The sequence below is a fragment of the Argiope bruennichi genome, chromosome X1 (assembly GCF_947563725.1).
Source record: "Argiope bruennichi chromosome X1, qqArgBrue1.1, whole genome shotgun sequence".
NCBI lineage: Eukaryota > Metazoa > Arthropoda > Arachnida > Araneae > Araneidae > Argiope > Argiope bruennichi.
In genome coordinates, this window is record NC_079162.1 from 85,795,095 (window position 1) to 85,867,183 (window position 72,089).

General features: G+C 29.3%; 2 protein-coding genes across 2 annotated transcripts in view; both read right to left on the reverse strand.

The window, feature by feature from the left end:
* Positions 1–40,466: 40,466 nt before the first annotated feature.
* LOC129958962 (uncharacterized) lies at positions 40,467–56,710 on the reverse strand. Its single transcript, XM_056071719.1, has 7 exons — positions 56,547–56,710; positions 53,865–53,906; positions 52,433–52,489; positions 50,192–50,233; positions 48,535–48,594; positions 45,926–45,982; positions 40,467–40,754 (listed from the first exon to the last, which is right to left on the reverse strand). Exons 1-6 carry the CDS (start codon positions 56,673–56,675, stop codon positions 45,953–45,955), a joined length of 360 nt encoding a protein of 119 aa, XP_055927694.1. The 5' UTR covers positions 56,676–56,710; the 3' UTR covers positions 40,467–40,754; positions 45,926–45,952.
* A 7,792-nt stretch (positions 56,711–64,502) lies between these two features.
* Positions 64,503–72,089, reverse strand: part of LOC129958921 (uncharacterized) — a 13,827-nt gene continuing 6,240 nt past the window's right edge. Inside the window, exons 4-6 of the mRNA XM_056071663.1 lie at positions 71,790–71,849; positions 69,240–69,296; positions 64,503–64,998 (exon numbers count right to left, since the gene is read on the reverse strand). Of these exons, the coding sequence (XP_055927638.1) occupies positions 69,267–69,296; positions 71,790–71,849 (90 nt within the window). The 3' untranslated portion in view covers positions 64,503–64,998; positions 69,240–69,266. The remainder of the gene's footprint in view (positions 64,999–69,239; positions 69,297–71,789; positions 71,850–72,089) is intronic.

The window sequence follows — 72,089 nt, forward strand, 5'->3', positions numbered from 1 at the left end:
AGTATAACTACAAATCATGAATTAACACATTAGAAACCTTCCACAATGTTTATGATTTCAGAATGTACAGTACTCATACAACCTGTCCGATTCAAGCGACGGAATAACGAAATCAAAGAGAGGTTTTTTTTTTTTTTTTTAAATTAAGAAATGAGAACCGGACACAAAATAGTAATTCGACAGGTATCTGCAAGAAATCCTAATTTTCATTGCCTATAGCAAAAATTCAGTTGTTTCTTTTCAGGATGATTCGTCTCTTTCCAAGTTGATTTCTATATCAAACATTCGATGTAAGTAAGGCGCTTTACAGTTTCTCACATGAATCAAATTCAAATAAATCAACAAAAAAAACTTTAGTGATTAGCAAATTGCATTTTCATATTTATGTTAATAATGCATCACGAGGTTTAAATTTATATGTGGAAGAAGAACAATAGCTAAAATTGTCTTTTGCATCAATGAAAATACAAATTCCCTAAAAGCACCTTTCTCCGACATAGAAAGGAAACTGTTAAAATTAGTTTATTCGTTTACAAAGTAATTTTTAGTTGAAAAAGAGAACTGCAGTCATCAAAAAACTCGATTTCAGTTAACATATTTAAACCAGGAAGAAAAATACGGTCTGGGAAATGAAATGTACAAATATTCGGCCAAGTCGAATTATCGGTACGTATCTTCCAGCATCAAAACACCTCTCTTTAAAAAAAGTTTAACAAGTAAAACCTAAATAATAGCAGTTAAAAGTTTAACTATAAAAAGCAGTTTTGAATCCCACTCTGAATTAAATTCGAAACTTTGCCAATACAAGAAACATGTCGAAGCAAAACCTTAAAAGATGGGTCGCCGAGAAGTTTCGAAGACAGAATGCACTTCAGAAAATAACAATTCATTCTCAACAATGCCAAGGTGGTACTGAATAAATTTTAATTTCTGAAATAAATGTTTCCCTTTCAATTTTTAAATAACCCTCGCTCAATTTAAAAATAAGCATAGCCCTCCTAATTTGGAAAATTAAAGTGCGAAATTCTAGATATGCATAAATAAAAAAGGAAGAAACATTTTACTAATTTTTATTACATCATGAGGACCAAATAATTTTGAACACTTTATTTTCAATCCCCACTCAAAGAGAAACAATTTTTCATCTCCTTTGATGAAACTTTGTAATTCAAAGGATATATAACAGTGTAATCTTTAGGGAAATAAATGGTTATTCCCCTTTTATGGGGGGATTGAAATGCTCTTTACCTATGTAACACTGCTTTAAAAAAGAAATTCAAGTTTCCTCTTGTAGTCTTTCTCGAACGTTCCTATGCAAGAAAAATAAATACGTAAAAATCTAATTATAATAAATTAATTAATTAAATTTAAAAAAAACCTCATCACTATTGAAATTCAAATACGGTTTGACTTTCACATTTTTTTAAAATTCTGAATTTCAAAAAACCAAATCAAAGACACTCAACTTCCCATAGATACTTTCACAGGTTATAAAATTCTGTACCTTATTTTCCTCGAATGTTTAAAAATCAAAACACCACTTCAGAATTGAAAAATTCAACATTTACTACCCCCCCCCTCTTTATAGAGAAGCTCAGCAATGAGATTTCAATTTGAGTAACATTTGTAATTGCTAGAATTCGACTTTATGGAATAGGACAGTTTTAAATTACCATAAGTATAAATAATCACGGAAGAAAGCAGATTTGCCGTATGGTTTCAACAATAAATGTGATAAAACAGAACCAAATTTTTTCAATGCAGAAAATAAGCAAATACTTCTAGAAAAGGAAATTTTAAATGGACGACTAAATAACACTAAAATCTATTGAAATAATATAATTTTGAGCATATATATTAATTATAATAATTAATCAATCTTGAAAATATATGATAGAATACATATTTCTAATCTCAAATAAGCAAATACATTACCAAATATTTATAATAATCGTATTCTTCCTTTTTATTTGCTGAGTAATAGTTTTCGAATAATAGCAGATTAAGAATAAAATTATTGAAACTGTTATTACAGAAAACTGCACTACATAGATAAGGCTGAAATCAGTCTTTAGAGCAATTAGTATTTATTTTTGTGTGATGTTCAGGACATGTGTTATTAAACTTTACATTAAAAAAGGTAAATTACCTGAAGTTCCTTGGCGGATATTTTCTCAGCTGACAAACTTACTGCTTTCTGAATCATCTGCAAGAACATAAAAGAATTATATGAATAATGAAATTTATATTATTAATGAAAGATAACATGACGGTTCGAATTAAAAGAATCAGGTTAAATTTCAAATTTCTTTTAAAAAAATTCTTAATTACAAAATCTATCAAAACTAAGCATTTAAACGCATTTTCCCATTGTTTGGAATTTGCATGTTATAAAAGTTTGAGTCATATTATATATATATATATATATATATATATATATATATATATATATATATATATATATATATATATATATATATATATATATATATATATATATATATATATATATATATATATTCCAGTCTTATAAAGAATCAAAAGTTCCGCTTGAGAATTCAAAAAATTCTATATTTCGTTTTTCTCCACCAATTGTAGAAAAGATGAGAATTAAAATCTTAATTTTCGTACCATTTGTAATTGCTAGAAAGCTATTTTATGTAATAGTACAATTCTAAATTTACACAAGTATAAATGATTACCTACTAAATCAAATCTGCCATATAGCTCTTAGGGTAAAAAGGATAAATTAGAACAAATTTTATTTCAGTGCAGAATATAGGTGGAATATATGTAGAAAATGGAATTTTATCGGCTAACATGGTAGCAAAATCTACTAAAATACTGTGAATTTTAATACACAAACGAAGCATAAAATCTTCACAAATCTTGAAAATATATGATAAAACACATATTTCTAATTTCACATATGCAAATACATATATCATAATTTTTATTGTTTAATATTTTAATAATAGCAGACAAAAATTAAATTATTAAATTTGTTATCACAAAAAAATTACACAGCGTCTTTTCAAAATATAAAGTATTAACTAAACATTATTAGAAAACCTAAAACCTTATTAAAAATTTAAACCAAAATGTATATGAAATTTTATGCCGTGGGCGCAGTTTTTTTGTACCGTGGAATGTTGCTTTCTACGTAAACAAAATCCATCTCTTTATCGCATTTTAAACTATTAAAACATAGATAAATAGGAATGTAGCAGAAATATTGAAATTATAATTTAAAAGTTTCATTTGCTCTTCATTCAGTATATTTTTCCAAATGTTTTTGATTATTTGTCAATTTTTGATGCATATTACATTTTAATTCCTTTATTAAAATCAGTGTCTGAAGCAGGAATTCGTATCTTTATTTTCGATGATTTTTTAAAAATTTTATTTCCTTAATGTCAATACTTTCAAAAAGTGGAGAAAAATTGCAAAATTTTATTCCTATGTATGTGAAAGCATAATTTAACAGTTTTTTTTATTAAATTAACATTAGTATTATATTATTTAAGAAAAATATTAATATTAATATTTTTATTAAATTAATATTAATAATAATAAATTAATTATAATTTAACTGTTTTTTTTATTAAAATAAACCTTTGCAATTAAAAGAGAATATTATTTCTATGCATTATATACAATTTAAACAAACAGATTATGAATCTAATAGAAATTTTCAAACATAAAAATGTTTAATTCATTGATACACTGCATTGCAACCACTAATTTCAAGTGGAATTTTATAGCAGATACTGAAAGCCAAGCCCATGTGATTTCCTTAGCAAATCAATCACTTTATAACGTTCCTTAGCAAATCAATCTCTTTATAACGTTTTATCTGATAAAATTTAAAATATCGCATTACTGATTTTTTTTCTGGCACACGTGTTGTAAAAAATGGTTAATCATATGTACGATTTTAGTTACCAATCTAAGTAAGTTTAACTCACACATAGGTACCAGGATTCTTTATAGAGTGAAATATAGACAGTTACATAGAAACGATTTGGTTTGAATAATTTCAATGAACCGAATGACGTTAGAAGCAGTTTCACTGAAGTGACTGCATTATTTATTTTCCTAGTTGGACCAACCCCTTTCTTAATTTTGTTTCTTTTTTTGGTATGGTAAAAACAAAAATTGAATACATAACTCTCTCAGTTAGGTATCTTTGATCAGTCCTTTCAAAATTAAGATTTATGTTAATGCTATTTTTCGTATGCGAAAAAATTAAATTATACTTAATTTTACTTTTCTGAGTTCGACTTTTGCTTCTGTTTCGTGTTTCTTTGAGATACAGAGAAAAAAAATGCAATTACATAAATAAATGTCACAACTGAAACTTAAAATTTCAAATATTAAAATAATAAAAGCTTAATTTCTTTTTTTTAACTCTATAACTACAAATCATGAGTTAACAAATTCGAAAACTACCACAATGTTAATAATTTCAGAATGCCAATACTCATAAAACCTGTCCGATTCAAGCGTCGGAATAGCATTAAGGAGAATTTTTTTTTAAAAATTCAGAAATGAGAACCGGACACAAAATAGTAATTGGATGGATCTATGCAAAAAATTCTTATTTTCATTGCCTATAGCAAAAACTCATTTGTTTCATTTCAGGATGATTCGTCTCTCGCCAACAAGTCGATTTCTAAATCAAACATTCGATGTAAGTACGGCGCTTTACAGTTTCTCACATGAATCAAATGCAAATAAATCGACAAAAATAACTATAATGATCAATAACTTCCATTCTTATATTTATGTTTATATTTCATCACGAGGTTTAAACCTATATTAAAAAGAAGAACTATAGCTAAAATTGTCTTTTGTATCATTGAAAATCCACACTTCTTTAAAGCACCTTTCTCCGACATAGCAAGGAAACTGTTAATATTAACTTATTCGTTTACAAAATATTTTTTTGTTCAAAATGAGAACTGCAGTCATCAAATAATTCGATCTCATTTAGCAGATTCAACCAGGGAAACAAATACGATCTGGTTAGTGAAATGTACAAATATTCTGCCAAGTCGAATTATCTGTACATATCTTCCTGAACCAAAACACCTGACCTTACAAAAAGTTTAACAACATTAAAAATTGAGTGTGGTCTTCTCTAAAAAATAGCAGGTTTGAATTCCAGTCTAAATTAAATTCGAAAGTTTGCCAATACAAGAAACAAGTCGAAGCAACACCTTAAAATATGTGTCGCCGCGAAGTTTCGAACAAAGAAAGCACTTCAGAAAATAACAATTCACTCTCAAGAAGGCCTAAGTGTTGCTGAATAAATTTTAATTACTGAATTAAATGGTTCCGTTTAAATTTGTAAATAACCCTCGCTGAATTTAAAAAGAAGCATAGCCCTCTTGATTTTGAAAATTAAAGTGCGAAATTCTAGATATGTATAAATGAATAGGGAAGAAACATTTTGGTAATTTTTATTACATCATGAGAACCACATAATTTTTTTTAAAATTCCCAGTGAAATAAAAACAATTTTTCATCTCCTTTGTAATTAGAAGGATATATCTCAGTGCAATCTTTAAGGAAATAAATGGTTATTCCCCTTTTTTTGGGAGACGGGGATGCTCTGTACTTATATTACACTGCATTAAGAAAGAAATTCGAATTACAATACCTCTTTCTGCCTCCCATTGGCTGTCTTTCTCAGAACGTCCAACTGCAAGAAGAATAAATACGTAAAAATCTAACTATAATAAATTCGTTAATAAAATTTGAAAAAAAAAGACACCATCACTATTGAAATTCCAATAAGTTTTGACTTTCGGATTTTTTAAAAATCCTCTATTAAAAAAAAAAAAAAAAAAAAAAAAAGACATTCAACTTTCCATTGATTCTTTCGCATGTATCAAAATTCAGTACCTTATTTTCTTCGAGTGTTTAGAAATTAAAAGATTCGCTTGAGAATATTCAACATTTCCGTTTTATCCCTCTGTATAGTGAAGCCCAGAAACAAGATTTTAATTTGAGTTAACACTTGTAATTGCTAGAAGGCGATTCTATGAAATAGAACAGCTTCTAATTACCATAGGAATAAATGATCACATGCAAAAGGAAATCTGCCATATGGTTCATACGATAAAAGTGATAAAATTGAACCAAAGTTGCTTCATTTCAGAAAATTAGAATACATGTAGATAATGAAATTTTATATGGACTACGAAATGACACTAAACTCTATTGAAATAATATAATTTTTACTATATATATATATTAAGCATGATAATTATATAAATCTTGAAAATATACGATAGAATGCATATTTCCAATCTCAAATATGCAAATTAATTATCAAACATTTATCACAATTTTATTCTTTATTATTTATTTGCAACGTTATATTTTTCGAAGAATATTGTCCAAAAATTAAGTTATTGAAACTTATGACAAAAAAACTGCACAATGTATATAGTGTTTTATAAAATATATAAAATATTAACTGCACATTATTTTAAAAGCTGAAGTTACGTAATGCAAGCATGCATATGATAAGATTATGCAAGATTAATTTGCTGTTAAAAATATTAATCTTTATATTAAAATTTAATGCAGGAGTATTGACTTTTTATATATTTTTACACATTTAAATACTTATTTTACACTTGAGATGATAGGAATTTTCAACAGATTTGATGTGCTCACGTTTCGAAGTTCTGTACACTTACGCAATCTCAATGACAATACACTATTTCAAAATTTTCATAATTTAAAGAGTTCACCTATTAATTTGATTGAGCTTTACATCCATATGCGCGGCTTTATTCCATAGCGAATTTAAAATTCTTATTATGGGCCCATACTATCTATATCAATGAATTTCTTGAATAAACTATAAACAAAACGTTTGAAACGTTCTATTTTGTTTTTGAGCATGGTTTCTGATGAAGGAAAGCATGCTGCTATTTGGCAACATCAGACTTCAGTTTAGAAAAAAATTTAGTAGCATTAAATATAGACCTAAATATCTTACTTTTTTAAATAACAACTTTAAAATCAACACTGCAAAATGAAAGCTAGTATTATCTATCATACAAATAAAAAAATAGTGTTAGAGACCGTATAAAAAATAACAATTTGTAATTTCTAATCAGATGAATATTTAATCTATGTACTTTGAAAAATTGATAATTTTCTTTTTCATGTCTTACATAATAAGAGTTCAAAATTTGGCTGATTTCGATGCAGTTGTTTCACAGGAGATGTGAGGCATTTTCATATACATATATAATAACTAGAAAGACTTTTATTTTCATTAAGTTTATATGAGCTTCCAATACATAAAATTTAACTTCCCATGCTGCTTTCAATCTGCATGAGAAATTTGGTTTATTCCTTTTAAAGATTTAGTTATCAAAGTCTCCAAATAAGGAATTATTTTACGAATAACCTGTATATTCTTCTACATTTTCAAGTCAGTGCAAATCTTTAGGTTTTTACGTACACTTGTTGTCATAAATGTATCCATTTCAACTAAATTTCCATTACAAAAACTTCCCATTAAGACAAAAAATCATAAACAAAAATTTTAACCTTGAGATTGGATTATGTTTTATATTACACTTTAATAAATAATGAGATTTCCTTTGAATCTCTGTAATAGTATATAAAATCAAGAATTCATAAGTCATCATTTTTTTTAATATTCCGGTCACATCCATTTTTACAAAAGAAATACTAAAAAGCAAACTTTGCTACCTTTATAAAATTTTACTTCAGCGTATTTTTTCCATTTTTATTACTTGCAAATATATATATATATATATATATATATATATATATAATCTTTTTTTATGTAAAACTTGAAAATTAAAAATTATATAATGCTCCAAGATATACAATGACATTTTGAAAAAGCAGCTTTGCTTTTCATTTTTTAATACCAACACATTAGCCATACCAAATTATATATAGTGCCAGCAAGGAACCTTAGCATTATCTTAACAAATATAAGTACAAATCATGCACGACAATGAGCTTCAGAATATCATAACAAAACCTTCTCAATGAATCTGGGTTTGTTTCAAAAAATAAAATTTTTACTTGATTATTGAAAATTATAAGAAAGCCATAATTATAAGAAAATAATTATAAGAAAATTATAAGGTAGCCATATGATCATATAATTAAACATTTAAAATTAATATGCTAACCACGGGATATATATATGTAAATGAAACTTGTCATACAAATGATTCTAGAATATGCATAAATGATATTTTGATAAAACGAAATTAAATTATTTAAATTCCTAGCATTTGTAACACTCAATTATTAAAATTTTCAAATAAAATAAATAGCCTCGGCTAACCAATATCATAGACTTCAGTATTAAAAGACTAAAAGACTTGGGGGTACTTACAGCTTTAGAAGTATTGATTGTCAAAATGCAGAATGATGAGAAAATATGTAGAGAAAATGTGAAAATGAAATATGAAGAGAAAATAAAGAATGAATTGAAAATACGAAGAAAACAATTGCGTATCATCATGTTTAAGATTAGTATATCATCACCCTAAGATTTTGAGACACACTGACAGGTACAAACAAGATTAATCAATACTGCAGACCTTTTGCCGCAGTATTGATTGCCGTTCAACGAGAGCAGTCCATTATAACCGTAGGTGGAGACAGAGAGTAAGCCGAGAGTGCACGCGTGGCATAGTTAGAAGCATGCAGTTGTTTCAAACATCATATCAAAAGCGTGCGAAAAATTTTTAATTGGTTTGACTGGGGTTACAGTCTTATAAAAGATTTTGTTACATTTAAAAAGCAAAATTTAAAAAAACCCCAAAGATTTGAGGAGGGGAAACTCTTAAAATTATAAAAGATTTTTTAATACTTGAGAAAAGAAAGATGAATAGGATTTCGGAGAGGTGGAAATTAATATTTTTTATATATAGAGTGAAGGGGGCGGAGGATCAATATTTTATGCTTAGAATGAATCAGAGTGTTGAAGCTGTAGACATGAGAATCAGGTTTTCAAAATTTCTGATGAACATATAATCCTTTTTCATTGAAATGAAGTTAATGGTTACGAAGCACATTTTTAGATAGCACGTTTATTCGTATGTGTTTCCATTATTTTGATAACCACCTGTAGCTTAGAGCTAAATTTGCCTCATTTTATGTCGCATATCAGGTTTAGCAGTTAAATTTTGCAGAAGGTTCGAAACATAGTAATTTTTCATAACAGTAAATATAGTTTGACTCTTTATTATAATCTGTAACACAAAAAAGGACGTCATATGTAACTTGAGCTTGATAAAGTATGTCCTTATGACTTGTATAGGGCAGGTAGGTGGTTTATTTAAAAAATGTTTCCCCCCCTTTTTTTTTCTTCTAAAATAAATTTATTGAATTCAGAACTCAATATTTTGTCCTCTTTTTAATCAAACTAACAGAACATACACAACATTTCCCATTACATGATAAATGTTAATGAAAACATAAACAGAGAACCTGAAATAATACTATTAAAACGAAGTAATAAACAATAATGATCGCACATGCTAATTTTTTTTTCTTGATAATGGCATCGCTTGGTGAACTGAATACAATGAAAATCTGAAAATGAAGACACTCTGAGAAAGAGAGCAGACAATAAAAAAAGTTCTGATGCTGCTGCTGAAATTTAAATTATGTAATTAAAAGAAGTTAAATTCCCTGTTCTCTCTTCGCCTACTAATTACCAAGATTCTTGCTGAAATATTCTTCAAATCACTATACCGATTTGTAGGAAGACGATGCAGGAATTTTCGTCCAATTGTAAAAACTAAATCATCAGACTTTTAAAAGTTGCGGTAGGATTTGTGTGTGGATATATATATATATATATATATATATATATATATATATATATATATATATATATATATATATATATATATATATATATATATATATATATATATATATATATACAATATAGGTCCTATTAGCTATTAAACATATTTGGTTATTAATTGCTATCATGTGATTAGTATATTCGTATTAAAACATATAATTCCAAGGTATAAAAAAATCAAAATTATTTACATCATTTAGAAACTTATTTGTTTTGACAACTATTTCCGTACTTGTAGCAACAACAGTTACCGAATCAAAACATTTTACTTGTGAGAAACTCATATATATGACCTTCATTGCTCAACTTCAACCAAATTTGGCATAATGCTTCATTTGTATCCGTACAATACCCCAAACGAATTAAAATCTATTTTTATGTGAATTTGAATGATAATCTGTGAGAAGGAATGAGAAATATTCATTCTATAAAATTTATGCTGGATACAGATGAATGTCGAATACTCTAGAATGTCGGATGCAGGAATTTTAATTTCAGTTTTTAAATTTTTTTGAGAAAAACGAATAATATTTAAAAGTTTCTCAAAATTAAGTAAATTATACTTGAGTTTTTTTTAAATGAGTTTATTTGTCAATCTTTTATTTTTTATTTATTTAATGATTTTGTGAAGTTCCTTTCTATAATCATTAGAAACCATATCACAGATAAATACTACATGCCAAAAATCACTGAAAACAACAAAAACATTAAATAAAAGTTTTTCTCCATTCAGACTTCAGATCATTAAATCATCATTGCGAGTATCTGCATGAGAAATTTAATTGCTGTAAGTTCGATAGATTTGTCTGTATTTCGCACACACACAAACACATTGTTTTATAACTATAGATATAGCTTGTAATTTCAATACAATTCAAAACTATCTCTCTATAATTTATATTGCGTGAGAATATTATTATTTAAATATACCATGAATCTATAAAGGGAATTTTTATATCTGGTTACTTAAAAATCTTATATTATACTTATTTTATTGCCATTTTCCCTTTTGCATGAATTGAGAATAGTCAATGATTTTGTTATTTAAACTTTGGGTTAAACACTCTAATACAGAACGAAACAGACGTTTAAAATAAACTTACAAAAGTTTTGCGTTATATTTAATCAATTTAGACTTCGTTACAAACTGCATTGTGAATATCACATAAAAGAAATCCAATTCTGTGTATCAATGGCTGTTACTATCTATTAACAAAACTTATATTAATACTGTCTCCAAAACAAGTAATTTTTGTTAAAGTATAATCGAGAATCGGATTCTGTTTTTATTCTTTTTAATTATTAGTTTATAAACATAGTTTTCATCGAAGAAACTAATCTCCCACCGGCCAAGGTTATCTTAACCGCTTAACTGTTTTGCCCGAGTGCCATACGCGCTATCGAATTTTGATAGTTGTAAGCAAAAAATAAACTATTCATAACGATTATAATTCAATATTAAAATTACTTCGTATACATAGATAAGTCAAGTATTCAATGGATTTCCATTTGAATCAAAATAAGAAAATATTCCCAAAATAGAAAGTGTCATCATATTAGATAGTAAAGAAAATAAAACAGTTCAGTGGTTAAAGGATATGCGACTATTACAGGCAGGCTGGAAACACAAATAAAATCAGTGTTGCATTTATTATTATTATTATTTGCTTTTCATCCGATTCAAAGAAAAGTACTATTTACTGCTTCCGTACCCTTTACGACGAATGATGCGCTAAACATTTTTGATTGGGTTAGAAATAGGTCTACAGTAAGCAATCGAAAACTTTTATATATCATATTTTCGTGTTCAAATTACTCGTGAATGGCACGTTTAAGTTCGGAAAATGGCAGAAAGCACCGAAACCTTGGCGGCTACTGATAATTTCAAAGAGACAATAGTGTGTTGTAATAAAATATGGCTCAACCAATCAAGAACCTACCAAGGCGAGTGGAGAGAGTTAAAATGGCTTATAGATTTCATTCAGCTTCCTACGATGAGGGGAGAAAAAAAAAACACTGCCTCATTATATATTAAGATGTCAAAACTAGGTCATTCTTAACACTATGCCATCCAGTGAACCATGTTAATATCCTGTGCAATTATTTGATATACTGATAACTAAAATGCTCTAAACCAGTAGCTAATTAATGAAACTGCAAGATAGTATTGGAAATGTTCTGGGGATGATTCGCCGTGTCAAAGAATTCCTATTAGACATGCGGACGGCATAGTGTTAAAATGCCTTAATTGATTTGCCAATTTTGCATCGAGTCTTTAAAGAGTTTTTTTTTTAAATAAATTGCTACGAAAAATGTATACTGTAAAATGTGAATCAATGACTTATTTTTATATTAAGGTTCTTTGTCAACCATTTAGTTCACCGTGATTAATAATTGTTAAAATTCGAAAAAAAAAAAAATTCAATCATACATTTTGTTTAGCTTGATTTTAATGTTTTCGTCAGCAAAATATTTTTAAATCTCAAATTTTGATACGTATGGAACTCACTATGTTTCAGAAGCCTTACATTGTTCTGTTTATTGTGCTATGGATTCCCCTGATTTACAATCAGTTATGTATCCATTTATATCACAGGAAAGATCAGCAGGTGTAAAAGTTGACTATCGCTTGATATGAAATGAAACTATTAATTGTAAGAGCAATGAAAATTCAAGAAGAAAGAAATATAAAATGAATCAAGAAATAGACTTAAAACAGAGAGTTTAATCGAGCACTAAAATAGATTTAGCCTTCTCAATATGACTTGTCTAAGAAAAATGATCATATCTCCAAAACAGTTATCTTTCAAAAATAGTCTTTGCATTATCTGAAAACTCAAAAAATTGCATTTTTAATGATATTGATTACATTTCTGTAAAATTTTTTCTTCAATTTTATAAACTTATATAACAATGTTTTTTTAAATGCTCCGATGGAATTCAAATTCATCCATCAAAACATTTTATCTCGTGCTTTTACTCGTCCTCCCGCTTGTGTAGTGTGGAAGTTTGAAGATGGAGATACGAGCTCAGGCGTCGTCCTCGTCATCTGACTGCGGTTCAAAATTACGAGGTCCGTCCCAAAATAGCCCTGCTATTGCTTTGAAACGGGACGTTAATATAACTAAACTGAACTAGACTCGTGTTTTTACCAATATTAAGTCTATATCAGGATATTCACCTATTTTGCATTATGTACACTTTTTAATTAGCTGTATGCTGATTCAATTGAATTCATTATTTTAGTCATATCAGATAATAAGGTGAAATGTTTTAATATTTCATTCATGAGCATTCCATAACTTATTTGACAACTTATAGAATCAATAATTTGAGCGAACGAACTGATTGCCAACGATGGTTCGTACGGTTATAAAATATCTTCAAAATTTTTTTTAAAAAATTCGTTATGAACAAAAAGTATTTAAAAAAGCCGACATCATTGAAAATCTACATTTTTTAAAAATTTGAAGATGATTTAAAAATCATTTTTGTGCTATAATAATTTTGGAATTTATCGATGATAAACGTCAAAGTTTTGCTCAGTTTTTAAAGGAGGAAGAGTGTAATTGAAACAGGGGAATTTCCTAGGAGCGAAATTAAAATTTCCACTTCTAGGTGTAAGTGCCCATTCCTACTTTCCATTGTACCGACTTTGATAGCACTATATCAAATTGCCTGTGATATTGATAGCCTGCGGAAGGCTCACATACATACTGTTACGAATCTGTAATGCTGCTTCCCAGCATAGTTGGTTACACCATCGGAAAGAATGTTTTACAGTCATCTGTATTGGACGGAGTCCGGTGTCGCGTCGGAAGTTCCGGAGCTTGGCGACGAATTTGGCAAGTTTGGCGCCAAATTAGATTATACCCGAAACATCGAGAATTTTCCCGACCGTCCAGTAGGAACCGAGATACTCCTCGAACGTTCCTGATTGGTTGAGAGGCTTCTAGCCCCGCCTCCTGAGACCTATAAAAGGAGGCGGCTGCAGCTGCTAGGGGAGAGTAGTCGGAATCGACAGTAAAGATCTGGCCTCCCAAAGATAAGCGGAGCAGCGACGGAGTGAAGCTAGTGCTGAACTAAGCTGTGCGCTACTGTCTGTCTGTCTTGTTATATGCTACTGTGTATGCTGTTGTTGCTGCACGTCTCGGCTGAAGAAAATCCTCTTCTGTGCTGTATATAGTTGTCGTCTTTGTGCTGTCCTGTGTGTCTCCGTGTAAATAAACGTCGTTGTTTTATTTTCTACTGCCGCCTGGTGATTGAGCGTTCTTCACACCATATAACATCCACTATCCAAACGATCCCCGGAAATTTCGTAACAATACGGATACATTCATCATTATTATTAGTAGATTTGCTGATAAAAAGAAAAAAAATGATTTGATTTTAAATTATAGAGTGATTGTTTTATTAATCTACAACTTTTAACCTAAATAACTCTCAAATAGCCTCATTAGATATCTTAACGAATGCAAAGATTTGACCTCCAGCATTCAAAAACCGAGCAATGGCAGTGATATGTTATTCTTTCAATACCTGAACAATTTTTTGTAACTGAATTAGCCCCTTTTTTTCACCAAATATTAATTATTTTAGCACGCATATCTGAGGTATGGCATTTGTTTACTTAGTAACAAGCAGCGAGAAAAACGAATGAAAGCTATAATATGATACATAGTTATTATATATCCCAAAACTAGAATCAATGAACGAAAAAGTCTTGCGCGAATACACAATTCTATATTTGTACAATAATACATTGTACTGTTCGTTTCAGCATCCCGAAATGACCACTTTCCTACGATTCTATTTCACTAAGGGGTGAGACGCGGAAGGATGAGCGCATTTCTGGAATTCTTCAAAATTCTTTGACCTTGATTTCTGCCTTATTAAATACTTTTTCGTCCAATTTTTTTTCATTTGTATGCGAGTATTGTGTCGTTCTTGAACGTATCATTTTATTTTAATTCAGTCATCGAGTAATACGTGTTATGTAAATAACTCCGTCTTTCATCTTTCCTCTCACTTCTATTTTAACGAATTAAATCTATCCTAACGCATGCGCAAAAGAGCGCAGAGTTTTAGAAATCGTTGGCAAACAATACATCAAGCAAAATGTTTAGATAAAAAAGAGCGACGGTTTACCCTAACATGTAATAAAAACGAGCAGGAATGATCTTACCGAAACATTATCAACTATAAACATTCTGCAATCTAAAAACAATTAAAAAAATTGCTAATATTTACGGTATTGCAAGAATTATTGTTATTCATGGTTTAAATCTGAGTTAAAAAAACATATTTTAATATAAAAGTGACATATTTGAAATGCTCATGATTTATAAACTATTCCTCGCGTTTTACCGTCACTTCGGATAAATTAATTCTAAAGGTTTGAATTTATTTTTTAACTAATTGATGACAAATTAGTTAATTCTGCATAAATAAAACGTTACATTTATGAGAAGCATTATTCTATGATGACATATTTTTTAAATCTATAATTAATGTTTAGATGACAAATACAGTTGAGGATATCTTTGATTAACTGTGTTTTCCCTAATTATCTCTCGACGATGGAATGCTTTAATCTGTTTAAGTATTTAATCAAAAACCTTTATCATCCTGCCAATTCGTAGGTAATATTAGTTATATTTAATTTCAGTTAAATCGCTTAGACTTAATTCCATGCCCATGATTCTGTCAGACATTGAAATCTTCTTATTGTTTCTTAAAAATGTTCTGTTTACTGTGCACTTGAATTTTCCTAATGGAGACCAGTGCCATAACATCATGGCGCTATTAAAATTTCAAATGCCATATTCATTTCTCTTCCAACTTTCCCGGCATGGCCATTTCACTTTTCATTCGTCTTGTAAATTACACATCTTAAGCAAAAGCCTTTTTTCCTTAGCTTTCAAAAAAGGGAGGAAATTCCTTGATTAAATATGTGGTGAAACTAAGAAAACGACTCGAATTTCAGGGTTGCAGTCTAACGAACCTATTGTAGGAAATTATTTTGAATTGCTAAAATTCGTGAAAAATTTGTACAAATGCCATGGTATCAATAACAAGGTAATTTTTCAGATTTTTAAACGGTTGAAAACCATCGTTGTAATATTTATTTTCGGAAATAATCGTGAGAAATTTACCCTCCTTCAAAAGTACATTTGCTCCAAATTTGACAGATACAGGTTAAAGGGAGTGGCGTGTAGAGTGCCAAAACCCACACACACGTATATTCATCTTTATTTTTAGTTAAGAAAAGTAGCGTGCGAATTTCTTTAACGTGTTGTGTATGACCTCTGTACGTTTAACAGCAATGGAAGTGCAATTACTTCAGCACTTTGTGGTGTGTAGATAATGAAGGAAGGATGCGTTTTGAAGGCCTAGTTTTCGACCAAATGAAATCAACAATTAACATACAATACAATTTTAACAACAAGGTCATACAACAAATTCCGTTAATCTAAGTTTTACGTTATTGCATTTACAGTCGTATGTCAGTACAGAAAAGAAAATAGCCAGCCCTTGGCGGAGTTGGTTCGAAATTTGAAAGAGAGCTATACTTTAGATGCTAAATCTGTGGTCCAGATTTTATTCATCTAGTTATTTCGATTTTGTATTTATCGTGTTAACTTGTATTCGAACAATAACACAGATAAACTTCCTCTGTTTTCTTTCAAAATCTTAGAAATCTACAAATATGATTTCAAATTGACTTACCAAATTTCATTCATCTATCTCAATGCGTTGTTCAGTTATTCTATTCGTAGGCAGAAATATTACAAAAATGTTTGTTTGTTTGTTTCTTATGGCACTTGCCACTGACAAGCCCGCTGTTACGAAGACAGCGATTTAAGCCTGAGGGGAACGTCTCTTATTTTTTATAGCAGCGCCAACTAGGGCCAAGAGTACGACTTTGCCACTCACGCATCATTCATTCGCTTGCACAACCCCTTTTTACAGGAGGGCACATTCACACATCTCACAGATATTTCAACAGAAGAACAACCATGCCCAAACCGGGACTCGAACCCGGGACGCCCAGATCACCGGGAAGACGCGCTACCCCTATGCCAGGACGCCGGCACAAAATGTGTTTTTTGGGATCCGGACGAAACCTCGAATTCAAATTTTTAATATACTCTTACTTTCTCTTTGTAAACTTCGTATTCAAGAAAGTTTAGAAAAATGATTATTAAATAAACACTGGTCTGTTAAAAGTTTCCTTAAATATATATATATATATATATATATATATATATATATATATATATATATATATATATATATATATATATATATATAAGAAAAACAAGAAGACTTGTTAACTTTATATTTTAATTTCCTGAGAATTAGTTCATCTTTTGCTAATTCAGTTATGACAAAAAAAAATATTAAAATATGCTCCATGGAAATACAGTGGACTTTTAACTGTTCTAGTTAAAAAACATATAATTATCTGTAATAAGAAAAGAACAATTTACTTTTCCAACCATTTAATCATTTACGCACCGCGGAAGCATTTGTGACAATATTCAAATCTCGATAAGGAAAGTAGTAGTCTGGTGGTAAGGTCTAGTAGGTAAGGAAACCAAAGCGTTTCAGGTTCGAGCCCCCGTTCCGCTCAAGAGCCGTCGTGCATGCAGGTCCGCTAACTCCGTTCGGGGTAAAACTCTCTGCCACTGGTGCAGTGTGGAGGTTTGGGTAGGGGGTGCCTTCTGCGGTGTCGTCCTCGTCATTTGCCCGTGGTTCAGAATTACGAGGTCCATCCCAAAATAGCCCTAATGCTGCTTTAAAACGGGACGTTAATATAACTACACTAAAACTAATCGAATTTCCGCATAACGAACTTGTTTCAGAGATTGTGAAATTTCGATAGAAAGACGGTTTTTATATATTGAATAAAATTTCCATGTACTGAACAAAATATTCGCCGAACAATTTATGCTTACCTAGTATAATCAAAATCCATCCACAGATTTCGTTCAAGAAAAGGAATATAAAACTAATGAAGAAAATTATTATTGAAAATTTTGTTTTCAATAACTGTTAATATAAGATAAATTTATAAGGATCAGAAGGTTGTTTAAGAATAAATAATAAGCCCTTGCTTGCCGTTCTATTTATTTTTCCCATTCTAACTTGGAGAGATATTTTTACTTTAAATTCAGTTTAGCTTTATATTTCTTATAACGGAACTCTTCTTCCTTTATAGGCTGAATAGGTGGTAGTTAATCTTTAAACAAGCATGCGCTAAACAATTGCCACTCAAACATAATTTAAATTATTGTGTAATAGACATTATAACGCGATGTACAATATTCACAACACATTATATACAGCATGTTGTTTACATTTTCATTTCGCAGAGAAGCTGCAGAGTGCAATGTTAATTTGAGCTTCGAAAAGAAATCACTTCTTTCCTTTCCTTTTTTTTTATTTTTTTTTAAATAACGTATTTATCTCTATCTATGTGCACATAAATACTATGAGTCAAAAACCCAATAATCTGAATGGCTGATATATGGCATGCCATGCTTCTATGGAAATGAAACACCTACCGCAAAATTTGATTTCTGTCAATACTGTAGACTTGATTATTGTGATTATTTAATAAACTGCGTAAAAAATGTGAAATAAACGACTTCTAACCCTTTGCAATTGAGAGGTGACTCGTGGTTACCAAATGAAATTTGACCGAAAATATTCTAGAACTAATTATATATATATAATAAATAATCAAAAATATAAGCATTATGGAAATTCCAATTAAAAATTATTTCTGAAACAATCTAAAAAAAATTAAAAATATTTCTGAATCAAACTAAAAAAGCACAATTGTATTTAGAGAGCGCTAATTATTAATCAGCAAATTAAGTTTGGGTCAGTTTCTCCAAAACGAAAGAGTAAATATGAATGCAAACACAATATAGCACCTCAGAGAAACAAATTTCTTGTAAAAAATAGTAAAATGCACCCCCGAAAAACAAGTACAGATCTTCAGAAAGAATTATCAGCTACTGGTGTGAGAACTGATTCATGAACAATATGACGAAGGCTTATTGAAGCAGGGGGATGGGTAGGAAACCAGTAAAAAAACAATTGTTAACAACTGCAATGAAGAGAAACGTTTGTATTGGACCAGGAAGTATCAATCCTGGGCTACACAAGACTGGAATAAGGTTGTATTCAGCGACAAAACATTTTTTTGTGCAAGGGATTCAATCAACATTTGTCAGACGAAGTGCTGGAAAAACCATCAGAGAACATCTTAATCAAAAAGTTAAGCACCCTCAGAAATAGATATTTTGGGGTCATTTTACAACTGTAGGATCTGGTAGCTTAGTACCAGTTGAAGGTATGATGAACTCTAAAAAATACATTTCAATATTAGAAGAAAAAATTGTGCTTCTGATGCAGATGTTTGCTGATAGTGTTGGTGTCTTTCAATAAGATCTTGCTCCAAACCATCATTCCAAGGTGGTAAAGAATTTTTTTCAAGTAAAGGTATTAACAGTTTTGGATTGGCCTGGTAATTCCCTAGATGTAAGTCTCATCAAAAATTTCTAGAGCATTGTGAAGAAACTTGCGAGAATAATGAACTGTTAAACTAAGAGAAATATGACTGAGAATATCATAAAAGTTTGGTTTCATTTTGACAACATCAAAAACGTTTGTTATAAATTAGTGGAATCCATGTTAAAACATGTACAGAATTTTATTAAAGCTACTGGAGGACATATTTGCTAATAGATTGCTATACCATGCATATAAGTGAACTTATACTAATTAAACAACAAAGGTGAAACTTTTTGTGTTTGTTCGAATTAAATTGCACAGTACTGTATATATATAGTGTTGTAAGAAAATGACAATGGGAGATTTAGAAAAAAAAATTAAATTACACCTTGTATTTTATACCTCTTAACAATGAAATGAGCTTTTGCATTTTATTAATGACCATGCATCTAATTACTTTTCTGAGGGCAAAGGGTTAACAAGCCGTTTAAAAATCGGCTTCTTCTACATTTCTACTTGCTCTGTGATTGAAACAAGCCGAGACATGTGAAACCTTGATTTCTCATTAATGTTAATATTTATTTCTGAACATTAACCTTCTGGCTGCGCAATTCTTTAAAACCACTATTTAGATGCGATGTTTGCAAATAAGTTCAAATAGTTTTCAAAAGAAGTGAGTTGATACTATATGTTATACGATAATAATATAATATATTAAAAATCTGTAATCGTAAAAATAAACACTCTAAACTGCGAAACACACGGGATGCAACAAAAAATGGACTAAATTCCAAATCGAAAATCGCGGGATATGCATCCGGAGGGTTAAAACCAAATTAAATATTTTTATAAAATTACTCTTACATTTTTTATTTAAATAATGTTCACTCTAAAAGCGGCCATATTCATGTCGTATCGTATATATAATTTTACATTTTCCTCCGATTGAATTAAATGCCTTGAAGATGACCTTACATAGTATATATTAAGTCTTGAATTTCCATTTTCTATAATAAATTTTTTAAAATATATAGCACTTGACATATTTTTATAAAGTATTGACCTGAACTTGAGGCAAGATAATGTAAATAATAGTTTTTTTTATATTAAAAATATTTTTTTATTAATAGAGCAATAGAATTTATAATATCGGTTGCTATTCAATCATATTGCACCAGTTAGTTGTGAATTTACTGTCTAAAGATCCTTTGAAGAATGTGTTGGATTTAGAAATATCTTCGTGAGATATTCGAGAAGTTTGTATATTTTTCAGATTTATTCCTTGTTAAATTAGAACTTTTATTTATCAAAATAAAAATTCTTCTTGTCTCTAAATTAAATACAATCCTGCCTAAACATAATTAACGGGGCTACAAATGTTTACTTGAGGAACTGTCGATATTCCATATTTTCGATATTTTATGTTGACAGAAGAGGATGGGAAAATTTTCATTGTATTGGAAGACAATGAGGGAACTGCATCATTTCCGCTGCCCTCCTGTCATTATTGTTATTAACTCCCCGAGTTGCTATAGAACATCGTAATTATTGAAATCCTTGTAAAAATTTAAAAATCAGGGATTAAATGGTGGGAAAAGAGGGAAGAAGATGTATATTAACATACCAAGTATTCTACATAGTCTGAAATAAGTACTTTTAGGGCTTACGGATCCGATTAAAGGTTTCTTTAATCGATGATAATACGTACAATCTTTCGTATGGAATCTTCATTATCTGTACAAATGATTGATTGGAATCTTCATTATCTGTACAAATGATTGATTGGAATCTTCATTATCTGTACTAATTATCACATTAATTCTAAAAACGCAATGATCGTACAAACCTATGAAAAGAGTCCAGGAATGGGTGCACTGATTAATTTTTGAATTGAATTAATCTCAATTTATGTTAATTATGGTCACATCCATGTTCCCTGTCTCGCTGTAGGTTTTCTTAACACAAAGGCCAGAAATGGTTGAGAAATGCCATTTTTCTCTTATTTAAGCTACTCTCAGGAACACCGTCCACGGTTCCTTTCAAAATGTTAGTAAACAGAAATTTACTAAGCGATTGTGCATAACCTATTATCAAATTAACTCCATTTGAACAGGAATTAATTTTATAAAACTTATTTTAATATAAATGGACTTTATCAGCTTTTAAACGTGAAATAAAAGGGACGCCTAATAATGAATTTTTTAAAAGTTTAATTGAATTGTTAAATAAATACGATACTGAGGTAATGGATCATATAAAGAGAATAAAAAAATTCGAAAAATAGAATTGTGTATCATTTAGCGCATAGACACACGGACATATTATTCCTGCGTTAGGGAATAAAGTCTTTAACAAAATTAAAAATGATATAAAAGCAATCCCGTACTACAATATTTAAACGGATTGTACTCCTGATATTTCTCATATAGAACAAAATTCAGTCATTATTAGGCATGTGAATTTTGAAGAAAAAATATTAACGATAAATGAGTCATTTATTGGGTTTATTGATGTAACTAATGTGACTGGTGATTTCACGTAATTTGAATATTTTCGAACATTTTTCTGAAACAAGAATTTGAAAAAGAAAAAATTTATATTCAAAAATAGCAGAAGATGAAGTTATAGAAAACATGGTAGATGAATTTAGATGTTATTTTTTAACACTGTATTTCATACTTTATTGCACAGGCAGAAGATAGATTTGAAAGTATTTCAAATCAATCACTGATATAAAAACTTAAGAAAATCATGAATTAGAAAATGTTCCAAAAACTTTGTAAAGTTTTATTAGAAAGATATAGTAGATGAAAACCTTATCGAGAAAATTCCTTTGCTACGGGATTTGATTTTGAATGAAAGGGATGGAAATAATGCACAAGTCATATTGCAATACATAATAAATAATAATTATAGTGAGTTATTTCTAAATGAATTAACTGAGTTAAAACTTTTCTTTACGTTGCCAGTTACTATAGAAAGTACCGAGAGCTTTTCCAACAAATTGAAATTAATAAAGAATTATCTTCGTTCAGGCATGAGTGCAGAAAGCTTAAATGCACTTGCTAGGTTAAGTATCAAAAAAGAAATGCGAAAAAATTGTAATTTTCCTGAAGTAATTAATAGCAAAAACAAAATAACTCATTAAGTAAATATACAATATTAATGGTATATTCGTGTTTGCTTTTTTTTTACACTTCACAGAAAATTTAAGGTCCCAAATGGTTTCTTGTACCCTTGCCTCTTTATAGAGTAGGTTGGCTCTGGAAAGAACTAGTAAACAATACATTTGTCCATGTTTTTATTTCATTAGAGTTTTAGACGAATCTTAAAAATCACAGATATTAATAAAGACAATGAAAAATATCAGTAATCGTATCTTTTTACCTCGCTTCTGAAATATAAATTTTACCCTCTGACAAGTACAATTTATAGACAGACTAGTCATTTTAGGCGGTCAGATGGTTCACTAGAAATATTGATTATATTTTATTTGAAATAAGAAATATTGATTATATTTGATTTCAAATAAGAAATATTGATTATATTTGATTTCAAATAAGAAATATTGATTATATTTGATTTCAAATTCTTTTAAGTCCATGATTCTTCCAAATTGTCTGACAAGTTCTATACGTTACGTATATGATTCTTTTTAAAGAAACAGTTCCATAACGTCTTAGCAAATTTTACAAACGTAAATATTCGGTTCATCTATCTTCTAAATTTTTCAGTATTGCCACTTCACTTTTTTTTATTCGCCTTATAAATTTCACAGATGTTAAAAGGAATCCTTTTCTAAATTTCAAAAACGGAAGAAAATGCCTTTATTATATATTTGATGAAATAATGAAAATAGTTTGAATTTCAGGGCAACAATGTAATCTCTTATTGGAAATCGGGTAAAAAATTATATTTTTGAAAAATTGCTAAAATTCAACACAGATTTGTATGACTGTTAAATTTGTATTAGAAAGGTAATTTTTGAAACGGTGTAAAATTCATTTCTCTGCAGTAATATTTTCGGTAATTCTTGCGGGAAAATTCCAAAATTCCTATTAATTTCTAATTAATTAAAATTTTTAAAACTCATTCTTAGGTGCATTTTCCCACTCTCCATGCATATCTGTAAATCAAACGATCTGATCTGTATAGAGCCAATACACACATTATCGTTATTATTAATAGAGATAATGATATTGTATGGTAATGTAATGAACTTTTAAAAGAAAAAATTGGAAGTAAAAAAACTGATTAAAATTTCCTTGACAGTGCTTGCCGTGAAAATAAGCATCGGTTTTTTCCCCTTATAGTTATTTTATTTTTTCAATACGCATTATTATGCAATTATATATTGCGAATAATTGCAATAAGAACAGGAACTCCAAATTCCGATTCGACAACTTTTATTGGAAATTCTATCTGGAATTAGCATTCTAATAATGATGGTCAATTGCGAAATTTTCATTGGCCGGAATTTAAAGTAACTCGTGCAATGTCTCTGCATCAGATTTTTGGATTGATTTCTGAAGGCCATTTGTTACGGCTCGTAAAGTTTGCAAATTCTAATTTAATTTCATCCAGCCAAGATGAAATGATGATAATAATAAACAACAGCAAGCTGTTGGAGTTTTACAAAGATACGTTAACGGATATGAAATAAATAATGAACGCCATAATCCACAATGGAGCATATTGTCTAGTTCAAATGAAGCACGTCCGGAGTCTATAGGGTTCATAATAACCGTGGTGGAGCTTACAGACATTGGGCAAGTCGACAAGACAATGATCGCTGCTTTCTGTAAACTAGCGGTGGAAATATTGTTCAAGAAGATATAGCTAGGCACTCTATTTATCGCAATGTGAATTATGATTTTCCTACTTCTTTTACTGATCAACATATTGCGATAAATTGCTCTTTAATTAGTGAAGGAAATAAACATGCATCATCTAGTCCATCAACCAATTTTTCACAATCTATCAATCCAGATTTTTCTGATCGTCCTTCGCAAGGAATTGTTATTTCCCATTTTCGTAGGCAGGGTCATACAATTGTTGATTCTTCACATCCAACCCCAACCCCATCATTGCAAAATGACTCGCTCTAAGTTCTACAACGTGAAGAAGAGTCTCCTCAAGACAATTCTGAAACGCAATCTTTGTCCTCTGCCTATTTGGTCGTTCATGATCTATCCATGAATGAAAGTTACAGTGTCACCGAAGCTGATAACTTATTCCAAAATTCGCCTTCGTTATCGAATTGGCAGACTTTTACGAACTTCGGCACACTAGATTCTGGTACCCATTTAAACAGCGAAACAGAAATGCACCATAAAACTGTTTCAAGACTTCCACATCGTGCAGACGTCATCATGTCCAGCAATATGCAGTCTGCAAATCCTCCAAGTATAGATGATCAGACCCTGCTGATGAATGAAGTAAATGAAGCTATTTATGAAAAAAATGAGGGTAAACTCGGAGAACTTTTGCACGTGGCTGTAAAATTAAATGACAAACCCCAGTTTTTGAGAATCCAGGCTCACTTGGCTCTATATCGTGTCCAGTATGATGCATTGATTCATGTTATAAGAAGTCCTGCGGAAAATTTTCCTTTATTACTGCATAAGGAATTGCATATACTATGACTCCAAGCTTGGAAATCATTGGAATATAAAAAATTTAGAGAACATCTAAATACTAAAATGAAAGAAAAGCTACCTTTCCAGTAGACGATATACATGGATACTCAGAAGGTATTGAATGAGGCTTACGAGAAGGACCAGTGTCCGAAGATCGCAAGTCGCCAACATATAGCCGATGTGGCTGGGTTCTTCGAAAAGCAGGGTTTGTAATTGGTTCAAAAACAGGAGACAGTGGGGGAAAAAGAAGTGAGTAATCGTTAATTATTTTTAATTTTTAGATAAGTTAAAAATTATGGAATGCAAACTGCATGTGAAACGTTTGATTATATATAAGAAGGGAACATGATTTGAGAACCCCCCTCCCAAGAAAAATCCTCTGAAATTTAAGGTGAACCTTTTTGAAAACAGTTGATACTGTAAAGAGGAAAACTGGAATATCAATATATCAGCTTTATTTGCTAAAATATTGTTTCTAGACATGCCAACTCGATGCAAAATTTCAAAATTCTGGGAAACTGGTTGAAAATTCTGTGAAACTAGTTGAATTCTGTGAAACTGGTTTTGCCTAGAGGTAGCTGTAGAGAATTATATTTTAAAATACAATAAAATTCATAGTTGTATAGGACCCCATAAACAAAATTGTTCCAATAGTATTTTTCATACCATTTGATTAAGTGATAAGAAAACTCTTATTGTCTTATATAGAAATTAAAATATGTAATTGACCATTTACAGCTCCTCTAGGCAAAAAAAAAAAAAAAAAAAAAAAAAAATCAATTACTCACTTTTGGATGAAAGGTGTCTTTTAGCAATGCTTACTCAAAATGTATTGCATGCCGATGTGAAGGGCAATCCATAAATTGTCTATAAATACTTATTTGTCTAAAAGATTTTTTGTTATTGTTAAATATTTTCAGAAACTTTTGTGTGACTCACCATTGAGAAAGACATATTTACATATGCATGCAATTTTGCACTTTTTAAATGTGGACTTTGAAACGAAAATTCACCATCTGTAATTTAAATTGTAAAACCTCAAATATTTTTCTTGATACGGTTTGGGGAAAAAAAAAAAAAAAAAAAAAAAAAGATGGCTCTAGCGCTATTTCTCAATTAACCACGATATATTTTCAAGGAACCATCAGAGGCAGATATTTTGTTGCCTTCTAGTATTATCATTTGGATTAATACTTAAAATATTGACATTTATGTTTTCTGTTATAAGAATTAAAGAAAAAGTTTGGAATTCATCAAAAAATTCGAGATTTTTCAGAATCTTAACGTTTTAGACATTCCTGAAATCGAAAAACATATTTCAGTCATTATGTGTGTTAGCTTGTGAATAACTTAACACAGATACGCTTTTAACTAGACGAATGTTATTTTTCACATGAACTTTACAGCAAATTTGTAGATTTCTATCAAATTTTCAACGAAACTCTACTGAGAAAGTATGTATTTTCGACTGTCCCAATCTTACTAGATAGCTTCAAAACAGAGCGAATCGTCCTGGCCTAGGGGTAGTGCGTCTTCCCCATGATCTAGGTATTTCGGGTTAGGGCGTAGTTGTTCCCTTACTTGTGCTCTCTCTGAGAGGTGTGTGAATGAGCCCCCCCTTAAAAAGGGGTTGTGCAAGCGAGTGTGTGTGTGCTATCTGCATTTGAACTAGAAGTCAGACTTCCGCCCTCGGGTGCTCAGGGGGTCTTTACCCTCAGAAGTTACTGCGCACCATTTGGCTTAAATTAGTCCCACGACAAAAAAAAAAAAAAAAAAAAGCGAGTTAGACAGGTACATTTTGCTGCACAGTTTTAACATCTAAAGTGAAGATAATCTATCAAATTTGGATCTAAATCCGTCAAGGGGCTGATTCTCTGTCAGTCTGTACTTTCACAAACTTGTAAACGCGGTAACCGAAAAATGCTATGATTTAAATATATGAAATTTGGTATGTGATTTTGTGACTGCAATTGTAGTTTTGCGTCAAATTCTTATTTTAATCGGCTGGATGAAACTCATCTAAAACACAAATTCTATTTTCGGGTACTATTAACCGCATGCCAGGGATTAATATCCAAGAATCACGCGATAGATTCAGTAAAAATTCTAAATTCAACTCAAAGATCAATATGTCGTAGCTATTCGTTGCTGCCATGCAAAGTATTCGGGCTTTCTGTAAAGCCCGGATACTTTGCGTTCACAATTTTATGCGAAGTAAGGGGATAACACCTTCATTAGAGAAACTCTTTCATGCGAGAAAGTTTTGGGATGATCACACCGACCGGTTGCTTCCAATTATGCTCATATCACCTTTGGTTAAATGTAAGTCTGTGACCTTATAACATAATATCGGAGTTCCCAAAGTCCGTGTTAAACTCCTTGGATTTTATTTTGCTATATTCAAGGTTATGGAGAAAGTCCTAGAAAAATAAACGAAATTTACATCCATTATTTCGATTCGTGGGAAGAAATTCTTATCCTGAAATTTCTGCTCTACGCTTTCAGTTTGCATGATAATAGTCAATTTTCATTAAAAAATATTGAAAATAAATTTGAAGTGAACATTTTGTATCAATTCTTAAGTCAGAACACATTTTCCGATCTCGGGTACAGTACTATTTCAAGTTTTTCGAAAATCAGTCGTCATTATATATTTTTTCTTCTTTTAATTTTATTTTCACACTGTTTTTAAACTTTTGATTTTTACTATAACATTTGAAATTATAGAACAATATATTTTCAACATTAATTTTTTCAGTTCTAGAATTCGAACAGATGGAAAAGTACTTGAGTCATTTTTTTTTTCTGAAAAATAATGCTGGTGTCAATTTAAAATGTTTACTAGCTATTTCCTTTTATTCAATACATCTTTGAATGGAATTTCAAAAATTTTATTCAAATTGAAAAAAAATAAATATTTTTCTTTTATTAAATATTTTATTATATTTATTTTTAAATATTTTTTAATTTTAAAATATTTTGATAACTTTTTAACACACACACACACACACACACACAAAACCCTTGGATGTTCTGACCCCTTTCCGTCCTTTTCAAGTCCGGTGGAAATAATGTTGCCTTGAAACAAAGTCTTGAACAATCTATAAAAAGGATGTTACTGTACTATACTGAATTGAAATTTATTGAAATTTGTAATCACAGCAGTCGACTGTGTAAAATCCAGTGCAATGAAATTTAATTTGAAGCCATAGGTTTTCAATGATCGATGTTTCGTTCACGGAGTTTTTAGTTCTGATATTTATGACCTATCATATTTAATTGTACAAAAACGACATATTAATATATTCGCATTTTTAAAAGAAGCGGGTATTTTACATGATATTTAACTTTCTTCTTCTTCATGAGCACAACAGCACCTTGCAGACCTTGGCTGCCACAAACACGCATACTTTCCAGCACTTTCTATCCCCCGCAACTCCCTTCCAATTCTTTATTCTCAGAACACTCAGGTCTCTTTCCACATCATCCAGCCATCTAATTGGAGGACTTCCTCTGGCCCGGGATCCCATAGGAATTTTAAAAGTGGATATTTTGAGGGCGCTATTTTTAGGACTTCTCCAGATATGGTCGAGCCATCTTAACCTATTGCTTCGGATAACCAGTGTTATCTGTGGTTGCCTATAGAGTTTGTATAATTCAAAATTGAATCTAGTTCGCCAACTTCCTCTCTCTAGTACTGGGCCAAAGATAGTTCAAAAGATCTTTCTCTCGAACATGTTCAGAAAACGCTGAGTGACCAAGTTTCACTTGTATGATTTGATTTTATATACTTATACTTTTTTAGCTCCTACAATTTCTAGCTTTATTCTATGTAGGATGCTTTTTAATTTGCTTGGTGAACAAAATTACAATTATAATCTCTGGCTCCGGCGAAGTTAATCCTACAAAAGGATCTTGAGCCTGAATAATACTCCAGTCATCATAATTTTTTTCACGGTGTTTTTTACATGTCCCCAATCATTTGAAAAATTATTTAGTAAAATAATCTGGATAAGTTTTTAGCGTTTAAATATAAAAAATCCTGCTAGATCTGGTACTTTAAATTTTTAAAGAAATGATGCTAAGATGTTCAAAACTTTTATTCCTCTGGGTTCAGATTCTATTGTTTTTTTAGCAATTTTTGCTTTTTCTCTTTTTGTAACTTTTACAGACTTTTTTTGTTGTTGTTTGTTACTCTCTATACCTATAGAGGTTTGTCTTGATTTTCAGGCAGCACAAACTATTGAAGTTAGGAGCATGAAATTTGGCAGGATTTTGCTTCTTAGATATTAGAGGCCCACTAAGAATGGATTTTTCAAAATTTTTATTTGAAGTTTAATTAAAAAATAAAAATAGAATTTTAATGTTTCCACCATAACATCCAAGCATATTATCGCAGAAATAATATTTTAAAACCATTTTATATGCTTAAAATGTTGGCTTTTCAATTATATCTATTTAATTTGAATAAATACATTTTAGTTTTAGTAATTCTTGGAAAATTGCTTTTGGACACAGTGTGTAGCAATGATTTTTTATTGTAATGAAATTCAAAACAATGTCATTGTATTATCAAATTATAGAGTCACTTTAAACGCTTTAATATTGTGATAAAAAATTGCTTTCTTTACTTTAATTTAAAATTCAGTTTTAAAGCAGTTTATTGAATAAGATTCTTCGTTTGAAGAGTTTATTAAATTTTGAAGCAATATTATATGTTGTCTCTTGCTGACTTAAAAAAATACTTCAAAAAGATGCTTTTTTTTCCATTTTGCTTTTAACTACAAAGCTGCTTTTTCTTTCTTTTTTTTGAACTTAATAAATTTGTTTTTGTTATTTATAGGACAACTTGTTAAAGCATTTTTATTTCTTTTTATAATATATAAAATTTTTCTATAATTTTTTAAAGTGAAAATATTTATTTGTAGATTGAAATACAGGTTTTTATTAAAATTTTCAGAGCATTAAATGTTTAATAAAGGCCTTTATTAAACTTCAAAAATAAGAAGATATAAGATGGTTTTTTTATTATCTGGGCATTTCTGAAGGCTGTTATTCTTCTCTATTTAAAAAAAAATGACCTAAAAAATTCCTTTAGAGCATGGCAATGTATTGTCGTCAATTTTGTGGTAGTTTTGCCACTCTTATGATGGTAGCCAATCCGAAATGCTTTAGTATTTAGTTTTGCAAGACTGCGAATAAAATTACTAAATATATTCAGTTAGTGCAGGAGGAAATTTACACTTACCATCCTAGCAATATTATATCTAATTTGTTGTTGCATATATAAAAATCAAGTACAATATATTTGTCACGTGCTTCTATGTCACTATCGATATTTTCAGGAATGATGTATCCATCTAAATCAGAGGTTCCCAAACTTTTTTGGACCACTTTCAAAGTTTTATTACTTTCGGTAGATCCCCTGCTGCTACATTTCTACTGTATTCCCAAAACTCCTAAAAATATCACCCTAAATTGGGGGTCTTAAGAAGAAAAAAAAAGTAACAAATTTTCTTGTGTCCTATTTATTAAAATAATACTTGTGGTTATACAAAATTATAAACATTTATTATTACAAACAATCAACAATTGACAAAAAATCAACAATGAACTCTGAAATGGAAATCAACAATAAAAAATAGTCATACTTCTAATGAGACAGATGAACTTGATGAATTGACAGCAAATTATCAATATTCGGCTTCAGTTTTGTAAAAAGTAATCTCAAATATCTCCGTTCTGTGATGTTCAATCTGCTCCTTTTTTTGTTAACAGGTTGGTAATGGCACTAAAACTTCTTTCGACAAGATATGACGCTATCAAAAATTTTCTCGCAATTTCCCACAGTCCAGGATATTTTTCGGGTATTTCTGCCTGCAGCCAAAATGTTTGATAGACTTTTTTAAATTTCACCTTCAGTTCCTCGTTGGTGCTGAGCTCAAGTAGCTCCTCTTGTAATACCACATTCGCCTCTTCCGTTTCATCAAATGGGGTTATGATCCATGGTGGTATTTCCATCGACAGAATATCTTCAAATCCATTTTTGAAGTCATCATGCAGGGTATTTAAATTTTGAGCGTATGTCTGAATATCTTCATCAAGACATTCTATCTGTGACAAGTGCAGAAACTGGGAGAATTCGCGCCGACTAATATTTTGCTTCATTAATGTCAATTTATCAAGAAAAGCCGAAATTACACCCTTTGTTTTTATTAAATTACGGCTCTCCCCTTGTAACTGCAAGTTAACGTCATTGAATTTTATAACAAATCTCTTAAGTACGCAATGTCCTCTTTATATTTAATCAGATTTTCTTTTAAATCTGGTGCTTTCGTTTCCAGACACTCTATCACTGATTCGAAAAGTGAGTAAAATCTCGATAAGCATGCAACTTTCAGTATGTAAGAGCAATCGTTGGAAATCTTCATCATTTTCATCGCACAATAGTGCAAATAAACGGGTATTCAAATCATTTCTACTTATTTTATTAACTGCGTTAATCACAAATTGAAGCGATTGGTGCAATCTATCTCTCAAATTTTTCGCTACAAGGTGTTGTCGGTGGATGACACAGTGAATTGCGATTAGTCCTGGTATTATTCTTTTAAGATGGCTTATAAACCCACGATATCGCCCGAACATGGCAGGAGCTCCATCTGCTGCCACCGAAATAATGTTTGTAAATGGAATAGATTTTTCTGTAAAAAAATCACTCAGGACATTAAATATCGATTCGCCTTTAGTGTCCGACTTCAAAGTTTTTGCGAATAGCAACTCTTCATGGATTTCTTTATCCATAACAAATCGATCGATCATATGCCAATAATAATGCTTCATTACCAGGCAAAGTAGACTAGTCCAATTGGATAGAGAAATGAGTGGTTTGCAGATAATTACACAAGAAACTTTCTATATCACAGCTCATTTCATCAATATGTCTTTGTACAGTGTTGTTACTTAAAGGAATTCTTTTGAGTACGTCAAATGTAGGTTTGTGCAGAACAGTTTTTAAAACCTCTTCAATAGCGGGTAAAATTAACTCTTCTCCGATGGTGTGCGGTTTTCCAAATTTCGCTATAAGCAACGAAATATTGTAAGATGCCCGCAAGCCATCATCGTTACTTTGAGACGTTGAAGCAAAAATACTATTTACGGTAGGTCTCTACCATATTTTTCCTTCAATGTTTGAAAGTATTTCAGATCTTTACCTATTTTTTCAGGATGACACCTTCTTAGATGATTTTCAAGCTTCGATGGTTTCATAGAGTCATTGCTCAAAACTTTGTTGCATAAAAGAAAACCAAATTTCAAATAATCAACATTGTACTGTCGACATTTCTTCTTAGATTCAGCCATTTTCCGTATCAGTTGTGACCTGTAAAAAAATGTTTGTTTTTGTGGCGATTTCACCAGAATATGGCTATTATAACACAACAGAATAGAATTATTATAATAAAAAAAATGCTCGCGGAAACACCGCTCTTTTATTTAATCGCCGTCGTCGCGTAAATAAATATTTTTAAACAAAAAGTACCTAGGTACCTAAAGCTTAATCTTCCCTGACTTTTTGTTCTTTTATAGAAGTTTTGAATAATCTCTAGTATTTAAATTTTACTACATAACTACCTACTACACTCAAATAGTAAAACAAATATAATATGATTGATAAATTACAATATAGAATAAAAATATGTATAACAAATAGGCAGATACTTACTTTTTCCGGCACTGCAAACACTGACATCGATTCACTCACAGTCACACTTCTATGTTCAAAATCCAGGAAACAAATGAGTAACGTTTTGTTCTTGGCATTCGTATTTATACTAATGTAGATTGCAAGCACAGCGCAAGTCGCATTTTATCCCTTTGCAGGTCTAAACAAGCTTCCCGGACGAGCGGGCACACGGGCGGCACTTTGCAAGTCTCGACATGTGGTGTACACTTGTACTATTATCTATTTTTCTATTCAATTCTGTGTTTGAATTGAGTCTCGAATATTTTTGAGTACCTACCTAGTGAATGATGCTACCTGCCTACGTTGATAGGTAAATCCAAGCCAAAATTTTTGTTCTTTATTATGAAAACCAGAAAATTTTCGTGGACTCCCACTTACAACTTGTGAACCCCTGTTTTCTTTTCACGTCTACGTGGACCCCCCTGTGGTCTCCAATGGACCCCTGAGGGTCCACCTGGACCACTTTGGGAACCTATGATCTAAATGAATTAGTATTTTATTAATTTTAGAAATGTCGAAAAAATAACAAATATTTATTCTTAATCTTATATAAGTTGACTTAATTTTTTAGTATTGATAGTTTTTCATTTCTATGATCATTTTTTTTGTTAAAACCGAAAAAGACATTTGTTTTATAACAGAAAGTATTACTAATTTGTATTATAAAGACGTTGTGCAAATACAGAAATAAACATTAATTTTTTAAAAATTTTTAAACATTTGAAATGTTTTAAATTTTTTCCAATAAAACTGTATATTATTATTACGTATTTACATATGCATATATGTAAAAAGATGCTTAATTTTTTTGGCTAAATTGCTTGAAAATTGTTTAAAAGTTCTTAATTTTTTCACCATTTTACACACCCTGTAGATACAGATTAATTAGACCCCATAGTAATTTATATCTATTAAATTTATTGCATCTTTATTGTATCTACATACACGGATATTCAGGTAACAAATTGTCTGTCTGTTGGCGAATTTGGCCCAAATTATTTATAACTACAAGTTTACAATTCTCGTAATAAAACCCTATGCATAATGTCTTCCATCTAGCTTTATAAATCTTTAAGTCGACATGCACGCAAGAGGAACTCTTGTAGGCAGATTTCATCCAAGACAGGTGCAAAATTCCAATATCTTGTAAGCCATTCCATGTATGTTCTACTTTCATAGAAAGAAACTGGTGGTAGACATAAGTCAAAATACCGTTTTCTCAAGCTGAAATGTGAAGATTTATCAAAGTGTTGTGCTTGGATGTTTTCAGTATTACAAAACTTTCTCTTTGTATACTTTGTATATGAGAAATTAACAAATGACTTCATTAAATTAATTTTTAAGATAAATATTTGAATGCCCTGTGCACTAATCACATAATTTGCTGGTATGTTATGCATTTTTGCTCTTTTTATTGATTTAATTGGTAAAAATTCATATAGCTACGATATTTTTTAATTTTCATTCATTTGAGTTGAGTTTGATTTTTATGGCACAAAAGGCATCTTTGGCTAAGCTGCGCCACATTCATGAAATTAAAATATTTGTATCATTTTATAATAAAATCAAAACTTGGAATGTCTACAAAAACCAGATGTCCAAAAGCGTCAAAATATGAGTCATGAAAATGCTCAACAATGATATAAGGATGGCATTGTACTAAAAAGCGCGTCAAATGTTTATATATGATTATAAAAACCAATTTTTTTTTAGAAAACTAAAAAGGTTTACATGCAGAATATTGGAAAGCAACTAGCCTAAATCAGGGTGAAATTTCTGAAAATACGCAAGACACTGTAAAAAAAATCGTGGGCATTCTACAAGAATGTGCAAAACAGACATAGGACTCTAACAGATTGCGCAAAATGGTGTTGGGTCCCCCATCAACAAATGTCGGTGGGTGAATCGAGTGTGACCAATCCTCAACCTAGACAATTGTGTTCAGTTTTCAGCTGTGCAATTCATTAATTTGAATTTATTGTTGAAAACTCCCAATTATTTAATTCTAGTATATATTTCTTTTAATATAAGTAGAGAATGGAAGATATATTGTGTAAATCCCTCATTTACTAACTTGCTATATTTATAAATTTTAGTCGCAGTCTTTTGATTAAATTAATCAAAAATTAGGGTTAAAATTCGAAATAAATAATAAAAAAGGAAGGTTAAAATTAGAAAAAGGAAATTCTACAGCCAATTTTTAAATAAATAAAAAATTATATTCCTTAGATAGCTCTGAAAAAATTCAGTAAAATCTCATAATTAAGAGGCGTTGTGACCACGATACCAGAAAACCATTCTTAGGAGCATGCTACAGGGATAAAATTTTATCTCTTTTTCAAGGAAAATATGAATAGAAAACAGATATCATGCCCAGAATGGAATTTGAGTTTGCACTTAAATAGCCTCTGATGGTGACTAGAATCGAAAAAATTCGTATTATACGCACAGCGTTATTAAGGCTGCACCATTAACTAATCTTAGTTTCTACAAAAATAGAGAAAAATGCGCGCAACTTTATAACACAAAATTAAGTATAACTTAACACATAATAAACATTTCATATTCGCTCAGTTAAATTCTCTACCTGAAACAATTTTTAAAACAGAGGTTTTTTTTTTTTTTTTTTTTTTTTTTTTCATATCATGATTTCAAACTAAGCAAAAATAAACTTTTTAACAAATATATATATACATATATATATAATTAAGAGTGTTTAGAAAATTATGCAATAATTCAGTCATTGATTATAAATTATAAGGATCTAAAATTAAATTTTAAACATAGGAGTTCTGTTTCCCATTTTTAATACCAAATTATATATAATGCTAGCAAGGAATCTTAACATTTTCATTGCAAATATACGAATTTTATCTGAAAAAAGAACTTTCCCAAATTCTAAAAGAGTGCACTGCGCAAGGAAGAATAAGCGAAGGCACAAACCTGATAGATTGTGGTTGTGGCTATAATATGCAACTGTAGTACTTTCCCGATTACTTATGTAAACGTCGTTGTAGTGCGAAATTTATGTCGGCTCTTATTTCTTTTTCCGCCAACCACGAGGTAAGGACCATAATGAAGCTTTTGAATGCACAGAAAGTAGCGCCGCTCGAAATCCATATCCAGTTGTGTTTAGTGTATGGACCGGATGTGATTAGCAAGAAAATGGTTCATCGTGTCGGAAATTTTCCGAAGGTAGGCAGAATATCCATGACAACAACGGTGCGGCCAGCCATCTCTCATCCATGATGATCTGCTGAAGCAGGTGTGGTAGTGCGTTCTCAGAACTCATTACCCATTTCTGCAGGTATTACGAAATGTAATGCAAGAAATCGTCGTGAAAAATCTGTTCCAGAAATTGTGCAACAGGTGAGTGCCGAAATGCCTCACACCACAACAACAGACATTTGCTTCAGACGTTTCGCTTGGAGATAATTGACCCCCATCCTCTGGTCCCGATCTTGCTCCCAGCGACTTCTACCGGAAGAAATATCTGTACGGACATCACTTTCCCATAGCAGACAATTGAAGCTTATTAAACAGACAGTTTTGACACGTTGGATCGTTCCAAGTCGGCAGAGTTCTATGACACTGTACTACAAAAATTTATCCCACGGTCTGACAAATGTTACAAATCCATTGCTTCTTATGTTTAGAAATTACTGATATATTGCTCTATCTTTTGCAATACATCTTTCCAGGTTATTGTTTTTTGTTCCTTTTTATGGTACGCGGGAAACTTATTTTCCGGGTGACCCTAGTAGATACAACAAGCACAACACAAGGAGATTCTAAATATTATAGTAAAATTCTTTAAAAGAAACTGGGTGTGTTTCAGAGTACAGTTCTTGCTTGAGTATTGAAAACTGTATGAAAGCATTAGATTTCTACATACTTAGATTCTAAAAATACATCTTCTTTTATACAATTATATAATTGAATCTCATTGATCATATGATTAAAATTAAAATTTGTTAGCAAATGATTATTCTTGTTGGGTAAGGGGGTATGTAAATGAAACTTATAGTGCTTTTTTTATAAATATGATTCTAGAATAGTTATAATATGACATTTTAATAAACAGCAGTTGAATTATTTTAATTACTCACATTTTTAAAACAAATTATTTGGGGATTCAAATACAAAAAAGAAAAAAGAAATTCAATATTATTTGCTGAGGGATATCAAATGACAAACATGAATAAACTTCAACTATTAACAATCCATATTCTTGAATTTATAAAATAACATAGATGATTTGAAAACTAAAATGAAGTTAAGATAATTATGAAGAATTGAAACAAATAAAAGTTACTGAATGATGCATATTAAGAATACAAAATGATAAAAATAAAATAATTATTTTTTATGGAATTTTATCATTTTGTTTTCGTTTTTAAGATAATGATTTTTAGTGATAATTTTTCAATCTACAACCGTATTCAACATATTTCCTTTTTATTTCATTTTCCCACTTTATTGTGATTTTTCGTATTTTAGTTTAATTTTGAATTTTTAACTTCATTTCGAAAATTATAACACGACAAATTTTTGACCGAAAACCGGAAATGGCTTTTCTATTCAGAAACATAGCATTTCATTTAAGGGTCGGTTATTTTTTTCGTTTATATTAATAACACATAATAGCGCACTTTACTTTTATTTGATCATGCTGTTCCATAATTAAACGGAAATCGGAAGATTTCTTCTACAATTTTTAATGTGTTCATCATTCCTCCCTAAATAAACTTACATTCCATAATATTTGTTATTCAAGTTTCACTCATTTAGGAATTTTTTTATTTTTTATTTCTGAAATAGTAAATTGTATGAAAGTCTCTTTAATCTAGCGAAGTCGTCTTAATTATCTAATCCATCCGTTAATAAAATTCTAGCGCGTATTTAAATAAAATCTGCCAATAGTAGTTTTGAAATAAGAATAAAAATTGATGATTCATATACAGAATTATTTTTGAAGACATTCGACTCCTGATTTCGAATTCGAGTTTTATTAAAACTACGTAATTTTACTGTTGAAGTATCATTATGCCATTTTCTTTATTTTTTATGAAGAATGAAAGAAAGTGACGTTTTCCAAATCAGGAATAAAGAAGGTAAAATTTTAAAAACTCTTATATTATTGTAAATATGGAATATGATATATTATAAAATCTGGACATTGTTTTTAGCACATTTTATTGGACATTGTTTTTTAGCACATTTTATTTAAATACTTTTAAACAGTTATTTTCTAATGATTTTTATTGGAAAAACAAGAATATTTTTATTATATGAAATAAAAATTTCTTTTATTCGGAGTAGTTCTTATTATTCAGTATATTAATCCATGTTATTTATAATTTATAAAGACAATGAATAAAAATTGAAAACAAGATATATCAAGAAATATCGATATATGTTGGGCAATATACATGCTCTTTATTTAGTTTTGGACGTGATTACCATACAAGTACAATAATCACGCTATGTGGAACTCGTTAGCGTATTAACGACGCTTTAACACGTACTGTCCGGCAACAAACAGTTGCGACTGTATGCAACGTGTCCTCCATTATCCTTCAACGCCACCTACCATAGGATTGAAGAATTATTAACTAGCATACTTATTATAGATAGAAATTTTCAATGTTATCGGGACATTGTTACTGTTGACAGCAATAATGCCAAATTATTTAATTAAATCAGGCATCCAAATATCACTGATGTGAAAAATAATTAAGATTCCATTCTGATTTTCTTTTAAACAGAAATGTTTTAAAACCTATTCCGAGAAGATGACTTTTGCAACCTTCAATATTTGTTTCTCACTATCAGTTAAATACACATAATACTATTTATCAAATAATTATATAATATTGTTATTCTGAAATTTTCATTTTTAGGTGTTTATCGACAAACAAAACTAAAATTTTCATTCAGACACAAGAATTTGATTTCTTTCTAGATACGGATTTATTGATCTTTATTGATAAAATATGAAATTTGAAACTAAAGGCATTTAATAATTATACATTATAAAGTGAATTAAGTTGTCAGTGAATGTTGCACATGAAAAGAAATGAAACTTTATTACAATCAACAATGCATGCATATCATGAGCAGTGGAACAAGCAATGAGAAAATGGTGGTTAAAATATATAACATTGAATTTAATAAAGAAATAATACATCCATCATAGTACATTAGTAATATGTTTCGTTATTATTACAATGAATATATATATATAAATATGTGATGTAAGATGCCCAAAAAAAGTTGAAAAGAGCTTACATTTTTTCCAAATGTAAGAGCAAAGACGAAAAAATAATATTTTAAATTCCATCTTTCACATTACACTCTTTTTGCGACAGCCGGCAAATAGGCAACAAATCAATAATGCTGTTTGAATCTATAAAATCACTTGCTTTTAACGATAATATTTACAATAAATCTTCTTCTCTTTCAATATGACAAGTATATATTATATCAAGAGATTTTAGTTGTCATTTTCAGTTTTATATTATAACTGGATAATCCTTATAAAAAAATCTGTAATCACAAACGATAATCAGGATTTACCAAAAGGTATTACAAATGGTTTTATGAGACAAAATATTTCATATAAGTAAAAAAAAATTGCAAAAAAAAAAAAAATCAAAGAATTTGATCTATTTTACACTTTAAATTTTTATCAATTCTAACTTGAAGTCTTGTCGACTGTTAAGCTTAATAACTACATATTTTAGAGCAAATGTTAAAACAACATTTTCTGACTTTGAGCTACAAAAAAAGAGAAGGAATGTTTGTATTTTTCACTGACATAGTAATTTGTTAGATATACAAATATGCAATGGAAAAATGGTGGTTAAAATATCTGACATGTAATTTAATAAAGAATAAAACATTCCTCGTACTACATTAATTATATGTTTCGCTATTATTACAATTAGTATATATATATATAATGTAGGATGTCTGAAAAAGCCGAATAGTGCATTGATTTTTTTCAACGTAAATGGTCAAAACTAACTAATTTTCAGTAAGTATGTAATCTAAATAGCAAATATGCCCCAAAGAAAAAATCTTAGAACAATTTTAAATAATATCAAAAATTTTAAAGTTGTTCATTAAACAAAATCAGTAAAAAATTTTAATAAAACTATATAAAAAAATCCCTATTTATAAATAATTAATTTTGCTTGATTGGAATGTGAACAGTAAATAAAATTAATATTTTCAATTGGAATATAAAATGGACCAAAAGCAAAGTCGATAATATAATATTTTAAATTCTATCATTCACTTTTGGTGACAATGGTGGTTTAAATAATTAACATTAAATATAAAAAAGACATAGCACAATCCTCATAATACATTAATGATATGTATTGGTATTATTACAATTAGAATATATATATATAATGTAGGATGTCCAAAAAAAGATGAAAAGTGCTTTGATTTTTTTCCCAAGGTAAATCGGACAAAATCAACTAATATTCAATAAGTATGTAATCTAAACAGCGAAAATTCTCCAAAGAAAAAAAATTATAGAATATTTTTAATAGTATCAAAAATTTTAAAGTTGTTCATTAAACAAAATCAGTAAAAACTTTTAATTCAACTACATAAAAAAAACCATATTCATAATTATTTATGCTTTATTGGAATGTGAACAATCTATAAAATTAATATTTTAAATCGGAATTTAAAAAGTATAAAAAGCAAAGTCGATAATATAAGATTTTAAATTCTATCTTTCACTTTTCACTATTTTGAGACATCCGGCAAAAATGGGACATATTTATACTGGAGTTTGAATCCTTAAAATCAATTTCTTTTAATAATATTGTTAACAATAAATCTTCTTCTCTTTCCATATGACAAGTAATTAGTATATTAAGAGTCTTTAGTTGCCAGATCAAATATATCGTCCCCTCAGAATCGTCCTCAGCAGCTATGTATTTCCAAAGAAAAGAACAGATTCATTAATTATATGTATTCAATGCGATCTAAATACGAGTAAATAATATTTTCCCTCAAAAGAGGGTTATTCTTTAAATGAATTTCTATTGGCAAAAATTATTTTCCATTCTCTGCTCAGATTAAGAGAAATATATACTAGAATTAAATAATTGGGAATTAACAACAAATTCAAACTAATGGAAATTAAAAAAATATTGTAGCTACATGAATTTTTTCCCAATAAAATCAACAGAAAGAGCAAAAGCACATCACATATTGTATCAGAAATTCATGTGATTAGTACACAGGGCATCCAAATCTTTACATCTTAAAAAGTAGTTTAATGAAATCATTTGTTAATTTCGCATTAATGAAGAATTTGACAAAAAGTTTTATAATAATGAAAACATTGAATCACAACACTTTGATAAATCTTCGTATTTCAGCATGAGAAAAACCATATATTAAGTTATGTCTACCATTAATCTCTCTCTGCGAAAATAATAGCACAGACATGGAATGACCTACGAGATTTTGAGATTTTACACCAAAGTCCTGGATGAAATCTGCTTACTGAACTTCCTCTTGTGTGCATGTGAAAAGAATGACTAAAAGATTTAAAAAGCTAGAATGAAGAAATTAAGCATAAGGTTTTTATTACAAGAGTTGTAGACTTAATTAATAATTTGCGAAGAATTCACCAACAAACCGAAAGTCTGTTACCTAAATATCTGTGTATGTAATTTAGACAAAAGATGAAACCCATAATCATTGATTTAATCATCATATTGTCACATTTTTATGAAATCTGTGTGGGCCACAAAGGCTTAATGGATGCATCTTTGGCTGCAGATCATCAGATCGACAGTTTTTGCCAGAGCAAAGACTTTTGTGTTATTTACATTTAATTGCTGATATATGCAAATTTATGTAATTCAAATGTTTGTAAATTCATTATATACGCAAATTAACGTAATTTGAATAGTTAATTCTTAATTTGCCAACACGGTAATGGAAGTTGAGACATCTGAATGCTTACCACTCACAGCGAGTGAATTAAGGCTTCTTCCTTCTCCAATTTGACTGGGTATAATTCTACGCGAAAATGTACTGAAGAAATCAATGAAATGAAATTTACAAATAAAAGATTTTTCTGTCATAATTAAATATTTAATATTCTCAAATTGTTTCATGAAACAGTGATGGCAAATATAGTGACTATTTTTTAAAACTTTTAATCTGAGTGTTTATACAAAATTAAATATTTCATTAAATGAGAATATTTATATATCCTTTGAGAGAAATTTAATGCTGAATTATCAATAATATATATATATGTATATACACACTTTAACTTTAAATATTATTTCTGATGGTTTGTGTCTCCATATGACCGTTATCTAAAAGATCAGTTCAAAACAGAAAATCGCAATTAAGAAACTTCAACAGAAAATAATCTGGCCATTATATAACTTTCCTGTTTGAAAGTCGCCGCAACTAAAATTAATAAAGGAATGTAATCAATTTTCATGCATAAACTTTGGAAGCCTTGGATGAAGGAAACAAAATTTGCCGAAAGGAGAGATATTGGTTTTTTCGAAGGCAAAATAGATCACAATAAACAGAGAAAATGTAGGACAATTTTTAAAAACATTCGATGGCCAATTTTCTTCATAAGATCTTAATTATTTGTTATATTAGTATTGAACGTTTTTCTCATAAATGCTGAAGTAATATAAGAAAAGTTGTCTTCATTTGAGCAATTTGCTTAAGCAAGCTTTTAAACATGGTTAAATCACTACTTTAAAGCGCATAACGTTATTGCCAATCGACGCATTAAAATAAAAAATAGTGGTCCAGTGTGAAAAGCGACAAGTTTTTAATTTCTAGTCAATTGAATATTTAATTTGTGTACTTCGAAAAGTTTAAAGTAGTCTGTTTCATGTCATACAAGTATAAAATTCAGCGAGTCTAGAGAGTAGTATAAGAAAAATTGATTAAGTTTTCTATTTTTTTTAAGCCTTGGCAATAAATGCTTTTACAGAAAAGCAAACTACTTTGCTAATTTCATAAAATGATCAAAATGTTCTCCTCCCCCATTTCTGTTATGAGGGAATTTCATTTCAATTCAAAGAAGTTTCAGAAGAGATGGTATATTATCAATGCACATCAACGAAGTAACTCCGAAAATTCCTTGTTGCAGGCTTTTTAATAGAAGCGAAGCAGCTGTCAATAAGAAAATCTGGAATAGTTCATAATGACCAAACAATTTAACGAAAAAACAATTTTTTTAATCGCGTATTTTTATTGTATTAAAATGTGAAAAAAATTCTGGATCTGAAATCAAAATTCTAATCCGTGGGACGCTGAAAACAACTGATTAAAACCATCGACAATGATGTCCCTGACACATTCTCGAATACTCACCAACACAGATTTTATCATACTTCTTCCGTATAAAAATGGCAATCTTGAATGAATGATCTTGATGAATATACCTTGCATGGCATTGCTAAACGATTGTTACGGAACACATATAACTATTATGAATCTAGCATTTTTACTGAATCTGTCACGACAGTTTGGATTTTAAACCAATTTTTGCCAGCTGACTGAAAGTAAAATTTGACACGAAACTATATTTGTAGTCGCATAACATATCGAATTTCACTGATGTAAATCACTGAGTATACATGCATGCTAAAGTGACAAACAACCGCTGTATCAATAGTATATGGGATTACTCTGGGGAAATTTGCAATTTAAAATTGTTCCAAAGTAATCCCTATGTACTATAAATTTTAATTTTCTTTAGTTCCTTTGGAATAAAAATCGATACTAAAAAATCATTTTTTAAAAAAATGAGAAATGAAAAATTTTTTTGTATATTTTTCGTGTAATGTTTTACCGTTTTTGTTCAGTTTTTAAGCAAAAAAGTCATGTTGCCCCAAAATGCAAAAAAGGCACGAAAAAAAAAAATGTACTTTTTAAACTGAAATATACTTATTTCCCTTCAAAAAATGCAACCCCCCACCACGAAAATTCAAATATTTCGGAAAGAGAAAATCTCCTTGAAAATGTAATTTTTTATAATCTAAATTGTACAAAACTTGTAAACCTTGCTTCTTGGTATTTTTATCATTTTCTCTTCTTTTATATATTTTTATAAATAATCTGAAAATAAATCTTTTTCTCAAGCGTTGTCATTGTCGCCAATAATTGTTTCTGATGCACTAGTATTTTTAGTCCGTTCTTGTTTAAACTTATCAAAGCGCTTCTGGTAGCAATATCAATATTACCTATAACTATTTGCCTTTTAGAGTGTTGATCGTTTAGAACATTTTATTCCATAATTGACACTTTTTCTTTTTTACAAGTCAGCAATATCAAATAAACGTCTAGCTTCCTCTTTAAATTTTCTGTGAGGTTGGAATCAAATTTATCTGAACATTTTCTGCTTTCAGACATTAATAAATTAATGTATTTAGCATGATAAGCTTTTATCTTTTGAGAAATTCTTTTGCCAGAAGTAACGGGAATAGAAACTCTTGACCATATTTGTTCTTTTATGGCTACTAAAGTGCCACATATTTTGCTTATAGAAGGATCCTTCTCTTAAGCAATTTTGAGATTATGTCTAATATAACAGTAGCACCATTTTCGTAAGTATTGAGTTCAACTCCAAGCAAATCACTAAATTTCCCAAAAATTGAACACTCCGATATTTCTCTTGTCCTCACTCATTTAGACACAGCCATTTTTACTCACAGCAAAGCACACAAGCGCACAAAGTAACAAATCAGTTAGTCAATAGAGGCTGAGGAGACGCCAACTCAACTGAACTCGGCAAAGTTACTAATTTGAAACCCTCACTGTCCTTGTTATTGAACGGAGACAATCTCTGCCTTACCTCAGTAGCAACCGCTCCAGCGACGACTCACTGCCTTGACAGTGCAATAGTAAAACTCTTTTTATTTTTTTGTTCATATTACAACAACTATTTAAAGCTTTATATTTCATAATCGAGAAAAGCAAAAATCCTTAAAAAATTGCAAGAAGTGTGTTTTTATGAAACGGCACCTCAAGATGTAATCTAATATTTTTATAATTATTACTTATCTTATGTATACCAAAAGGTAACCTTTACGCTCTATTACAAATTAAATATGAAAAGTTGATTATTTCGTAAAAAAACTTTAAAATGTAGCAAAAACTTCAACTTAACTTTAAAACTTGTATCTTTTGTAAACTTTTATCAAACAAATCAATTTGTATGCGATTAACTTAGATGTATTAATGTCCCTTTTTAAATTAATACTAGGGTTATTATGGGACGGACTTCGTAATTCAGAACAGCGGTTAGATGACGAGAGCGACATCTGAGCTGGCACCCTCTTCTCCGAACGTCCACACCACAACAGCTCGAGAATGACGGATTTAACGTACACATGAGCCGTCTGTACTGTGTACACATGAGCCGTCTGTGTATAGTTCTTCGGTGGAACCGGGTCTCGAAAATGAAACCCTCGTGCTCCAAAGTTGATATCTTACCAACAGGCCACAGCGGCTCTTTGTATATAAAGGTTAACAAAGTGTTGTAATCACAAAAATTCGAATACGAATCCGCTGGAAAGGATTAATCGAATGAGAATGAATCAGCTAATTTTAGAAGTCTATTTTACCAACGGACATTTTTAGAAAAGTGCCGAACTGCTTCTGAGCACGATAAATCAAATCCTTTGAATTAGGTGGGCGAAATTTAGAATGCAATGTTCACACTAAATTTGTAGATTTCTGTCAAACTGTAAATGAAAATCAGTATTAATTAAATATATCTGTGAATATAAAGACGATTAAAATTAAACGAGTTGAACAGAAAAAGTTTGCAACAGTTTTGAAAATAGTACAACTTTGGAATAAATATTATAAAGACATAAGCTTTATAAAATGTTTTTTAATAGAATACGACAAAATCACATAAGTCGTCGTCCATGGTTTCTATGATTTCCGTGATTTCTATATGTTTTGGTTGAAAAAATGATATGAAATGAATGATTTAATATCATTATTTAAATATATATATAAATGAAATATTACTGGCTTATAAGGGTAAGCTATACATTACTTATGATATTTTGCACCAAAAAAAGGAATTCAAATTACCTGGTTATCCTTGGGGTGGTGATTGTCTCATTGCAGCTTCCATCTGCAAATACAGATCTGGAAAAAGATTAAAATATGTAAAAATTTGATTATAATAATTTTATTAATAAAATATGGAAAATAACGTCACTTCAGCCGTTACACAGAATGCACAGAAGCTGTTTCAGCTAAGTGACTGCATTATATTTTTTTTACTAGTTGTACCAGCCCCTTTCTTAATTTTTCTCCTTTTTTTTGGTATGGTAACAGAAACAAAAATGAATGTATAACTCTCACAGGAAGATATGTTTGATCTGTCCTTTTTAAATTAAGATTGATGTTAATGCTATTTTTCGTATGCGAAAAAAATTAAATTAAACTTAATTTTACTTTTGTGAGTTCGATTTTCCCTTCGGTTTCGTGTTTCTTTGAGATAGAAAGAAAAAAAAATGCAATTATTTAAATAAATGTCACAACTGAAACTGAAAATTTCAAATATAAAAATAATAAAAGGTGAATATATTTTTTTAGCACTATAACTACAAATCATGAGTTACTAAATTCGAAACCTACCACAATGGTAATGATTTCAGAATGCCAATACTCATGAAACCTGTCCGATTCAAGCGTCGGAATAGCATTAAGGATAATTTTTTTTTAAATTCAGAAATGAGAACCGGACACAAAATAGTAATTGGATGGATCTATGCAAAAAATACCAATTTTCATTGCCTAAAGCAAAAATTCATTTGTTTCATTTCAGGATGATTCGTCTCTCTCCAACAAGTCGATTTCTAAATCAAACATTCGATACAAGTAAGGCGCTTTACAGTTTCTCACGTAATCAAATGCTACTAAATCGACAAAAATAACTTTAGTGATTAAGAACTTCCATTCTCAGATTTAAGTTTATATTTCATCACGAGGTTTAAACTTGTATGAGAAAGAACTGAAAATGTATTTTGCATCATTGAAAATACAAACTTCCTAAAAGCACCTTTCTCCGACATAGCAAGGAAACTGTTAAAATTAATTTATTTCTTTATAAAATATATTTTTATTCGAAATGAGAACTGCAGTCATCAAAAAATTCGATCTCAGTTAGCAGACTTCAACCAGGGCGAAAAATACGGTCTGGGAGAAGAAATGTACAAATATTCGGCCAAGTCGAATTATCTGTACCTTCAAACACCAAAACACCTCACGTTAAAAAAAGTTTAACAAGTAAAATTTCAATGTAGTCTTCTCTAAAAAACTGCAGGTTTGAATTCCAGTCTGAATTAAATTCGAAATTTTGCCAATACAAGAAACAAGTCGAAGAAAGCACTTCAGAAAAGAACAAGAAGATTCTCAAGAAGTCCAAAGTGGTACTGAATAAATTTTAATTACTGAGCTAAATGGTTTTATTTGAATTTGTAAATAACCCTCGCTGAATTTAAAAAAAGCATAGCCCTCATTATTTAGAAAATATAAGCGCGAAATTCTGGATATGCATAAATGAATAGGGAAGAAACATTTTACTAATTTTTATTACATCATGAGGGCCAGATAATTTTGAAAACTTCGTTTTCAATCCCCACTTTTCAATCCCAAAATTTTCATCTCTTTGGATTAAACTTTGTAATTGGAAGGATATATTATAGTGTAATCTTTAGGGAAATAAATGGTTATTCCTCCTTTTTTTTGGGGGGGGGGAAGCTCCGTACCTTTGGAACACTGCATTAAAAAAGAAATTCAAAATATCAATTTCCTTTTGCAGTCTTTCTGCTTCAGAACGTTCCAATGCAAGAAGAATGAATACGTAAAAATTTAATTATAATAAATTCAGTAATAAAATATGAAACAAAAAAAGCACCATCACTATTGAAATTCAAATAGGTTTGGCGTTTCACGTTTTTCTAAAATCCTGCAGTTCAAGAAACCAAAACAAAGACATTCAACTTCCCATAGATACTCTAACAGGATAAAAAATTCTGTACCTCATTTTCTTCGAATGTTTAGAAATCAAACAACTGCTTCAGAATTGAATAAAATTCAATATTCTCTCCTTCCTCCCAGTCTTTATAGAGAAGCTCAGAAATGATATTTCAATTTGAGTAACATTTGTAATTGCTAGAAGGCGAATTTATGAAATAGGACAGTTTTAAATTATCATAAATATAAATAATCACGGAAGAAAGCAGATCTGCAGCATGGTTCATACGATAAATGTGATAAAACCGATCAAATTTTTTCAATGTAGAAAATAAGCAAAATACATCTAGAAAAGGAAGTTTAAAATGTACGACTAAATAGCACTAAAATCTATTGAATTAATATAATTTAGAACATGTATATTAATCATAATAATTATACCAATCTTGAAAATATATGATAGAATACATATTTCGAATCTCACATAAGCAAATACATTACCAAACATTTATAATAATCGTATTCTTCCTTTTTATTTGCTGAGTGATAGTTTTCGAATAATAGCAGATAAAGAATAAAATTATTGAAAACTGTTATTACAGAAAACAGCACTACATAGATAGGGCTGAATTCATTCTTTAGATGAATTATTATTTATTTTTGTGTGATGTTTAGTACAAGTGTTATTAAACTTTACATTATAAAGGATAAATTACCTCAAGTTCATTGGAGCCTTCTTTCGCAGCTGACGGAGCTTGCTTTGGATGCCTCAAGGTCTGCAAGAATATTAGAACTTAACAGAATTATATCTATAATAAAATTAATATTATTAATGAAAAAACATTACGGTTAGAACTGAAAAAAACCAGATTTTAAATTTCATTTTTAAAATTCTTAATCAGAAAAGAAACTATCAAAACAAAGCATTCAAGTACGTTTTCCCATTGGTTGGAACTTGCATGTTACAAAATTTTGAGTCATATATATATATATATATATATATATATATATATATATATCGATTTCCTCCACCAATTGTAGAGAAGATGAGAATCAAAATCTTAATTTTCGTACCATTTGTAATTTCTAGAAAGCTATTTGAAGTAATAGTACAGTTCTAAATTTACACAAGTATAAATAATCACCACTAAATCAGATCTGCCATTTAGTTCTTAGGGTAAAAAGGATAAATTAAAACAAAATTTATTTCAGAGCAGAATATAGGTGGAATATATGTAGAAAATGGAATTTTATCAGAGAACATCATAGCAAAATCTACTTTCTACTTAAACAAAATCGATCTCTTTATCGCATTTTATACTATACTATTAAAACATATGTAAATAGGAATGTAGCAGAAATATTGAAATTATAATTTAAAAGTTTTATTTGCTCTTTATTCAGTATATTTTTGCAATTTGTTCTGATTATTAGTCACCGATTTATGACATGTTTTCATACAAATGTTTATTTCGAGATTCGAATCTCTGACGATAAATCATTTAATTTAACTTCATTTTTGATACATATTATATTTTAATTGCTTTGTTAAAATCAGTGTCTGAATCAAGAATTCGTGTCTTTATTTTCGGTAATATTTTGAAAATTTTAGTTCCTTAATGTCAGTACTTTCAAAAAGTGAAGAAAAATTGCAAAATTCTATCGCATATGTATGTGGAAGCAGAATTTAACACTTTTTTTTATTGTATTAAATAAAATTCATTGCAATTAAAAGAGAATATTATTTCTATACATTCTATACAATTTAAACAAACAGGTAATGAAAGAAATATAATTCCTCGAAAATAAAAATGTTTAATTAATTGATATACTTCATTGCAACTACTGATTTCAAGTGGAATTTTATAGAAGATACTGAATGAAATGCCCATGTGATTTACTTGGCAAATCAACCACTTATTCTTTATAACGTTTTATCTGATAAAATTAAAAATATCAAATTCCTGATTTTTTTTTTTTATTTTTTTTGCGGACACATGTCTTGTAAAAAGTGGTCAATCATAGGTATGATTTTGTTACCAATCTAATTAAGTTTGAAGCAGGCATAGATACGAAGATACTTCTCTTAGTAAAATATAGACAATTATAAAGAAACGATTAGCTTATTTGGTCTCAAGAATTTCAATAAACGGAATGAAATTAGATGCCGTTTCAGCGAAATGACTGCAGTATATATTTTTTTCTAGTTGTACCAGCCACTTTCTTAATTCTGCTCCTTTTTTTTGTTCGGTAACAACAAAAAATAAATACATAACTCTCTCAGTAAGGTATCTTTGATTTGTCTTTTCAAAATTAATATTTACGTCAATACTATTTTTTTGTATGCAAAAAAAAAAAAAAAATTATACTTACTTTATCTTTTCGGAGTTCGATTTTTCCTTTTGTTTCGATTTTCTTTGAGAGACAGAGAAAAAAAAATTCAATTATATAAATAAATGTCACAATTGAAACTTAAAATTTCAAATATTATAATATATTTTTTTATGTCTAAAACTACAAATCATGAGTTAACAAAATAGAAACCTTCTACAATGTTAATGATTTTAGAATGCCAGTACTCATACAACCTGTCCGATTCAAGCGACGGAATAACGAAATGAAAGAAATTTTTTTTTTTTTTTAAATTAAGAAATGAGTATCGGGCACAAAATAGTAATTCGACATATCTATGCAAGAAATCCTAATTTTCAATGCTTATAGCAAAAATTCAGTTGTTTCTTTTCAGGATGATTCGTCTCTTTCCAACAAGTTGATTTCTATATCAAACATTCGATGGATGTAAGTAAGGCGCTCTACAGTTTCTCACATGAATCAAATGCAAAAAGATAGACAAAAGCAACTTTAGTGATTAACAACTTCCATTCTCATATTTATGTTTATATTTCATCACGAGGTTTTTAACTTATATGTGGAAGAAGAACAATAGCTAAAATTTCATAAAAGCATCTTTCTCCGACATAGTAAGGAAATTGTTAAAATTAGTTTATTCCTTTACAAAGTAATTTTTAGTTGAAAAAGAGAACTGCAGTCATAAAAAAACTCGATCTCAGTTAACAGATTTACACCAGGGAGAAAAATACTGTGTGGGAGTTGAAATTTACAAATATTCGGCCAAGTCGAATTATCTGTACATATCTTCCAGCATCAAAACATCTCACTTTAAAAAAAAATTAACAAGTAAAGTTTAACTCTAAAAATAGCAGTTAAAAGTTTAACTATAAAAATCAGTTTTGAATTCCAGTCTGAATTAAATTCAAAACTTTGCCAACAGAAGAAACAATTCGAAGCAAAACCTTAGAAGATGGGTCCCCGCGAAGTTTCGAAGAAAGAAAGCACTTCAGAAAATAACAAATAACTCTCAAGAAGGCCAAAGTGGTACTGAATAAATTTTCATTACTGAACTAAATGATTCTACTTAAATTTGAAAATAACCATCTCTGAATTTAAAAATAAGCATATCCCTTCTGATTTTGAAAATTAAATTGCGAACTTATAGATATGCATAAATGAATAAGGAAGAAACGATTTAGTAATTTTTATTACATCATGAGGACTACATAATATTGAACGTTTTATTTTCAATCCCCACTGAAAGAAAAACAAATTGTCATCTTCTTTGATGAAATCTTGTAATAGAATGGATAAATCACAGTGTAATCTTTAGGGAAATAAATGATTATGCCACTTTTTTGGGGGGGTGGGATTCCCGCAATTTCCGCTGGTACTCTTTCTAGAACATTCCTATGCAAGAAGAATAAATACGTAAAAATCTAATTATAATAAATTCATTAATAAAATTTGAAAAAAAAAACAACAACACCATCAGTAATGAAATTCAAATAGCTTTTGAATTTGACATTTTTTTTTAAATCCTGATTTTCAAAAAACCAAAACAAAGACATTCCACTTCCCATAGATACATTCACAGGTTAAAAAAATTCTCAACTTATTTTCTTCAAATGTTTAGAAATCAAAAGACTGCTTCAGAATTCTAAAAACAATTCAACGTTCATTTTCCCCCACTCTTTATAGAGAAGCTCAGAAATGATATTTCAATTTGAGTAACATTTGTAATTGCTAGAAGGCGACTTTATGAAATAGGACAGTTTTAAATTACCATAAGTATAAATAGTCACGGACGAAAGCAGATCAGCAGCGTGGTTCATACGATAAATGTGATAAAACCGATCCAAATTTTTCAACGCAGAATATAAGCAAAATACATCTAGAAAAGGAAATTTTAAATGGACGACTAAATAGCACTACAAGCTATTGAAATAATATAATTTTGAAAATGTATATTAATCATAATAATTATACTAATCTTGAAATATATGATAGAATACATATTTCCAATCTCAAATAAGCAAATACATTACCAAATATTTATAATAATCGTATTCTTCCTTTTTATTTGCTGAGTAATAGTTTTCGAATAATATAAGATAAAGAATAAAATTATTGAAAATGTTATGACTAAAAACTGCACAACATAGATAGAGCTGAATTCAGTGTTTAGATGAATTAGTATATATTTTTGTGTGATTTTCAGTACATGTGTTATTAAACCTTACATTCAAAAAAGTAAATTACCAAGAGTTCTCCTAAGCCTTTTTCAGCTGCAGACAATCCTTGAGGCTGAAGGCTCATCTGCAAGAAAATTAGAACATAAAAAAATTATATCAATAATGAAATTAATATTATTAATGAAAAATAATTTCACGGTTCGAATTGAAAGAAACAGGGTTGAAATTTTAAATTCTTTTTTTAAAATTAATAATTGGAAAGAAACTATTAAACCAAAGTATTCAGTTTTTTTCTCATTGGTTTGAACACGCATTTTGTAAAAAATTTGACTCATTGAAATTGCAAAATTCTATCGCATATGTATGTGAAAGTAGAATTTAACATTTGTTTTTATTATATTAAAAAAATCTTTGCAATTAAAACAGAATATTATCTATACACATTCTATACAACTTAAACAAACAGATTATGAAACTAATAGAATAAATCGAGAATAAAAGTGTTTAATCCATTGATATACTGCATTGCAACCACAAATTTGAAGTGGAATTTTATAGAAGATAATGAAATCCATGCCCATGTGATTTCCTTGGCAAATCAATCACTTAAGTTTTATCTGATAAAATTTAAAATATCGCATTACCGATTTTTTTATGGGGGGCACATGTGTTGTAAAAATTGTCACCAGCTTATTTGATTTCAATAATTTCAATAAACCGAATGACGTTAGAAGCCGTTTCAACGAAGTGAATGCATTATATGTTGTTTACTAGTTGTATCAGCCTATTTCTTAATTTTGTTCCTTTTTTTGGTATGGTAACATTAACAAAAATGAACTCATAACTCTCGCAGAAAGGTGTCTTTGATCTGTCCTTTCAAAATTAAGTTTTACATTAATGCTATTTTTCGTATGCGAAAAAAATTAAATTATATTTAATTTTAATTTCAGAGATGGATTTTTCCTTCTTTTTCGTTTTTCTCTGAGAGACAGAGAAAAAAATGCAATTACAGAAATAAATGTCACAACTGAAACTTAAAATTTCAAATATTAACATAAGAAAAGGTTAATTTCTTTTTTTAACACTAAAACTACAATTCGTGAGTAAACAATTTCGAAACCTACCACAATGTTAAGGAATTCAGAATGCTAATACTCATAGAATAACCATCTCAATAACCATGAAAATAACCATCTCTGAATTTAAAAATAAGCATAGCCCTCCTGATTTTGAAAATTAAATTGCGAACTTATAGATATGCATAAATGAATAAGGAAGAAATAGTTTAATAATTTTTATTATGTCATGAAGGACACATAATTTTAAAGATTTAATTTTAAATCCCCATAGAAGTAAAGACAATTTTTCATCTCCTTTGTAATTAAAATGATATATTTCAGAGCAATCTTTAGGGAAATAAATGGTTTTTCCCCTTTTTTTGGGAGAGGAGGATGCTCTGTACCTATGTTATACAGCATTAAGAAAGAAATTCAAATTACTTCAATAGTCTTCTCCTTGACTTTCTGTCTGTGGATGTTCCCCTGCAAGAAGAATAAATACGTATTAATCTAATTATAATAAATTCATGAATAAAATTTTTTAAAAAGACACCATTTCTATTGAAATTCCAATAAGTTTTGATTTTCGCATTTTTTTTTAAATCCTCAATTTCAAAAAAAAAAAAAAAAAAGAAAAGAAAAGAAAAGAAAAAGCAAGACATTCAACTTCCTATCTATACTTTCGTATGTTTCAAAATTCTGTACCTTATTTTCTTCGAGTCATTAGAAATCAAAAGATTCGCTTCAGAAAATTCAACATTCCGTTTCCCCCCCCCCCCCTCTTCATGGAGAAGCCCAGAAACAAGATTTCAATTTGAGTTAAAACTTGTAATTGCTAGAAGGCGATTTTATGACATAGGACAGCTTCTAATTACCATGGGAATAAATGATCATATAAAAAAAGAAATCTGCCATATGGTTCATAGGATAAAAGTGATAAAACAGAACCAAATCTGCTTCATTTCAGAAAATAAAAAGAATACGTATAGATAATAAAATTTATATGAACGACTAAATGACACTAAAATCCATTGAAATAATATATTTTTTACTATATATATATTAAGCATGATAATTATATAAATCTTGAAAATATACAATAGAATGCATAATTCCAATTTCAATTATGCAAATTAATTATCAAACATTTATCATTATTTTATTCTTCATTATTTATTTGCAAAGTAGGGGTTATAAAACATATAGTAAGTATAGGGTTTTATAAAATATATAACGTATTAACTACACAATATTTTAAACCTGAAATTACGTAATTCAAGGATGCATATGTTAAGATTATGCAAGATTAATTTGCTGTTAAAAATATTAGTCTTTATATTAAAATTTAATGCAGAAGTATTGACTTTTTATATAATATTTTTACACATTTAAAAACTTATTTAACACTTGTGACAATAAGATTTACCAGTAGATTTGATGTGCTCATGTTTTGAAGTTCTATACACTTACGCAATCTCAACGACAATACACTATTTGTAAATCTTCATAATTTAAAGAGTTAACCTAATAATTTGATTGAGCTTTACATTCATATTCGGGGCTTTATTCTATAGGGAATTTAAAAACATTCTTATCATAGATCCATACTATCTATATTAATGCATTTCTTGAATAAATTATAAGAAAAACTTTTGAAACGTTCTATTTTGTTTTTGAGCATGGTTTCTGATGAAGGAAAGCATGCTGCTAATTGGCAACATCAGGCTTCAATTGAGAAAAAAAATTTAGTAGCATTAAATATAGACCTAAATATCTTACTTTTTTAAATAACAACTTTAAAATCAACACTGCAAAATAAAAGCTAGTATTATCTATCATACAAATATAAAAATTGTATTAGAGACCGTATGAAAAAATAACAATTTGTAATTTCTAATCATATGAATATTTAATCTATGTACTTTGAAAATTGATAATTTTCTTTTTCATGTATTACATAACAGGAGTTCAAAATTCGGCTGATTTTGATGCAGTTGTTTCACAGGAGATATGAGGCATTTTCATATACATATATAATAACTAGAAAGACTTTTATTGGTATTAAGATTATAAGAGCTTCCAATACTTTTTGCATAAACTTTAAATGCAAATGCTGCTTTCAATCTGCATGACCTTCAGATTTTAATTTAACCTTGAGATTGGATAATGTTTTGTATTACACTTCAATAAATAATTTAATTTCCTTTGAATCTCTAGTATAGTATAGATTTCAAGATTTCATAAGTCATCATTTTTTTAATATTTTGGTCACAGCCAATTTTACAAAATAAATACTAAAAAGCAAACATTGCTACCTTTATAATTTTGTACCCCAGTAGATACATAAGATTCATAAAGGAAAACTTAGGTGGGTTTTTTGAGTATAATGGCAGTGTAATGGACTGTGCATCAAAAACACAAGTACAATAATAATATACACAATTAACAGTTTCAAATTCTTTCAGTAAAATTCACTACTTGAAACAGTACTTTTTCAGAGAGCACGGGCTATTTCGTTTCATGAAAGAATTTATTAATTTCTTGATTAAGTGTTACGTTATTCAAAAACCATCTGAAGAATAAAAAGAATCTTTTTTTTATGTAAAACTTAAAAATCAAAAGTTATATTATGTTCCAAAAATACAATGACATTTTGAAAAAGTAGCTTTGCGTTTCATTTTTTAATACCAGCACTTTAGCCATACCAAATTATATGGCGCCAGCAAGGAACCTAAGCATTATCTTAACAAATATAGGTACAAATCAAGCACAACAATGAGCTTCATAATATCATAACAAAACCCTCTCAATGAATATGGGTGTATTTCAAAGTACACAATTTTTATTAAGTTATTGAAAATTATAAAAAAAAATTAAGTTCTTACATAAATTTTATCATATAATTAAACATTTAAAATTAATATGCTAGCCACGGGATATATATGCAAATGAAACTTGTCATACAAATGATTCTAGAATGTGCATAAATGATATTTTGATAAATTGAATTATTTAAATTAGTAGCATTTGTAACACTAAATTATTAAAATTTTAAAATGAAATAAATAGCCTCGTGTACTCAATATCATAAACTTCAGTATTAAAAGACTTGGGGGTACTTACCGCGTTAGAAGTATTGATTGTCAGAATGCAGAATGATGAGAAAATATGTAGAGAAAATGTGAAAATGAAATATGAAGAGAAAATAAGGAATGAATTGAAAATACGAAGGAAACAATAGTGTATCATCATGTAGAAGATTAACGTATCTTCATTCCAAGATTTCGAGACGCAGACAGACGCAGAGACTGCAGATCAATACTGCCGCAGTGACGGTCAAGAAAACAGTTCTTATAACCGTGGGTGGGGAGAGAGAAAACGCCGCAACTGCACCCGTGGCATAGTTAGAAGCATACAGTTGTTTCAAATGTCATATCATAAGCGTGCGAAAAAATTTTAATTAGTTTGACTGGGGTTACGGATTAAACTTACTATGGTGCAGTCTTATAAAAGATTTTTTTACACTTAAAAAGCTAAATTTAAAAAACCCATAGATTTGGGGAGGGGAAACTATTATAATGATAAAAGATTTTTTAATACTTGAAAGAAGAAAAAAAAAAAGAGTAGGATTTGGGAGAGGTGAAGATTAATATTTTTTATATGTAGAGAGAAGGGGGTGAAGGAACAATATTTTATGCATAGAATCAATCAAAGTGTTCAACATATAGAGATGAGAATCAGGTATTCAAAATTTCTAATGAACACATAATCATTTTTCATTGAAATGAAGTTAAATTCAAACGAGGTAGATTTAAATTAGATGCATAGAGTTAATTAAGTATGAAAATATTTATGAGCCATGAAATAATTTTATGTATGGAGAGGGAAAGCGAAAGAAATTAAGATAAAAAAAAAGGTATACCCAGAGATTGTGTTATTAAATAATGACTGCTCGAAATTAACATATCCAGTAATTATTTATGGAATGGGGATAATCTCATCTTTCCCAAAATAATATACCTTTGCAGATGAAGAAATTGCATGTTATTTATTTTGCCAACAAATGGAATGTGGGAATGAATTTATATAAAAGGCAGTACATACAACTGAATTTTGCTTTTTCATTTAGTTTTGATAAATTGGGTTGATTAACATTTATTGAAAAATTATAAACTTCGATAAAATATTTTTATGAATTTTTCGTTCATATAATTTTACTAAAGATGATTTTAAATACATGTATAAGCATTACCGTTGGAAAAAATTATTAATTACAAAGTACAATAATAAAAAAATATTTTTTATGTCAAATTTTGCGTTCCTTACTTAAGTATCCTTAATGATTACAAATGTTACAGCTGCAATATGTTTGTTAAATATTTCATTGCCAACTTAAACTGCTTTTTTTAAGCCGAATTTTGCTCTTATGTATAATACTCTTGCAATTGATTGACAGACATTATGAGCAGATTCGGCCACCAGTTTCACAGCTCTTTCCACTGACTGCATGTGACAAGGAATCTGGGGAAAGTCGATAACTGATTCCTCTATATAATTTGGCTCAGCTTCAGATGCCTTCTGTATAAAGTCTTTGAGAGAGTCACTGGAAACATTTTTTAGCAAGCGGGGCTCAGTTACTTTATTTTCAAGCCATGCGATCATGTCGATGTAATCCTTTGCATCTAAGTTTATCTTTGGAACTTTAAACTTCTTGACTCTGTCTTTACTTTCTTTTTTTCCATTTAAAAAAGTTATCTTTCAATTCTACGTTCATCACTTAGTGTATTCGAAAGGATATTTTCTGAAACAGCAAAGTACCCATTTCTTTGAATAATCGTGTCTATAACGTTCTTGAGATCGTCAAACAGTTAGCGTGAATATGAGATAATGTTAAAAAGATGTTTGGAACCATAAGTACATGAAAGTTTTAACTTAATATTAAATCACACAGACACCTGGTAGTTTTATCTCTCCTGGTCTGTTTGATGAATCTGGTTGGTTTGCTTCTTTTTGTAAAGAACACTATTATTCTCTAGCGTTGTCAGTGTCGCCAAAAATCGTTTCTTATGCATTAGTATTTTTTGTCCGTTCTCGATTAAACTTATCTATTATCTTTAGTTTTTCACTCTTTCTTGCTTCTTTCTTCCTCAAAGAGCTTGTGGTAGTAATATCAATGTTACCTATAACTATTTTCCTGTTAGAGCCTTGAACGTTTAAAACCTTTTACTCATAATTGACACTTTTTCTTTTATACAAGTCAGCAATATAAAAAAAAATCTATCTTCTTCTCTAAATTTTCTGTGAGTTTGGAATCAAACTTATCTGAACATTTTCTGCTTTTAGACTAATAAATTCCTGTATTTAGCAGGATAAGCTTTTATCATTTGTGAAATTCTTTTGCTAGAAACTGCGAGAATAGAAGCTCTTCACCCCATTTGTTCTATTATGGCATCTAATTTTTATTTTATTTTTTTCCCTTACAGAAGGATCCTTCTCTAAGCAATTTGGAGGTTATATCTAATACAAAAGTAGCACTAGTGAGTTCAACTTCAAGCAAATCACGGAATTTCCCAAAAGTAGAGCCCTCCGTTATTGTCTTCACTAATTTAAACCGAGGCATTTTTAATCACAACAAAGCACACAATTAAGAAATCAGATATGTTAATCAGTTACACAATAGACGGAGTGGAGACGCCAAATCAGCTGAACTCGGCAAAGCTACAGATTTGAAATTAGCTCTCACCTTGTCGCCGGAGTCAGACAAATCTCCACCCAAATTCAATAACAGCCGCTCCGGCAACGACTCAATGCCATTCCAGTGCAATAGTAAAACTGTTTTTATTCTTTACTGTTTTATTTATCTTATCTGTACCAAATGATATTTTTTCCGCACTATTACAAATTAAAAATCAAAAGTTAATAATTTTGTAAAAAAAAACTTTAAAATATAGCAAAAACTTATAACTTAAATATATATATATAAAATTAAGAATGTTTAGAAAATTATGCAATAGTTCAGTCATTGATTATATAAATAATAAGGATATACAATTAAATTTTAAACATAAGAATTCTGCTTTCCAATTTTAATACCACATTATATATAATGCTAGCAAGGAATCTTAACATTTTCATTTCATACGAGTATTATCCAGTAAAAAAGTTTTCCCAAATTCTAAAAGATTGCACTGCAAAAGGAAGAATAAGCGAAGGCACAAGCCTGATAGATTGTGGTCGTGGCTACCCGTTTCTTCAGGTATTACGAACTGTAATGCAAGAAATCGTCACGAAACATCTGTTCCAGAAATTGTGCACCAGGTGATTGCCGAAATGCCTCACACCACAACAGCAAACATTTGCTTCAGACGTTTCGCTTGGAGATGTTTGACCACCCATCCTCTTGTCCCGATCTTGCTCCCAGCGACTTCTGCAGGAAGAATAATCTGTCCTGGCATCACTTTCAAATAGCAGATAATTGAAGCTTATTAAACAGACAATTTTGACACGTTGGATCGTTCCCAGTCGGCAGAGCTCTATGATACTGCACTACAAAAATTTATACCACTGTGTGACAAATGTTAGAAATCCACTGGTTCTTATGTTTAGAAATTAGTGATATATTGCTCTATCTTTTGCAATACATCTTTCCAGGTTATTGTATTTTGTACCTTTTTATGGGCCTCGGGAAATTTATTTTCCAGGTGACCCTAGTAGATACAACAAGCATAAGAACACAAGGAGATTCTAAATATTATAGTAAAATCCTTTAAAAGTAACTGGGTGTGTTTCAGAGTACAGTTCTTGCTTGAGTATTGAAAACTGTATGAAAGCATTAGATTTCTGTATACATAGATTCTAAAAATACATCTTCTTTTATTCGGTTATATAATTGAATCTGTATGATCATATGATTAAAATTATTTTGCAAATGATTATGCTTGTTGGGTAAGGGGGTGTCTAAATGAAACTTATAGTCATTTTTTTTATAAACATGATTCTAGAATAGTTATAATAGATCATTTTAATAAACAACAGCTGAATTATTTAAATTATTCACATTTTTAAAACCAAATTATTTGCGGATTCAAATACAAAAAAAAAAAAAAAGAAAATCAATATTACTTGCTGAGGGATATCAAATGATAAACATTAATACACTACAACTATTAACAATCCATATTCTGGAAATTATAAAATAACATAGATGATTTGAAAACTAAAATGAAGTTAAGATAATTATGTAGAATTAAAACAAATAAAAGTTACTGAATGATGCATATTAAGTATACAAAATGATAAAAATAAAATAAAATAATTATTTTTTATGGAATTTTATCATTTTGTTTTCGTTTTTAAGATAATGATTTTTAGTGATAATTTTTCAATCTACAACCGTATTCAACATAATTCTTTTTTTTTCCTTTTCGCACTTTATTGGAATTTTTCGTATTTTAGTTTCACTTTGAATTTCTAAATTCATTTCGAAAATTATAAGACGACAAATTTTTGACCGAAAACAGGAAATGGCTTTTCTATTCAGAAACATAGCATTTCATTTAAGGGTCGGTTATTTTTTTCGTTTATATTAATAACATATAACAGCGCTCTTTACTTTTATTTGATCATGCTGTTCCATAATAAAACGGAAATCGGAAGATTTCTTCTACAATTTTTAATGTGTTCCTCATTTTTCCTTAAATAAACTTACATTCCATAATATCTGTTATTCACGTTTCACTCATTTAGGAATTTTTTTTTATTTTTTATTTCTGAAATAGTAAATTGTTTGAAAGTCTCTTTGATCTAGCGAAGTCGTCTTAATTATCTAATCCATCCGTTGTTAAAATTCTAGTGCGTATTTAAATAAAATCTGCCAATAGTAGTTTTGAAATAAGAATAAAAATTGATGATTCATATACAGAATTATTTTTGAGGACATCCGACTCCTGATTTCGAATTCGAGTTTTATTAAAACTACGTAATTTTACTGTTGAAGTATTACTATGCCGTTTTCTTTATTTTTTATGAAGAATTAAAGAAAGTGTCGTTTTCCAAATCACCAATAGAGAAGGTAAAATTTTAAAAACTCTTATATTATTGTAAATATGGAATATGATAAATTATAAAATCTGGACATTGTTTTTACATTAGCACATTTTATTTAAATACTTTTAAACAGTTATTTTCTAATGATTTTTATTAAAAAAGCAAGAATACTTTTATTATATGAAATTAAAATTTCTTTTATTCGGAGTAGTTCTTATTATTCAGTATATTAATCCATGTTATTTATAATTTATAAAGACAATGAATAAAAATTGAAAACAAGATATATCAAGAAATATCGATATATGTTGGACGATATACATGCTTTTTATTTAGTTTTGGACGTGATTACCCTACAAATACAATATCACGCTATGTGGAACTCGTTAGCATATTAACGACGGTTTAAAACTTGCTGTCCGGCAACAAATAGTTGCAACGTGTCGTCCATTATCCTTCAATGCCATCTATCATAGGATTGAAGAATTATTAACTAGCATACTTAGTATAAAAAGAAATTTTCAATGTTATCGGGACATTGTTACTGTCTACAGCAATCATGCCAAATAATGTAATAAAATCAGGCATACAAATATCACTGATGTGAAAAATAATTAAGACTCCATTCTAATTTTTTTAAACAGAAATGTTTTAAACCCTATTAAGAGAAGATGACTTTTGCAACCTTAGATATTCGTTTCTCACTATCAGTTAAATACACAAAATATTATTTATCAAATAATTATATAATATTGTTATTCTGAAATTTTCATTTTTAGGTGTTTATCGACAAACAAAACTAAAATTTTCATTCAGACACAAGAATTTGATTTCTTTCTAGATACGGATTTATTGATCTTTATTGATAAAATATGAAATTTGAAACTAAAGGCATTTAATAATCATACATTATAAAGTGAATTAAGATATCAGTGAATGACGCACATGAAAAGAAATGAAACTTTATTACAATCAACAAAGCATGCATATCATGAGCAGTGGAACAAGCAATGAGAAAATGGTGGTTAAAATATATAACATTGAATTTAATAAAGAAATAATACATCCATCATAGTACATTAGTAATATGTTTCGTTATTATTACAATGAATATATATATATGTGTGTGTGATGTAAGATGCCCCAAAAAAGTTGAAAAGAACTTACATTTTTTCAAAATGTAAAAGCAAAAAATTCCATCTTTCACATTTCACTGTTCTTGCGACAGCCGGCAAATAGGCAACAAATCAATAATGTTGTTTGAATCTATAAAGTCATTTTCTTTTAACGATAATATTTACAATAAATCTTCTTCTCTTTCAAGATGACAAGTAAACATTATATCAAGAGTTTTTAGTTGTCATTTTCAGTTTAATATCATAACTGTTAATCCTTATAAAAAAAATCTGTAATCACAAACGATAATCAGGATTTACCAAAAGGTATTACGAATGGTTTTATGAGACAAAATATTTCATATAAATATAAAAAAATTCCAAAAAAAAAAAAAAAATTCAAAGAATTTCATCTACTTTACAGTTTAAATTTTTATCAATTCTAACTTGAAGTCTTGTCGACTGTTATGCTTAATAACAACATATTTTAGAGCAAATGTTAAGACAACATTTTCTGACTTTGAGCTACATAAAATAAAGACGGAATGTTTGTATTTTTCACTGACATAGTAATTTGTTGGATATACAAATATGCAATGGAAAAATGGTGGTTAAAATATCTGACATTTAATTTAATAAAGGTATAAAACATTCCTCTTACTACATTAATTATATGTTTCGCTATTATTACAATTAGTATATATATATATTGTAGGATGTCTAAAAAAGCCGAAAAGTGCATTGATTTTTTTCAAGGTAAATGGTCAAAACTAACTAACTTTCAGTAAGTATGTAATCTCAATAGCAAATATGCTCCAAAGAAAAAATCTTAGAGCAATTTTAAATAATATCAAAAATTTTAAAGTTGTTCATTAAACAAAATGAGTAAAATATTTTAATACAACTACTGAAAAAATCCATATTTATAAATAATTATTGATGCTTTATTGGAATGTGGACAGTATATAAAATTAATATTTCATATCGGAATATAAAAAGGGCCAAAAGCAAAGTCGATAATATAATATTTTAAATTCTATCTTTCACTTTTCCATATTTTACGACATCCGGCAAAACTGTAACAAATCAATAATTGTGTCTGTATGGACAAAATCATTTTCTTTTAACAGCAGTGTTAAGAATAAATCTTTTTTTTTTCAATATGACCAGCAATTAGCATATCAAGAGTGTTTAGTTGTCATTTTCAGTTTATTATTATAACAGGATCGTCCATTGTTATCATTAAAATATATATGATGACAAACTCTAAACAGGATTAACCAAAATGTATTACAAATAATTTTTAATAAGACAAAACATTTAATCTTAGTATAAACCAAATTGCAAAGAAATTCAAAGATTTTTATGAAATTTACTCTTTATATTTTTATGAATTCTAACTTGAAGTCTTTACGATTGATTTACTTAATAACAACATACATTTGAGTAAATTCAAAAAATAATTTTTGACTGTGAGCTATAAAATAAAAGGCGGCATATTTGTATTTTTCACTGATATAGTAATTTGTTAGATATACAAATATGCAATGAAACAATGGTGGTTTAAATAATTAACATTAAATATAAAAAAGACATAGCACAATCCTCATAATACATTAATGATATGTATTGGTATTATTACAATTAGAATATATATATATAATGTAGGATGTCCAAAAAAAGATGAAAAGGGCTTTGATTTTTTCCCAAGGTAAATCGGACAAAATCAACTAATATTCAATAAGTATGTAATCTAAACAGCAAAAATTCTCCAAAGAAAAAAAATTATAGAATATTTTTAATAGTATCAAAAGTTTTAAAGTTGTTCATTAAACAAAATCAGTAAAAACTTTTAATTCAACTACATAAAAAAAACAAAATTCATAATTATTTATGCTTTATTGGAATGTGAACAGTCTATAAAATTAATTTTTGAAATCGGAATTTAAAAAGGATAAAAAGCAACGTCGATAATATAAGATTTTAAATTCTATCTTTCACTTTTCACTATTTTGCCACATCCGTCAAAAATGGAACATATTAATACTGGAGTTTGAATCCTTAAAATTAATTTCTTTTAATAATATTGTTAACAATAAGTCTTCTTCTCTTTCCATATGACAAGTAATTAGTATATCAAGAGTCTTTAGTTTCCATTTTCAGTTTATTATTATAACTGTACAATCCTTATAAAAAATCTGTAATGACAAACTATGATGAGGATTTACCAAAAGGTATTACAAATGGTGTTCAATGAGACAAAATATTTAATCTAAGTATAAACAATATACAAGAGAAACAAAAAAAAAAGAATTCGAAATGGCAATAAAAAAATGCATTATTTTTATAACCAATCCCTCTCTACATGGCTTGGCAGATCAAATACATCGTCCCCTCAGAATCGTCCTCAGCAGCTATGTATTTGCAAAGAAAAGAACAGATTCATTAATTATGTGTATTCAATGCGATCTAAATACGAGTAAATAATATTTTCCCTCAAAAGAGGGTTATTCTTTAAATGAATTTCTATTGGCAAAATTTATTTTCCATTCTCTACACAGATTAAGAGAAATATATGCTAGAATTAAATAATTGGGAATTAACAACAAATTCAAACTAGCGGAAATTAAAAAAATATTGTAGCTACATGAATTTTTTCAAAATTAAATCAACAGAAAGAGCAAAAGCACATCACATATTGTATCAGAAATTCATGTGATTAGTACACAGGGCATCCAAATCTTTACATCTTAAAAAGTAGTTTAATGAAATCATTTGTTAATTTCTCATTAATGAAGAATTTGACAAAAAGTTTTATAATAATGAAAACATTGAACCACAACATTTTGATAAATCTTCGTATTTCTGCATGAGAAAAACCATATATTAAATTATGTCTACCATTAATCTCTCTCTGTGAAAACAATAGCACAGTCATGAAATGGCCTACGAGATTTTGAGATTTTACACCAAACTCATGGATGAAATCTGCTTACAGAACTTCCTCTTGTGTGCATGAGAAAAAAATGACTAAAACATTTAAAAAGCTAGAAGGAATCGATGAAAGAAACAAAATTTGCCGAAAGGAGAGATTTTGGTTTTTTCGAAGGCAAAATAGATCACAATAAACAGAGAAAATGTAGGACAATTTTTAAAAACATTCGATGGCCAATTTTCTTCATAAGATCTTAATTATTTGTTATATTAGCATTGTAAGTTTTGCTCATAAATGCTGAAGTAATATAAGAGAAGTTGTTTTCATTTGAGCTATTTGCTTAAGCAAGCTTTTAAACATGGTTAAATCACTACTTTAAAGCGCATAACGTTATTGCCAATCGACGCATTAAAATAAAAAATAGTGGTTCAGTGTGAAAAGCGACAAGTTTTTAATTTCTAGTCAATTGAATATTTAATTTGTGTACTTCGAAAAGTTTACAGTAGTCTGTTTCATGTAATACAAGTATAAAATTCAGCGAGTCTAGAGAGTAGTATAAGAAAAATTGATTAAGTTTTCTATTTTTTTTAAGCCTTGGCAATAAATGCTTTTACAGAAAAGCAAACTACTTTGCTAATTTCATAAAATGATCAAAATGTTCTCCTCCCCCATTTCTGTTATGAGGGAATTTCATTTCAATTCAAAGAAGTTTCAGAAGAGATGGTATATTATCAATGCACTAGATCAACCAAGTAACTCCGAAAATTCCTTGTAGCAGGCGTTTTGATAGAAGCGAAGCAGCTGTCAATAAGAAACTCTGGAATAGTTCATAATGACCAAACAATTTAACGAAAAAACAATTTTTTTAATCGCATATTTTTATTATATTAAAATGTGAAAAAAATTCTGGATCTGAAATCAAAATTTTAATCTGTGGAACGCTAAAAACAACTGATTAAAACTATCGACAATGATGTCCCTGACACATTCTCGAATACTCACCAACATAGATTTTATCATACTTCTTCCGTATAAAATGGGCAATCTTGAATGAATGATCTTGATGAATATACCTTGCATGGCATTGCTAAACGATTGTTACGGAACACATATCACTATTATGAATCTAGCATTTTTACTGAATCTGTCACGACAGTTTGGATTTTAAACCAATTTTTGCCAGCTGACTGAAAGTAAAATTTGACACGAAACTATATTTGTAGTCGCATAACATACCGAATTTCACTGATTTAAATCCCTGATTATACATGCATGCTAAAGTGCCAAACGACAGCTGTATCAATAGTATATGGGATTACTCTGTTGAAATTTGCAATTTAAAATTGTTCCAAAGTAATCCCTATGTACTATAAATTTTAATTTTCTTTAGTTCCTTCGGAATAAAAATCGATACTAAAAAATCATTTTTTAAAAAAATGAGAAATTAAAAAAAAAAATTGTATATTTTTCGTGTAATGTTTTACCGTTTTTGTTCAGTTTTTAAGCAAAAAAGTCATGCTGCCCCAAAATGCTAAAAAGGCACGAAAAAAAAATGTACTTTTTAAACTGAAAAATACTTTTTTCCTTCAAAAAATGCAACCCCCCACCACGAAAATTCAAATATTTCAGAAAGAGAAAATCTCCTTGAAAATGTAATTTTTTATAATCTAAATTGTACAAAACTTGTAAACCTTGCTTCTTAGTATTTTTATCACTTTCTCTTCTTTTATATATTTTTATAAATAATCTGAAAATAAATCTTTTTCTCCAGCGTTGTAATTGTCGCCAATAATTGTTTCTGATGCCCTAGTATTTTTAGTCCGTTCTTGTTTAAACTTATGAAAGCGCTTCTGGTAGCAATATCAATATTATCTATAACTATTTGCCTTTTAGAGTGTTGATCGTTTAGAACATTTTATTCCATAATTGACACTTTTTCTTTTTTACAGGTCAGCAATATCAAATAAACGTCTAGCTTCCTCTCTAAATTTTCTGTGAGGTTGGAATCAAATTTATCTGAACATTTTCTGATTTCAGACTTTAATAAATTAATGTATTTAGCAGGATAAACTTTTATCTTTTGGGAAATTCTTTTGCCAGAAGTAACGGGAATAGAAACTCTTGACCATATTTGTTCTTTTATGGCTACTAAAGTGCCACATATTTTGCTTATAGAAGGATACTTCTCTTAAGCAATTTTGAGATTATGTCTAATATAACAGTAGCACCATTTTCGTAAGTATTGAGTTCAACTCTAAGCAAGTCACTAAATTTCCCAAAAATTGAACACTCCGATATTTGTCTTGTCCTCACTCATTTAGACACAGCCATTTTTACTCACAGCAAAGCACACAAGCGCACAAAGTAACAAATCAGTTAGTCGATAGAGGCTGAGGAGACGCTAACTCAACTAAACTCGGCAAAGTTACTGATTTGAAACCCTCACTGTCCTTGTGATTGAACGGAGACAATCTTTGCCTTACCTCAGTAGCAACCGCTTAAGCGACGACTCACTGCCTTGACAGTGCAATAGTAAAACTCTTTTTTTTCTTTTATTCATATGACAACAACTATTTAAAGCTTTATATTTCATAATCGAGAAAAGCAAAAATCCTTAAAAAATTGCAAAAAGTGTGTTTTTATGAAATGGCACCTCAAGATGTAATCTAATATTTTTATAATTATTACTTATCTTATGTATACCAAAAGGTAAACTTTACGCTCTATTACAAATTAAATATGAAAAGTTGATTATTTCGTAAAAAAACTTTAAAATGTAGCAAAAACTTCAACTTAACTTTAAAACTTGTATCTTTTGTAAACTTTTATCAAACAAATCAATTTGTATGCGATTAACTTAGATATATTCATGTCCCGTTTTAAATTAATACTAGGGTTATTATGGGACGGACTTCGTAATTCAAAACAGCGGTTAGATGACGAGAGCGACATCTGAGCTGGCACCCTCTTCTCCGAACGGCCACACCACACCAGCTGGAGAGTGACGGATTTAACGTACACCAGAGCCGTCTGTATGATAGTTCTTCGGTGGAACCAGAAAAAACTGAACGAAACTGAAACCCTCGTGCTACAAAGCTGATTTCTTAACAACAGGCCACAGCGGCTCTTTGTATATAAAGGTTAACAAAGTGTTGTAATCACAAAAATTCGAATACGAATCCGCTGGAATGGATTAATCGAATGAGAATGAATCAGCTAGTTTTAGAAGTCTATTTTACCAACGGACATTTTTAGAAAAGTGCCGAACTGCTTCTGAGCACGATGAGTCAAATCCTTTTAATTAGGTGGGCGAAATTGAGAATGCAATGTTCACACCAAATTTGTAGATTTTTGTCAAACTGTAAATGAAAATCCGTATTAAGGAAAAATATCTGTGAATCTAAAGACGATTAAAATTAAAAAAGTTGAACAGAAAAAGTTTGCAACAGTTTTGAAAATAGTACAACTTTGGAATAAATACTACAAAGACATAAGCTTTATAAAATGTTTTTTAATAGAATACGACAAAATCACATAAGTCGTCGTCCATGGTTTCTATGATTTCCCTGATTTCTATATGTTTTGGTTGAAAAAATGATATGAAATGAATGATTTAATATCATTATTTAAATATATATATAAATGAAATATTACTGGCTTATAAGGGTAAGCTATACATTACTTATGATACTTTGCACCAAAAAAAGGAATTCAAATTACCTGGTTCTCCTTGGGGTGGTGATTGTCTCATTGCAGCTTCCATCTGCAAATACAGATCTGGAAAAACATTAAAATATGTAAAAATTTGATTATAATAATTTTATTAATAAAATATGGAAAATAACGTCACTTCAGCCGTTACACAGAATGCACAGAAGCTGTTTCAGCTAAGTGACTGCATTATATTTTTTTTACTAGTTGTACCAGCCTCTTTCTTAATTTTTCTCCTTTTTTTTTGGTATGGTAACAAGAACAAAAATGAATGTATAACTCTCGCAGGAAGATATGTTTGATCTGTCCTTTCAAAATTAAGATTTATTTTAATGCTATTTTTCGTATACGAAAAAAATTAAATTAAACTTATTTTTCCTTTTGTGAGTTCGATTTTCCCTTCGGTTTCGTGTTTCTTTCAGATAGAAAGAAAAAAATGCAATTATATAAATAAATGTCGCAACTGAAACTGAAAATTTCAAATATAAAAATAATAAAAGGTTCATATATTTTTTGAACACTATAACTACAAATCATGAGTTACTAAATTCGAAACCTACCACAATGGTAATGATTTCAGAATGCCAATACTCATGAAACCTGTCCGATTCAAGCGTCGGAATAGCATTAAGGAGAATTTTTTTAAAAATCTGAAATGAGAACCGGACACAAAATAGTAATTGGATGGATCTATGCAAAAAATACCAATTTTCATTGCCTAAAGCAAAAATTCATTTGTTTCATTTCAGGATGATTCGTCTCTCTCCAACAAGTCGATTTCTAAATCAAACATTCGATACAAGTAAGGCGCTTTACAGTTTCTCACGTAATCAAATGCTACTAAATCGACAAAAATAACTTTAGTGATTAAGAACATCCATTCTCAGATTTATGTTTATATTTCATCACGAGGTTTAAACTTATATGAGAAAGAATTGAAATTGTATTTTGCATCATTGAAAATACAAACTTCCTAAAAGCACCTTTCTCCGACATAGCAAGGAAACTGTTAAAATTAATCTCAGTTAGCAGACTTCAACCAGGGCGAAAAATACGATCTGGGAGAAGAAATGTACAAATATTCGGCAGAGTCGAATTATCTGTAATTTCCAACACCAAAACACTTCACATTAAAAAAAGTTTAAGAAGTAAAATTTCAATGTAGTCTTCTCTAAAAAACTGCAGGTTTGAATTCCAGTCTGAATTAAATTCGAAATTTTGCCTATACAAGAAACAAGTCGAAGAAAGCACTTCAGAAAAGAACAAGAAAATTCTCAAGAAGGCCAAAGTGGTACTGAATAAATTTTAATTACTGAACTAAATGGTTCCATTTGAATTTGTAAATAACCCTCGCTGAATTTAAAAATAAGCATAGCCCTCCTTATTTAGAAAATAAAAGTGCGAAATTCTGGATATGCATAAATAAATAGGGAAGAAACATTTTACTAATATTTATTACATCATGAGAGCCAGATAATTTTGAAAACTTTGTTTTCAATCCCTACTGAAAGAAAAAACAATTTTTCATCTCTTTGGATGAAATTTTGTAATTGGAAGGATATATTATAGTGTAATCTTTAAGGAAATAAATGGTTATTCCCCCTTTTTTGGGGGGGGGGAGGGAAAAGCTCCGTACCTATGGAACACAGCATTAAAAAAGAAATTCAAAATATTAATTTCCTTTTGTAGTCTTTCTGCTTCAGAACGCTCCTATGCAAGAAGAATTAATACGTAAAAATTTAATTATAATAAATTCATTAATAAAATATGAAACAAAAAAAGCACCATCACTATTGAAATTCAAATAGGTTTGGCCTTTCACGTTTTTCTAAAATCCTGCATTTCAAGAAACTAAAACAAAGACATTCAACTTCCCATAGATACTCTAACAGGATAAAAAATTCTGTACCTTATTTTCTTCGAATGTTTAGAAATCAAACGACTGCTTTAGAATTGAATAAAATTCAATATTCATTCCTCCCTCCCCCTCTTTATAGAGAAGCTCAGAAATGATATTTCAATTTGAGTAACATTTGTAATTGATAGAAGGCGACTTTTTGAAATAGGACAGTTTTAAATTACCATAAATATAAATAAACACGGAAGGAAGCAGATCTGCAGCATGGTTCATACGATAAATGTGATAAAACCGATCAAATTTTTTCAATGCAAAAAATAAGCAAAATACATCTAGAAAAGGAAGTTTTAAATTAACGACTAAGTAGCACTACAATCTATTGAAATAATATAATTTTGAAAATATATATGAATCATAATAATTATACCAATCTTGAAAATATATGAAAGAATACATATTTCCAATCTCAAACAAGCAAATACATTACCAAACATTTATAATAGTCGTATTCATCCTTTTCATTTGTTGTGTAATAGTTTTCGAATAATAGCAGATAAAGAATAAAATTATTGAAACTGTAATTACAGAAAACTGCACTACATAGATAGGGCTGAATTCAGTCTTTAGAGGAATTAGTACATATTTTTGTGTGATGTTCAGTACAAGTGTTATTAAACTTTACATTAAAAGAGGTAAATTACCTCAGGTTCTTTGTAGCCTTCTTTCGCATCTGACGGAGCTTGTTTCTGAAGACTGATGACCTGCAAGAAGATTAGAACTTAAAATAATTACATCAATAATAAAATTAATATTATTAATGAAAAAAACATTACGGTTAGAATTGAAAAAAAACAGATTTTAAATTTCATTTTTTTAAAAATTCTTATTTAGAAAGGAAACTATCAAAACTAAAAGTGAAGAAAAATTGCAAAATTCTATCGCCTATGTATGTAAAAGCAGAATTTAACACTTTTTTTATTGTATAAGTAAAATTCTTATAA

Excerpts from the sequence above, each read along its gene's own strand:
- LOC129958962 (XM_056071719.1), bottom strand. The coding sequence starts at position 56,675 with ATGATGATACACTATTGTTTCCTTCGTATTTTCAATTCATTCCTTATT. Across the intron at positions 50,234-52,432 it reads AAGGCTTAGGAGAACTCTTG|AAAATCGAAACAAAAGGAAA; the intron begins GTAATTTACTTT and ends TGTCTCTCAAAG. Across the intron at positions 45,983-48,534 it reads AAGGCTCCAATGAACTTGAG|ATCTGTATTTGCAGATGGAA; the intron begins GTAATTTATCCT and ends ATCTTTTTCCAG.